This window comes from Cuculus canorus, chromosome 5 (assembly GCF_017976375.1).
Source record: "Cuculus canorus isolate bCucCan1 chromosome 5, bCucCan1.pri, whole genome shotgun sequence".
Lineage (NCBI taxonomy): Eukaryota > Metazoa > Chordata > Aves > Cuculiformes > Cuculidae > Cuculus > Cuculus canorus.
Window position 1 is genome coordinate 17,418,151 of NC_071405.1, and position 70,825 is coordinate 17,488,975.

The 70,825-nt window shown below is 45.3% G+C and overlaps 2 protein-coding genes across 13 annotated transcripts; one reads left to right on the forward strand and one right to left on the reverse strand.

Annotated features, from left to right (window-relative positions):
* Positions 1-2,498: 2,498 nt before the first annotated feature.
* Positions 2,499-23,101, reverse strand: ANGEL1 (angel homolog 1). 5 transcript variants are annotated; one of them, XM_054068865.1, is made up of 11 exons: positions 22,388-22,503; positions 20,459-21,058; positions 19,714-19,940; positions 19,050-19,119; positions 18,184-18,635; positions 17,367-17,493; positions 16,394-16,504; positions 14,412-14,481; positions 13,824-13,987; positions 12,905-13,069; positions 2,499-2,641 (listed from the first exon to the last, which is right to left on the reverse strand). In XM_054068865.1, exons 1-11 carry the CDS (start codon positions 22,449-22,451, stop codon positions 2,637-2,639), a joined length of 2,055 nt encoding a protein of 684 aa, XP_053924840.1. In that variant the 5' UTR covers positions 22,452-22,503; the 3' UTR covers positions 2,499-2,636. The 5 variants fall into 5 exon arrangements, 4 of the variants coding, with proteins under 4 accessions (XP_053924840.1, XP_053924841.1, XP_053924838.1 ...); XM_054068866.1 differs by lacking the exons at positions 2,499-2,641; positions 22,388-22,503 and adding exons at positions 5,919-6,084; positions 22,968-23,101; XM_054068863.1 differs by lacking the exon at positions 2,499-2,641 and adding an exon at positions 5,919-6,084 and having other exon boundaries at positions 18,184-18,617.
* On the forward strand, positions 21,924-47,652 carry LRRC74A (leucine rich repeat containing 74A). 8 transcript variants are annotated; one of them, XR_008450193.1, is made up of 16 exons: positions 22,660-22,799; positions 24,719-24,963; positions 28,180-28,389; positions 29,620-29,795; positions 30,434-30,541; positions 31,242-31,338; positions 31,734-31,783; positions 32,576-32,657; positions 34,350-34,435; positions 34,781-34,975; positions 36,540-36,635; positions 39,653-39,796; positions 40,959-41,066; positions 41,703-41,788; positions 43,061-43,961; positions 44,642-47,652. XR_008450193.1 is itself a non-coding variant. In XM_054068869.1 (15 exons), exons 2-15 carry the CDS (start codon positions 24,900-24,902, stop codon positions 43,131-43,133), a joined length of 1,575 nt encoding a protein of 524 aa, XP_053924844.1. In that variant the 5' UTR covers positions 21,945-22,072; positions 24,719-24,899; the 3' UTR covers positions 43,134-47,652. The 8 variants fall into 8 exon arrangements, 7 of the variants coding, with proteins under 7 accessions (XP_053924847.1, XP_053924844.1, XP_053924846.1 ...); XM_054068869.1 differs by lacking the exon at positions 22,660-22,799 and adding an exon at positions 21,945-22,072 and having other exon boundaries at positions 43,061-47,652; XM_054068868.1 differs by having other exon boundaries at positions 43,061-47,652.
* Positions 47,653-70,825: the final 23,173 nt, after the last annotated feature.

The window sequence follows — 70,825 nt, forward strand, 5'->3', positions numbered from 1 at the left end:
AAATCATGTCCCACCGTGTCCCGTTCTGCTGCCACAGAAAACGCAGTTCCTTTTTTATCGGTGACCTCTAGCGGCGAGCACGTGCAGGAGAGGAGAACGAGGACCACAGCACAGTTACACAAGAGAGAAAGAATCAATCTTTCTCCCTCCAATAAAGGAAAGCTGAACGGTTCATCCACCCTTCTCTTGCAAACAGCCGCACACAAGTCAGTACAAGTGTGGGGGCAGGCACTCACCGCCAGGTCACTGGGGCTGCTCTCCTACCATCTGTGATACAAAGCAGCAGGATGCCAGGTTTGAGCAACCTGATCCAGAGGAAGGTGTCCCTGACCACGGCAGCTGGGGTGGAACTGGATGATCTTTAAGGTTTCTTCCAATACAAGCCATTCTATGGTTCAATGAGGTGGGTTTCCTCCTTTCCCCTTCCCAAAGGTGTGGAACAGGGTTCTCCATGCTCCCCTTGTCACCCCCTTTCCTCCTAAAGCCTGGGTTGCCACGGCTATTAAGTGTCAGGAAAGAGCTATGAGAAGTCCACGCTGCAGAGGAAGGCAAGATAAGGCAGGTGTAATTACAGACAGGTAGGTTTGTTGAGAGGGGGATGGATAGCAGCTCGAGGGGTTGTTGGAAAAGACACCACCATGGAAAGGTCACTAAGAAGTAAAATGGAGTAGGGAGGTGGCAACAGAGTGCGTCACAAGCCCATCCCGGGGCCAGCTCTTCCTCTCCCAACTGACAACTGCTCAGCCAGCAAAGCGCATGCGGAACACAGTACGGCTTAACCTAGTAGCTACTCATACCCTCCTTTGTGTGTGCTAACCGAGTAAAGGAGTTTGGTATGTCTTGTTTGTAGACTTTGCAGACACCGAAAAAGAAACATGAACAGAACCGCACAGAAAGAGATAGCAACACCCTGAAAGGAAGCAGGAATCACAGGTGCCTTTGACAGGCTCAGCACGGGTCAGATCAAGCTCTGCAAGCACAGCGCCTCATCTTAGGGCAGCAGCAAACAAGACTCAGCTACGTGTTATCACTCCAGCAGCAGCTCTGCCCCCCATCGCAACTCAACCTGCATTTCAGCTGACGTACCCAGGAGCAGATACAGCAGCAGGATTTGTGTTTAGACACTGGAGTGGGAATCACAGCGGCAGAGGGATACGTTCAGATCTGAATGTTAGCTACGGAAGCAATTGTTCCTCAGACTGGAATGTAGCAGGTTACCACTGCGGTATTTGCTCAGTGAACCAGTCTGTTAGCCAGTAACTATATCCAGCACGCCTCCAAGTACGGTCTTTTTTGGGAAAGGTTCTCCAACAGCTCATACTTCACTCTCCCTCTAACTAGACTTGAATCCAGCAGGCAACATTTTAATCAATCCAACTGATCAGTGACAAAGACCTGACATGCACTCTGTGTTGCTGCAGTACCTTTGCTTTCTTCGTGTGGCTCATCATGTTGCCCACATCTTCAACATCAACGACTGAATTTGTGTCTCCAGCTTCCTCAGCATCAGCCTCTTCCTCGCTACTGGTTTCAAACAACTCCTCTGCCTGTGTAAGAGATCCAACGCAAAGAAAATAAATTCGGAATGTATCCAAATGTAAAACATAAGACCTTGTCCTATGCTAGCCAGTGAAATCAGCTCTCACAATCAATAGACTACTATAAAACAAGGAAGAGTCAACCAATAACCAATAATAATGTATATGAGAGGCATTTAAACTTGGCTTTTATCAGTGTCTATTTTTCAGAGTTCCGTAGCATACAGATTGCCTGACACTCAGTCAATGCCTGACCTGCCTCCAGATCACTTCTTTATCCTCATGTGCCTCTCTGATCCACGAAAAGCAGGAGGAGTCCAACTCCCACTGCCTACTATGACATTCTGGAATCCTAAACCCCTTTAACTCCAAGTGCCCCTGCCTGAATGAACAGGGAGTGAGAGCAACTCAGCAATTACTTCAACCCAACTCTTTTAAGGGTCAAATGATCTCTGCTATGGCCAGTCACAACATGTTGTCATATATATGTCACAACATATTGTTCTCCCAGCATAGGAAGAACAATAATGCATGAGAATTGGACACCGGACCTGTAATTTCTCACATTTAAAAAAGTGAGACACACTAGCTGAAAGAAGAGAGTTACATGAAATTTTATGGCTAATGATTTTACATGCACACACACAAATTATATTTCTTTTTGACAAAGAAAGCACCTAACCCACCAGTTCCCCCTAGCAAGACCTGCTAGTATACTAAGAGTATACTGCAAGAGTTACACTTCATAATCAATGTCTCTACTGTATGCCCCACTTAAAGGGAGCAGAATAATTGTTATTTGTACATAATTTTCATTTATCTTTCATGCTGGGCAGTGACTTCTAATGAACTTCCAGGTGCTTACAAAGTGCAGTGTTTCTAAGGCAAGCAACACACTTGAATCTCAATGATATTTCAAATCAGCTTCAAGCATACGGGGGTAAAAATAAAGCAACTCATACCTTTGCTGTGCCAGTCTGAGACCCATAGAAAGTCTTTACCCCCGCAACATGGACCTCCTTTGCCTGCAGGGTGGCACATACATTTAGTAGCTTGCCTTCTATGCCCTCTGAAGGAGCTGGATTCCTATTGGAATTTTCACCCTATGAAACAAGTGTCATGTCACATTCAATCTCTTTCTGAAGTGATGTTAACCTCATTTTCCCCAAAAACATCTAAAACCTAAATCCTGCGATCAGACTCTCAGCACCACACAAATCCAACAGTGAAAGCATTTTAGTGTCTCTCACTTCTAGAGAAACATACAAGTTTCTCTGAACTAGCCCAGGCTACAATATCACGCACCTGGGAGATAAGAGGATCCAATTGACCTTGAGAAGTGACGCCTCCCAACTCATGCAGCAAAACTTCATTCACTGCACAAGGAGGTTTTAACTTCCTGAACAGCCTAATCCGGCTTCCATCCTAAAACCAGCCCAACAATTAACATCCCTGGAAACAGGAACGTGAAACCACTGGGCACAAGCAGAGTGATTTACTTGAAGCAACAGAGCAACACAGGCTGACACATCCTCTCAGTAACAAAGAGAGAAGCATTCTGCTGAGATCTGCTCTAACATCGGAGCAAGGACAGCATTCGGTGACCCAGAAACATGTGACCATCCAGATGAACCAAATTACACTTGCTATTTGCAACAGCCTAGGAGGCCCCTTAGAAGAGGCTTCAAATGACTCCCACTTTGGGAAAACATACTTGAAAGGCCAGAGATACGCTGTGTTTGGCTTGGGAAACTCGGTTTATGCTGATCATTAGAACACAGTAAGCATTTCCTGTGCACTTTTCTTTGATTTCTGGTTCTTGGAAAGACAAAGCTTTCTTAAATGTTACAAAACCAAACAATAGTGGTAGTTTGTGAGAATTGCAGCTGATGTGCAGGCTTGATTAGGTCACAGACAACACAGCCTTAAAGGAACTGTGCTGCCCTTTTAAGTGGTCAAGGAGTCCCATAAGCCCTGCATTAGTCTGGGAGGTATGGTAATATATTTGGTAAACCCTTACTGCCTTAATTTCCCAGCTTAGAAATCTTGCTGTCAGCGTGTGAGGGTACAGTGCTGTAAACCCCCTCACTCACTGCCTTTCTGTTTAGAGCACTTTTCTCTGTCTTACGAATTTTGCTGTATTGTGTGCATTTTAGCTTTGTTTCCTTATGTAAAATACGACAATACCTTAGCCTGTAATTAATTTCATATTAGTCAAAAAAATGTTATGGCTTGTCACCAGGTTGTTATGTTAGCATAGCTATGAAACGTGTTATGCATGTGGCCACTTTGACCAACAAGCATTGCACAAAGAAGCTTGTTCCCAGAGCTCATCTCTTATCAGATCAATGTGATAGGAAAGGTGTTGTCAGGTGGGAATCTGAGGGTGTGTGGTGGTGCTCAGCCTGACCTGTGACTGTGCTCTGAGGCAGAAGGTGAGCGGGAGTCCAGAAGTCCCTGCCTTGCAGTCCTGTGCAGCTCACCAGCTCTGTTACCAGGCTTGGCCCTTGCTTTCTTTGTTGCCTGTTTTGTTTACCTTGGGCTTCATTTAATTTCCCTCTAACTTTCATCTTGTCCTACGTTGGAAGAGATATTGACAGGTGGCTGTGAGTACCACAACTCGTGGTGAGGGGGACTGCAACGTGGCCCAGAGCAGCATGGAAGCATTGAGGCTGACTGTGAAGCCTGGAAAGCCAAGTTCCTCAGCCAGATCCAGGCCCTCTGCAGAGGGGAGAAGTCCTGCAGCAGCAAGTGCAAGAAAGGGAAGCACAAATCCCTCGGGAAGCAGAGCTCAGATCATGAACACTGGGCACAAGAAGGTGAGAACACTGAGGTAGAGCCAAAATCCGTGGAGACTTGTTTTTTGTTTAGTGACTATTGGAGCACTGTTTGACTTCTCTCCTTCCTCTTACAGCCCCGAGGGGTGCTGTGGGTGCTTGATACTTCTTTATTGTGGAGTAAAGAGGGAAGAGGGATGAGATCCTGTGGCAGACAGCAGGTAGAATAAACCATCCAAAACTAAGGACCAAAGCGTTGATGACGAACTTAGACTAGATGGCTTTGAAGTGATGAGGGAGTCTTCCCCTTGAATAGGAGGAGGTATGTGTTGCACCAGATGCTTCAGGGAGACAGTCTGGTTTCTCTTCAGTCTTTGTTTGGTCTTGTGGCCAAGTGAAGCATTTAGTTCCCAGTGAGCAGTTAATTTGCCTCCCCTACAACTCGTTGAAGTGAGGTGCTTTGCCTGCATCCCAGGGCCTTTCTAAAGGCAGTCGGGGGCATGTTATCAGAGTAGATGCTGCATTTCCTCTGAACCTATCTGACTCGTCATTTATGTGTCTTCAGGAGTGTTTGATTGCAGGTTTTGGATAAGAAATATCTTTTTATATCCATGCTGTTGTGCTATGCCTTGGCTGTGTACAGAAAGTAAGATGAGTTTGATTTGGAAAGCAGATCTCTCACTCCCTGTTCATTCAGGCAGGGGCACTAGGAGTTAAAGGGGTTTAGGATTCCAGAATGTCATAGTAGGCAGTGGGAGTTGGACTCCTCTATATTGCTTATCATGGATCAGAGAGGCACATGAGGAAAAAGGAGTGATCTGGAGGCAGGATATCTGGACTGAGTGTCAGGCAATCTGTATGCTACTGAACTCTGTAAAATAGACACTGATAAAAGCCAAGTTTAAATGCCTCTCACATACATTATTATTGGTTATTGGTTGACTCTTCCTTGTTTTATAGTAGTCTATTGATTGTGAGAGCTGATTTCACTGGCTAGCATAGGACAAGGTCTTATGTTTTACATTTGGATACATTCCGAATTTATTTTCTTTGCGTTGGATCTCTTACACAGGCAGAGGAGTTGTTTGAAACCAGTAGCGAGGAAGAGGCTGATGCTGAGGAAGCTGGAGGCACAAATTCAGTTGTTGATGTTGAAGATGTGGGCAACATGATGAGCCACACGAAGAAAGCAAAGGTACTGCAGCAACACAGAGTGCATGTCAGGTCTTTGTCACTGATCAGTTGGATTGATTAAAATGTTGCCTGCTGGATTCAAGTCTAGTTAGAGGGAGAGTGAAGTATGAGCTGTTGGAGAACCTTTCCCAAAAAAGACCGTACTTGGAGGCGTGCTGGATATAGTTACTGGCTAACAGACTGGTTCACTGAGCAAATACCGCAGTGGTAACCTGCTACATTCCAGTCTGAGGAACAATTGCTTCCGTAGCTAACATTCAGATCTGAACGTATCCCTCTGCCGCTGTGATTCCCACTCCAGTGTCTAAACACAAATCCTGCTGCTGTATCTGCTCCTGGGTACGTCAGCTGAAATGCAGGTTGAGTTGCGATGGGGGGCAGAGCTGCTGCTGGAGTGATAACACGTAGCTGAGTCTTGTTTGCTGCTGCCCTAAGATGAGGCGCTGTGCTTGCAGAGCTTGATCTGACCCGTGCTGAGCCTGTCAAAGGCACCTGTGATTCCTGCTTCCTTTCAGGGTGTTGCTATCTCTTTCTGTGCGGTTCTGTTCATGTTTCTTTTTCGGTGTCTGCAAAGTCTACAAACAAGACATACCAAACTCCTTTACTCGGTTAGCACACACAAAGGAGGGTATGAGTAGCTACTAGGTTAAGCCGTACTGTGTTCCGCATGCGCTTTGCTGGCTGAGCAGTTGTCAGTTGGGAGAGGAAGAGCTGGCCCCGGGATGGGCTTGTGACGCACTCTGTTGCCACCTCCCTACTCCATTTTACTTCTTAGTGACCTTTCCTTGGTGGTGTCTTTTCTCACAACCCCTCGAGCTGCTATCCATCCCCCTCTCAACAAACCTACCTGTCTGTAATTACACCTGCCTTATCTTGCCTTCCTCTGCAGCGTGGACTTCTCATAGCTCTTTCCTGACACTTAATAGCCGTGGCAACCCAGGCTTTAGGAGGAAAGGGGGTGACAAGGGGAGCATGGAGAACCCTGTTCCACACCTTTGGGAAGGGGAAAGGAGGAAACCCACCTCATTGAACCATAGAATGGCTTGTATTGGAAGAAACCTTAAAGATCATCCAGTTCCACCCCGGCTGCCGTGGTCAGGGACACCTTCCTCTGGATCAGGTTGCTCAAACCTGGCATCCTGCTGCTTTGTATCACAGATGGTAGGAGAGCAGCCCCAGTGACCTGGCGGTGAGTGCCTGCCCCCACACTTGTACTGACTTGTGTGCGGCTGTTTGCAAGAGAAGGGTGGATGAACCGTTCAGCTTTCCTTTATTGGAGGGAGAAAGATTGATTCTTTCTCTCTTGTGTAACTGTGCTGTGGTCCTCGTTCTCCTCTCCTGCACGTGCTCGCCGCTAGAGGTCACCGATAAAAAAGGAACTGCGTTTTCTGTGGCAGCAGAACGGGACACGGTGGGACATGATTTGGGCCAGGGAAGGGAGGTAGTGTCGTCCAGCAGTTTTATGAAAAACTAGGTATTGTATTTTCATGGACTGACAAAATGAGGCAACATCATGCTCAAAGTGCAGTGTAAATCAGGAAAACCATCTGTCATAGTCCAGTGGATAAACAGCGAGCACAGCAATAAAATACTTCCAACTCCTGTCTTCTCATGTTCATTGTTCTGGTGGTGAGCACGGCTGAAGTCTCTGTGGTATAATTTTATATGTAGGCAGTGAACATTCATTGCCACCTACGACTCTGGCTGGAGCATCATTCAAGGAATTGACTGCTTCCTCAGCTTTCTTGTGGCTCTGCTTGGATGGTGAGAGACCCACATGTTGTAGGTATGACTTACTACAGAAGTGTGAGCATCTGTGTGTTGATCAGGTTCTTGTGGCTCTGGCTGAAGTAGCCCCTCTGGTCTGAACGACGGCTTTAATAGTAAGGAAAGTTGCTCCCTGTGTGTACATACCCAGGAGTTAGAGGAGCGGCACAAAGCTCCCGTGTTCCAAGAGGAAGTGGTTGGAGACTTACTTGCCCGATTAGACACTCACAAGTCTATGGGACTGGATGGGATCCATCCGAGAGTACTGAGGGAGCTGGTGGACGTGGTTGCCGAACCCCTTTCCATCATCTTCCAGCAGTCCTGTCTGACTGGGGAAGTTCCACTCGACTGGAGGCTGGCTGTTATACCTGTCTTCAAGAAGGGTCAGAGGGAGGAAACTACAGGCCTGTCAGTCTGACCTCAGTGCTGGGGGAAGTCATGGAACAGGTGAATCTTGAGTGTTATCCTGAAGCACATGCAAGAGAACCGTGTGATCAGGCCCAGTCAACACGGGTTCACGAAAAACTAACCTGATCGCCTTCTATGACAAAGTGACTCAACTACTGGACGAGGGAAAGGCTGTGAATGTAGTCTTCTTGGACTTCAGTAAAGCCTTTGACACAGTTTCTCACAGCATTCTGCTTATGAAACTGTCAGCCTCTGGCCTGGACAGGCGCACACTCTCCTGGGTGAAAAACCCATTGGATGGCCGGGCCCAGAGAGTGTTGGTAAATGGAGTTAACTTCAGCTGGAGGCTGGTCACAGGTGTTGTCCCCCATGGCTTAAACTGGGTCCAGGGAGGTTATTCTGCCCTTGTACTTAGCACCTCGTGATACTGCACCTCGAATCCTGTGTTCAGTTCTGGGCCCCTCACTACAAGAAGGATGTTGAGGCTCTGGAGCGTGTCCAGAGAAGAGCAATGAAGCTGGTGAAGGGCCTGGAGAACAAGTCTTATGAAGAGCAGCTGAGGGAACTGGGGTTGTTTAGCCTGGAGAAGAGGAGGCTGAGGGGAGACCTTATTGCTCTCTACAACTACCTGAAAGGAGGTTGTGGAGAGGAGGGAGCTGGCCTCTTCTCCCAAGTATCAGGGGACAGGACAAGGGGGAATGGCCTCAAGCTGCACCAGGGGAGGTTCAGGCTGGACATCAGAAAAAAAATTTTTCACAGAAAGGGTCATTGGGCACTGGCAGAGGCTGCCCAGGGAGGGGGTTGAGTCACCGTCACTGGAGGTATTTAAAAGGCAGGAAGATGAGATGCTGAGGGGCATGGTTTAGTGGTTGATAAGAATGGATCGACTCGATGATCCTGGAGGTCTTTTCCAATCTAGTGATTCTGTGAAATATCATTAGGAACAGGACACATACACTGATCTGCTCTTATGAGATTCTCTCCGAGATGCTGAACAGTTCTTAAAGCCTCTAAGAGACTCCTCTGAGAAAAGGGACTAAGGTCAAGTATATTTCAGAGTTCTCCTGTGCTTCACAAAGCAGGTGGCATATAGGGCACTAATGGTAAATCTTAATTTTTTGTTTTATATAACAAGAGTTATTCCCACCTAAGTGTTTGTTTCAGAGCTCCCATCCCTCCCACTCAACTCTTCAGAGGTGAAGGAACCTACTCACTATCTTATGGCTTGACGCTACTTAAATACTGAGTTTATGATGAGATTTGGCTCTGAAGAATTCCACCCATAGCTTTTAAGTGAAGAAATACAGCTGCAGAAAATAAAAAAAAAAAACAGCAGTAACTCAGAAAGATAACTTGATATGGCAGTTGTGGGAAAACAGCTGCTGGAGAGACACCTCACAAGGAAAAGGCATAGAGAAAGAAGACCTCAAGCAGCAGCCAAGTTTCTTTTATTGAGAAAAGGAAAGAAACTAGAGCAATTACATTGTTTACCACTTCTCCCACCCCATGTAATTGGGAAAACTGATTATAAAGGGCATCCTCCTGAAGTGATGATCTTAAAACTCTGAGAAAGTTAAGGAAGTCCAACTTCTGCCTAAATAGCATAGTAAGCCTAGCAGCTGTGCTGCAATTTAAGTTGCTGTCTAGCAAAGATACTTTGTCAAATATGTGTTTGTGTCTACAGCTGCACGCTCCCACAGCTTAGGAGACTGGTAACAGGGTATGTATACACACTGCCAGTGGTCTCTGGCATCCCTTCCCCTAACTACCAGGCTCTGAGCTCTACATCACTATGATGTAGATGATCCTACCTCTATGATACCTTCCCTTTCTGAGAATAGCAGATATTCCTGTTGTTCCACTTTCATAACCATTTACTGACCCCTCCGTAATTCATCAGAAAGTTGTGCTAATGACAACAAGGCACGCATCTAGGTCAGGAAACAGCACTAAGAGCTACATCTGGAATTTTAGTTCTGCTTCCCACCGTGAGTTGCTCATTACCACAGCCTCTTCTTATATCACTGTGTGCCATTCTTAAAGCATCACAGAACACACTGTTTTCTCCCTACAACTATATAATAGTTGCTGTTTTAGTGGTAGGGAGTCTTTCCACCAACCCCACCTCCAAATTTCCCCTGCAGTCCCCCACAGCCAAAGGCACTCACAGGTCTCCAGATCCATTTGTTGTTAATTCCAAATTGCTCTGGAACACAGGGTTTTTTATTTTCCCGAAAGAGGTCAGCCCTGTAAGGGTCTATACCAGAACTTCAGGGACAGTGGTCAAAACAACAACAGCGATCACTCTTCAACTCTGTCCTTGTGTGTCTGTATGCAGTCCTGCATTTCTGCAATAGTTTCACCTATGAATACCCAAGGAACCATGTGTGAGCCAGAGTTTTGGGAGCTACAGGTCCCTCTGGGAGAACTTGCAGTCGCTGTCCTGGAGTTTCCTCAATGCCTGACTCTATATCCAGCGTTCAACAAATTAACCATCCCAAATTCATACCATACTATTTCATGTATTGAAAAAGAAAGCATTAGCTTGACTTGGAGAACATTATATTTTCCAACAAAATATGGCTGCAACATTAAAACCTCCCTGAGAGATGCCTTCATGCAAGTTACCCAAGAGAAAAGTCAAGTATTTAGTGTAAATAAAATGGAAGAAGCACAGCTCCTATGCCTCAGTCACATCACAGGATTAGCAGGGTGCTTCGGCTAGTGAAAGGGCAACTAGTTCTATGCTGTGCACACTTTATTAGTCTCAGCAGGTGGGGCAGGAGGGCTGCTTTCACACATACACAGACACACATGTACACATCCTTCTTCAATTGACCATCAGACCTCGCCAGCAATTACAACTGAAGCAGATGGCCAAAGTTGTAAGTACCAACCCTATGGGTCACAGGTTTGCTTTTGGTTCGCTGTTTTTAAACCTTTAGCATCTTCAAGTTTCCTAGTACAATGTTACCAGCTGGTGGGAGTTATCTGCAACCAGGGTGCTTTTCGGCAATCTCTTTCAAGTCTGGCAGCAAATAAAGCTCTCGGCTCACCCTTTTGTCCCCTCCCTTTACAAATACAACATATCACAAAATCAGAAAAAGAGGACTTGCAGAAATTAGTGCAAATGTCAGACAGACAAAGCCATAGGAACACACAGCTCTGCATCCTTTCCTGTGTACAAACACCACTGCCATGCTAGAACTATAACCTGTGAATCTAAGGGCAAACAAAGCTCCAAAGTTATTCACCCCCTAATTGCTGTTCGCTTACAGATGTTCCTAGATGTTATCCCAGCTCGGGTAGCAAAAGCCATTCACACATCACCAGGCAAATACCTCAACACCTACCAGGGACACAAAGGGAATATGTAGTCCTTACACAATCACATGAGCACATAACACAATGCCCCTCCTTTTTTTTCTGTAAAATTTACAGAAATGAGCTGAGCTGAGCTGTAAAAGATGAGCAGTACTTGCTTTCTTTGGGCCAAAGGGAACAGTACCTGGATGCAAACCATTTTGCAAGACAAGCCCGATGCCAAATAAGCCACCTCTGGGATTTGGGGATGAGTTGGGAGACCACAGCTAGGTCCACTTCTTCGCCCTCTTCAAACTTTATTCCAACTATCTTGTGTAGCTAATTTTTCCTCTCCTCTTTCACATCGCAGCAAACAAGGCCTTGCTAAGCAAATGATCAAAGGGTTCAGCTGCCAGGAGCACAAGGTGCTGCAGTTACTTTGCGTTTCTTAAAATAGAAAAATTTTATTTTTCAATATAGAAGGTAGCATTTCGAATATGAAGCATCCAATATAACTCAGGAAGAGCAGGAACTTGAAGTGGGACCAGGTTTCCCGGCCTCACTTGTGAACATAAGATTGATAATGTTTCTGCTCTCATCTCTCACAGAAAAACTGAGCACCACATGTCAGGCTGAACTGGGGAATCTGCCCTAGGAACAGGTACAGTTCTATTGGTTTTGTACTGGCCAAGCTACTGCTGACAAAAGTACACAGACAGGACACCAAAAGTACACTGGGATCCATGCGACTGACGACCTGGCTCCAAGTTACACAGCTTTCCCGTACCTCCCAATGCTTGTCAAGAAATAGGATTCAGTCCTACAAGTTTTACCTACATAGATATTGCTGGCTCCAGAAGAAGGCAGCAGTATGAGCTTCAGTCTGGTGTAGGAGGATGCTGCAGGTTGATTGACTGACTCCTGGAAGGCTGAATGGAATAGGGAGGGCACAGAGAAAGAGTACAGCAGGTGACAAGTATCAGCTTTTCCATCTGATGGCCCTGCTGCCCCTCACATGCCTTCCATTTTCATCTGTCTTTTAGGACCTGCCAGAGCTATGGCCTCCTGGGGTTATTATGCCTTACAATATGATTTTTCCACCTGATATTGACTGGGAGAATCATGAATATTTTTCCTACAAGTGCCAAGCTAGTTCTGAGACTGCTAGAAAAGAAGAGAGCCTTCCCCAATGCCTCTAGGCTTTTGCAGCAGCTCCAGAGCTCCTGCAGGTGTCTCTGTAGAATGTCTGGCTCTATTCCTGGCAATCTCATTTCCTGGTCCATTAGTCAGAGCAGGTAGCTTCTTGTAGTAACTGTTCAACTACACAAACTCTGCTGCCAGCAAGATAGTCCTTGCACATTAATAAGTAAAAGCCATTTCCAAGCAGTTAGCAGAGCCACCACTCCCAAAGGCAACACGACAACGAGTCCTGGAAGGACCATACTGAAAAAATGAAAGAATCATTGTTTTGGTGTGAAAGAATACTGGTGTGTACATCCCTTGCTGCTTGGTAGCAATTAACTAAACCAGAAGCAGGCAGTGTTGCCCTTTTCCAGCTCCTTTAAGATCTCACTCAGTGACAAATAAACAAGGGAGTTTGGTTGATTCCCACATCACTAAAACATCTGCTAAACAAAGGAATTGAGCAAGGATCTCTTTAACAGATAGATGGTAATGCCTGTATACAACTGGAAGCCCACTGGGAATACAGATAAGCTTTGCAGATACCCAAAAAATACCAATGCAAAAAGCACTCCAACACTCTCATCCCTGCTTTTTCTAAGTGTGTGAGGGAAGAAAAGGACATTAAGGACATGAAAAGGAAAAGAGTTTTCTTGCAAACAGGTTGTGCCATCCAGAGCTTCAGCTGCTGTATTCAGAACAGCTTTTATTTAGGGGAAGAGAATCAACACTAACCCTCTCTGAGGCTGGAGATCTCCAAACCAAAGCTAGCCAGCAGGCAGAGATGATCAGATGAACAAAAAGGATTTGGTAAGCCATTTGCCAGCAACAGGACATCTTCAGAGAGAAGGGAAAGGCGGCCAAGCAGCTTCAGGGCTCCATCGCGGTACAGCCTACGACCTGACAAAGAAGACAGAAGGAAACATCAGCCAGAAACCAGTGCTATAGATTAATTCTATACACTCACAGAGGGATGCTTATCAATGTTTTCCTATTCTTTCCCTGGTGAACCAAGACAGCCTGCACAAACACTGCATGCACCTTTGAGCCCAGATATGAAAGCAGTGAGCATCCTATAATACTGCTCTTCAATGGTTTCACATGCTTGCAGGCACAGGAATAAAATATACACTAAATTCACCAGGCAGTTGCTTACATGGGAAGTTCCTTTCATGGTGCTAAGTTCTAGGAATAGCTTCAGATTTTCCCCTGAGAACACAACTCCTGTTTCAGGTAGCAGTGAGATGGTTCCATTGTAAGGTAGCCAGAGTCACCACATTCAAAGACCAGTGCGTGGTCTCAGCCAGACCAGAGGTCCAAGCCTTGCACTAAGGACCCAGCACCGCCTGTTATCAGGAACACAATTAAGATACTTATACAAAAGAACAGAATCCACTCAGTTCTGGCTTCCTCAGAAGTCTACATGAACTTAAGTTAAGCAGCTTCAGTTTTTCCACACCAAAGGTGAACAGTGTCTTCTCATGAAACCTGAACAAATGTTGCTTCCACTCTGCGCATCATTTCAGTCAAAGTAACACCAAGTAGATCCACCTCAGCTTAATGAAACCCACTACCCAACACTGAGCAGCACTCTGGCATGCCTCACAGCCCTCTTCCAACGTCACAGGGGCAAGTCCTGCACTGTCACACTCACCCCCCCTGTTCCCATTCTCCACAGGCTCTGCTGAGTAGAAGATATAATCAACGGTGGCTCCAAGGCCCATGGGCATCGTGGTGACCTCAGGGCGTCCCCTCTGTGGCAGGAAGTGGCTGTAGACAGAAGTCAGGTTGAGGCCATGCTGGATAACACCTGAAGACCTGCACATGAATAGCCAGCATTTACCAAGGAAAGAAAGAGGAAGATGCAGTGTTCAGTACCACAGTCACACCTGAATTTGGATGTTGCCTTGCTGATGCAACTTTCAAACTATTTCTACTTTGTGAACAAATAAAAGATACTCTTTCAGAATTATTCACTCCACTTACACCAAAGACAAAGTAGACTATGAACTTCCTTCGTCTCTGACACTCAGTCCTGTCTATGCCTTTCATTCTTGACCTCGCCAACACAATACTGACAGAACAGTCCCCACCTGCTGGGACAACCCTAGGTGGGTCTGACTCTTCCAGACAGCCTTCCTAAGTCTCTTCTACCCTCACATTTATTTCAGTCTTTACTTCAGCCAGATTTTCAGTGCTCAGGAAAGCCAGACCAGGCTTCAACAGTGGGGCCCCAAATTACCTTGGGACGAATGGCTCTGGATCAGGATCTTTCACCACAGCAGAGGGCTTGGGCCAGTGTGCAGGGTGGTCTGCAAAGGAGCAAAGAGATTCCAGCCAGAACTACACAGATCCTGGAACAGACTGCTCATCCCAAGTCTGTGAAGCTTCTCCTGAGACCAAATGAATCTTTTTGCCCAAGAAGAGCAGATAGCTTCCCGTCACAGGCACCTTAAAGAAAAATATTCAAAGGAAACCCTAGCTGTAAGACTAATAGGAATATCCCGAGAGCAGATCAACACAAACAACTGAGAAGTTATATTTTGTCCTGCTAAGGACATGTCCTTAAAGCATTTAATATTGTCAAAGCTCAAAGTACTTCAACATTTTCATAGTATCATAGTATAGTTAGGATTGGAAGGGACCTTAAAGATCATCTAGTTCCAAACCCCCTGCCATGGGCAGGGACATCCCACTAAATCAGGCTGCCCAAGGCCCCATCCAACCTGGCCTTAAACACCCCCAGGGATGGGGCATCCACGACCTCCCTGGGCAACCTGTTTCAGCGTCTCACCACTTTCATGGTGAAGAAATTCTTCCTTATGTCCAGTCTAAATCTGCCCCTCTCCAGTTTATACCTGTTCCCTCCGGTCTTATCCCCACAAGCCTTTACGAACAGTCCCTCTCCAGCTTTCCTGTAGCCCCTTCAGGTACTGGAAGGTCGCTATAAGATCTCCTCAGGGTCTTCTCTTCTCCAGGCTGAACATGCCCAACTTTCTCAGCCTCTCCTCATAGGGAAGGTGCTCCAGCCTTCCAATCGTCTTTGTAGCCCTCCTCTGGACCCATTCCAACAGCTCCACATCCTTCTTACACTGAGGATTCCAGAACTGGACACAGTATTCTAGATGAAGTCTCACAAGAGAGGAATAGAGGGGCAGAATCACTTCCCTCAACCTGGTGGCCATGCTTCTTTTGATGCAGCCCAGAATACGGTTGGCCTTCTGGGCTGCAAGCGCACATTGCTCATGTCAAACTTCTCATCAACCAGCACCCCCAAGTCCTTCTCTGCAGGGCTGCTCTCAATCACGTCAACCCACATCGTGTACTGAAAACGCGGATTGCCCTGACCGAGGTGCAGGACCTTACACTTGGCCTTGTTGAACCTCATGAGGTTCTCAGAGCCCCACTTCTCCAGCCTGTCCAGGTCCCTCTGGATGACATCCCATCCTTTCAGTGTGGCAACTACACGACTCAGCTTGGTGTCATCTGAAAACTTGCTTAGGGTGCACTCAATCTCGCTGTCAATATCATTGATAAAGATACTGAACAGCACCGGCCCCAGTACAGACCCCCTGAGGGACACCACTCATCACGAATCTCCATCTGGACTTTGAGCCATGACCACTACTCTTTGAATACGACCATCCAACCAGTTTCTTATCCACCTTACCGTCCAACCATCAAATCCGTATCTCTCCAATTTAGAGAGAAGGATGTTGTGGGGGACTGTGTCAAAGACTTTTCTCTCAAAGAAAGTTCATTTGCTTTAGCCTGCAGCTTACTCATAGGGTATCTAGAAAAGCAGAAAAGAAACGAAGAGAGCAAAACCAGCCATGCCACAAGGCCCAGAGGTGAGGCAGTGTCTATTGGATACCAGCATCAGACATGTATGTTGTGGCCATTGTGACATTACAGTCTTCAGGTTTGTTCTCTCCTACCAAAAATCTTGAAGCAGAAAAAAAAGGAAATGTATGTATACATTTCACTTTATAAGAAATAGCCTCCAAAAGAGGCTAAATCTCAGTGCACCAAGGAACACAGTAAATATGTATAATAGTGGTCAGATCGTACTCCTCTAAGGTCTCGTGGAATCAATTAGTAATCACACAGCCATAGAAGGCACCCTTCTGCCTTCCCCTTTTCTCACTAGGCATTATCTCCACCTCACATTTTCATCAAAATTGGGCTAGGAAAGTCACAAGCTCAAAAATCTCCCATTAATACCTGGTTTAGCATCTGTCACACCTTCCAAGAGGACCAGATGAGGTGGGCGTTCACAGGCTATGTGACAAAAACGAAACTGGAGCAGGAAGTTCCGGCTGTATTTACGTCTGTCTGCAGAGAAAAACAGAAGTTAAAAGAATAAAATAACTGCAGCAAAGTCACATCTACAAGGAACATCTGCATACTCTTTAGACCTGTTAGATCTCTTTAGTTTGAGAGAGGTTTTTGTGCCCAAGCACTCGATACCACGAGAACAAGAACCACTTACTAACCTAAATGTGGAACAAAACAGATGTGTAAATGTAGAGGACCAGAGCACAGTTATCGCTATTTCTTTAGTTAATGCAACAGTCATAGTTAGCACCTTGATGAAACAAACTAAGGATGTCTCCTCCAAGATACTGCAAGTTCGAGGGATTTTTAAGCAGATTAGTTAGCGCACAACTCAAGGAAACGTCTGCTGAAAAGCAATTCCAGAAATCAGGGTGAATATAAATTCTACATTCAAGATTCCAAGAAAAGCTATTTAGTGTGGGCTCTTTATTTTTTTAATCCTAAGAACAGTAGAGAACAGACATGATTGTAACTGGGCTCCTAGGAGTGATTTCCTAGTAATGGTGTGCAAACACTGCCCAAAACAACTCTCCCAAACCCCTGCAGCTGAAAGTTGTAGCTGCTGAACATGGTTTACAACTGCACAAAAGCATAAGTCTGGGAATATGAAATAGATATGCACATCAATGGTTACTGGTAGTGGAGCATTCAGCTCCCTACTAGAGAAAGGTAACAGTAGGAATTGCTCTACAGCAACAGACTCCAGAAATATTTATTTCATATACCAAGGAAATGGGTAGAAGAAGAGACTCCTTGACAAGAGCCTAATGCAATACATGCACAGGCTACTCAGAGAAACAAGGCCCGTGAACTGTCCATCCTCAGCAAACTCAAGTTCTCAGTGCACACTGGAGCTCACCTAGTTTCTTTGGCTGGCACAGGGTGACATATTGGCAGTTATCGGTCACACCCAGTGAGCTCGGCCACAGTGGGGCCAGCAGTTTCCGTGAATACAACTGTTGGGAAAAGTCTTCCTGACCAGACACCTGCAAGGAGGCCAGAAACAAGAGAGGAAACATGAGCAAAACAGAGCAGAACTCCTGCAAGCTAAATGTACATATACACACTTGCCAAGATCAAGAAAGGAGAATGCCCTCATAGAAAAGGCATGAACTAAGCTATCCAGAATATGGTGCAGACATAATAAACCTTCAGCTGTAGGAGATGGGTACAATTAGCTAAAGATCACCTGACAAGATACTTTGCAGGCATCTGTTACTGAAGTGATGATTTAGCTTAAAAGCCAGTGATGTATTCGATCACGGATACACAGTAACAAGTAACCACAAGAGACTCTAGCATAGGTGCCCATTTCAAACCGTTTTTACATCGAACATCCACATAAAATTTCAGTAAGTCTTGGTGGAGTTGTACTACCCTATGCTTCCAGTCACCCAGGCACAAAAATCCCATAGCAAGAGATAATCAGGATAATCAGCAAGGGATAAACCTGAAAGTGGTCAATTATCACTGGTCTGCCTCAAGAGAAACCAAAAGAGCACTGGTGGAAACAATACACACACATTTGTCTGTTTCTTTCACCGGCAGTGCTGGAGGCACTGGGGAAGACTGATGAATAACTGGATTCAATATTTGGACTGTTTCCTCATGCGAGAAAGAAGGTAGGCATGCATTTCTCTAGGTGCTCCCCAAACCCAGTTCTGGCTGGCACCTACCTTCCAGGCTGGCATCCCATGGTAGGAAAGTTCACCATTACGGATGAATTTGTAGAGTGGAGAATCGGGTACAGAGTTCAGGTCTCCACACAAGATGACAGGATAGTAGCTGCCTTCAGTAGTTTTTGCAATCTTGTCAATCTCTGCTAAGAGCAAAGCCACCTGGGCCAGTTTGATATCTCCTCGTCGAGGATTGAACAACACATGAGTGTTGGCTACACACAAAGGACTGACTGCCTTCAGATCTAGGCCCTCTGGGAGTAGAGGCTGTAGCAGCAGCACCAAGCCCACGTTATCCCGATTAAGGACATCCAGGCCAGGCCGAAAGTATTCTACGGGGCTGAGGCTGATCAGCTGGAACCTGCTGTGCTTATAGCATACCGCACAGCCATCTGTCTTTGTCCCAGTTCTCCGTTTATAGAAGCATGCAAAGCCTGCAAAGAAACCATCACCTATAAAAAGGTTTATCTAGTCACCACCTCAGGCTGCCCCATCAGCTGGGGAGTTCAGCAAGTCTGCATAGCAGAAGAGGTTCCTTCTGTATTTGAGTACAGCATTATACCCAATTCTGTTTGAATCATCATAGTTTATCATTTATCGTTGAGGGTATTTTCTCTCTCCTTGTCCCTCTAGTTTTGTTAGTCTGGTCTGTTCCTCCCAGTTTTGTTAGTCTGATCTGTCAACTCTGAGAAAGACCAGTTCCTAAAGACAGGGTGATGGTCTAGGCTGACAGTTCACAAGTTGGGCCAGCAGCCACCCAACAAACAGCAGAGCTCTCTCAAGAGTGAGTGCTTTGAAGACATTTAGCAGGAAGCACTGCTTGGCCAGTCCCATGAGCTGGAGGTACACACAAAAGCAGGACATACCCATCTCCTTGAATGTTGGTTCCAGCTGTTCCCAATAATGGCTTTCTTGCACCTCCTGGAGACACAGAACCTGGAAGGAAGGCAGAAATCTCACTCACTCCACCAGTATTTGCTAGTTACCTTGGCTGGGGGAAGGAAGAAAGCCAAAAAGTGCATTCGCATACCAACCCTGCAACCAGAAAGTTCATCACTGCAACTCTGTCCTGTGCTTTCCAGACAGAGAGCAATTACTTTCTGGGTCCCATTGGCTTATGAGTGACTAGACAGAAGACCTTCATCACCCAAAGAGGACTCAAGGAACAGAGAAGGTCATGAAGTCCTCTTCTATGCAGGCTTCCCTCCTATGCTGCCTTATAAACCTGGTCCTTTCTTCCTCTACGTTATCCATTCTTCCTCTGCTTCTGCTGTTTAAAGAAGTTAAGCCCCGCTATCAAAGTATGACTAGTTTCTAGAGCAACACAATCAAAGCAAGACAGACATCAAACAACACATGCACAAGGCCTCAAAAACTCTCAGACAATCAGCGGTCAGTTATCAAGGTGGTATCTTCCTAGGACTTTCCCCCTCATCTTTCTTTCTTTTTTTTTTTTTTTAACGCTGTTAGATCATGAAAAGAATTCAAATTCCGGTGACAGTGATGTGGGAAGGGCTCAGTTATACTCACATCAGGATCCCAGTGCTGGATCTCCTGCAGAAGGTTTGGAAGGCGGTAGTTCCAGTTCAGGATGTCTGGATGACAGTGTAGATAGAGATCATGGCCCTGATCCACCAGGTCCTGGGCAAGGATGTTGTAAGACATGACGCGAAATTCAAAGAGGGGAGTATTTTCTGAGACCTGCTCCAGCACACAGGGCTGGACAGAAAGATCCTCCCAGTCTCTCCATAAGATGTCTACATTCAAGAGACAAAAACCCAAGTTACAGCCTGCTAACACTTTTGTTTCCCTGGAACCCGAAAAATAGCTATTCTCCTTCTCTGTGCTAGGATGTTCTAGTCTCTGAGCAAACCCTCTCCCACCCAGGCTTTCAGGTGTTCTTTTTGGATGCCTTTGGATAGTTTTCAATGGGGATGGCACAACAGAAGACCTGAGTCAGGCATACTGAAACACTCAACCAGCTTTTGTGGGCTTTTTAGATTATAAAGCCAGCACTTGGGAACAGTTCCTGGGAAATGAACACATATGGATGTTCAGACCAGATGGTCTAATAGCATAGGGACTACTAGCTGTGACCAGCCCTCCCTCAGCAAAAACTCACTTTATAGTTTTCACTAGCAGATCCTGTCAGTTCTGCATGGACAGATACAATCAATGTCTTACTGACAGAAAGCCCAGATACAATAACCTGACCACATTCACTACGAACTCAAATCTCAAACTGAACATTAGATTCAGAGCTGTTACTACTGACCATGGTAGGGTACCTCTGTTGGGAGAGGACAGAATTGTATCGTATCCTGAATGGGCCAGACTCGGGGCTCCGCTGGCACTGTCTCTGCATCACGCACTGAACGCCAGGCCAGCACAGCTGGGTCTTCATTCTGCAGATCTACATTGATAGTGGCACAGCCAGCTACCTGGTAATCCTTCTGTGGAAGCACAGCTTCCCAAGGGGCACTGCCTGCTACAGCTACCGTCTCTTCTGTTGGTAATTTTGCCAGTTCAGTCATTGCATGATCTTGTGGTTCTGAAGTAGCCAAGGCGTGTAGCTCTATGAGCTGCTGACCAGCACACTGGGTGACTTCTGGAGCCAAATTTAGGTCACTGAGGCTCGTCATCAATAGCTCTGAACCTTCTAACCAGTCACTAGTGAATGTAACTGATACTTTCCCGACTGCTGGAGCACTCTCGCTGGCTGGTGAATTTCCTGCTCCTTCCTCCAGCCACTGATGGAGAAGGGCTTCTTGCTCTTCTGGGACAGACCTTCCTCTGGTCGCAGCAAAGACACCTTCTATCTGGGTGGACACATTCTTCTCCAGAAGCACATTCTTTCGACACGTAAAGAAAGCATCTGCCATTTAAAAACAAATGAAACAAGCATAAGTCAGACGGAAATCCTTTCTGGCTCACTCTTAATTTTCCTGTGCATTTGCTGTAATTCTGTGCAGTGCAACCACCCAGTAGAGCAACCCAAACAGCGATTTCTCCGAAGACAAATAGTTACAGCCTGAATAACTCCCCCAGCCTCTTCTCGAACACTAGGCCACAGTACAATTCTGGTTATGTTTGTCAAAGTCACTGAAACTGTACAGGATGGTAATGCCTCTACCAGCTCTAAGAAATGCAATTCTAACTTATGCAGTGCCACAATCAGCCCAGTTAAAAGGCCCTGTGGAAAACTATCAACTCTCAGCAACACATGTGAAGGCATAGTCTGCATAAGTTAGTTGACGGGGTACATGGGTTATGAAGCCAAGCTCTAGCAGATCACCACCCGGAGCAAGTTTCTTTCCAAGGGCTGAGTAAGAAAGTAGTGCTCAGCTAAGAGGATCAAACATTACAAAAATGTGTTGTAGAAGAAAAATTGTTCTGTTATTAAGAGATGAAAAATAAAAACACAGAGGGACCAACACGTGCAGTTAAAAGCCTTATTAAAGACAATACATGCACAGAATTCCCAGTAAGAATTACAGGTCACCTGACGACCGACATCTGCAGTAAAAAATTACAAAACCCTTGCTGTTTAACTACTACTTGAATATACTAATATTGGTGCAGTAAATCAGAAAACGACAGAGACTCTTTTCATTTCTATCTATATACATTTACGTTTCAATAGGAACTCTGCACAGGCGCTAGTCCCTACTGCTGACCAGCGATTTCTTTTTCGCTGCTGTATTCCCGTGACAGTCAGTCAGACAGGGCAGTAACAACCAATAGTCAGCCACATCCCTGTGTGCTGTTACTGTATCTTTGGGGTCACAGCTGTCTGTGTGCGTCAGAAACGGAGCCTTAAGAACCATACTCCTCTCTGTAGCTTCGTCGTAACTAAGCTTAGGAGCGCCAGGAACACCAAAGCACCGAGGTAATATCTCTGCACAGCACCGGCCAGGCACGGCTGCTGCAGGAGCCTGTTCTGACAGGGCGAGAGCTGCGTCTGAGAGGCGTCAGCCAGCTGCGGCCCCGGGCTCAGGCGGGAGGCCGGCTCTACCCCGGCGAGAGGCCCTCGGGGAGCGGCAGGCCGGCCCCAGGCGCTCCCCGGCCGCGGGGCAGGACCCGGGCGTCACTCCCCCGCCCCGGCTGGGCACCCGCGGGGCAGCGGGGGGGCCCCCGAGCTCGCGGCCGACGAGGCCCCTCCGGCCGCGCCAGCTCCCCCGCCGCCCGCCCGGGGCCGCATTACCTCGCAGGGCCCGCAGGAGCCGCGCCGCCGGCAGCAGCACGTAGCACAGCACGGTGCCGATCATCGCGGCCCGGCCCCGCCTCAGCAACGCCCCGGCGGCGCGGCCCCGCCTCAGCTCCGCGCTGCACCACCCCGTGCCGGCCCTGCCCGGGGGCGGCCCCGCGCCGCCCGCGGCCCCCGCAGGCCGGGCCCTACCGCCATGACTCGCGTTTGCAAACTGACGTTCAGACGCACACCCCCCGCCCCGTTCTACGGAAATCCAAACAGAAAGGAAAATTTCCACGATATTTTTTAATTCTGGAAAGCCCCTGAGCAAATGAAGTCCCTTGTGCTCCGCATGGGTTGATAATCACAAGGCTTTGCAAGCGCGGTTGGTGACAGACAAGGTGTTGCAGAGCAAACACAGCGTCAGGTGAGTGAAACGGGGAGCGTGAGCGGCTCTGCCCGCAGAATTCCTCCCTCTACCGCGGCTGGAAGCGCGGTGTGGCCTCGGCGAGCTGGGAGCCATCGCATCCCCAAACCAGACGGTTTCATAGAAAAAGAGAAGTCCCGGCTGAAGTCCGCATTTTTAATGTCTTACTTCATTCTACCCGTGAATGTGCGCGTCTAAAGACAAAGTCGCTTGGTCTGTTCAGCGTGAAGGAAACAGAAGAGACCGCATGGCTGTCTACAGCTTCCTCACAGGGGTGGGAGGAGGAGCAGGCGCTGGCCTCTTCTCTCTGGGGACCAATGATAGGACCCGAGGGAAAGGCAGGAAGGTGAGCCAGGGGAGATTTAGGTTGGGCATTAGGAAAAGGTTCTTCACCCAGAGGGTGATGGAGCAGAAGAGAAAATGGAATAGGCTGGAATGGAATAGCACTGGAATAGGCACTAATAGGCCTGACAACTTTCAAGAAGCATTTGGACAACAGCCACATGGTGTGAATTTTGAGGTTGTCCTTTGCAGGGACATGAGCTGGACTTGATGATAGTTATATGTCCCTTCCAACTCAGGACATTCTATGATTCTATATGAACTGAGCGCCCCTACAGCTCTTTGCACCCCATATACACTTCCACTGTGTGATCGATCTTGGTAGTCTTCTTCTAAAGTCTAAGATGGGCCTTCACAACAAAGTCAAGACTCCATGTGATCCCTGCCTTTTGTGCTGGTAGGTGCTGCCAAACTGCTCCCATAATGGTGACCAGCTCATGTCTCCTGGGTTATACTTAGACAAAACACTTTTTGAGAGACAACCTACCTCTTGCCCTGTTTGTGTATGGTAATTAGCACAATGTCCATGGCCAGGGTCTGGCCTGATGTGATAATGTATATAACTAATAATCCCACCAGTGTAATTTTCAAGTCTGCAGTTATAAACCACTAATGCCACTGGACCACAGGCACAGTGACTTATCTCTAATCCCACAGATGTCTCTGGCAAAGCATAGAGCTGGACTGTGATCTCCCACCTCCTGCTGCAGTAAGCAAACCTATGGAAACCGTCATCAGTTTCTAGTCAGAAAATGGAGAATGTTATCCAGGGGAAGGGTCTGCAACATTAAGGGCTGATGACTAGGACCCTTAAAACAAAGCTGTTCTTTAAAAGGAAAGATCTAAGAAAGTAACTTCAGACTCAACCACATCAGGACAATCAGAATGAAATCAGAGAAGAATGTTAGCCAGTGCCACTAACAAGTATCCAGAAAGCTGCAGTTGCTTAGCCTACTAGAAAAAAAATATTTACAAACTTTGGCAATAAAATCAAAGCTGACAATGATCATCTGCTTCAGGGTCAAACCTTTCACTGGCTTATGCAGCATTTTGTTCTATATCCAGACATAACCCTACCATGGCCTCTAATCACTGTTCTACTTGAGAGGTTTATGTAGAACCTAGGGGAATAAAACCACTAAAAATACCCTATTCTTGGGGAAATGGACTTTTTCATCCTCTCTGTATAGCCCATATTACACTGCGTAGGCTACATAAACTCCAAAATCTCTACAAGAGGTTATGTTCACTAAGCAACACCCATAATGGAAAGATTTCTAAGTGTATGTATTAGTTCTGCTCAGCCTTCATCAGAAAGCCTTTTCTGTTACAGTTCTGGGTTTAGCCCCTTAGGAAAGGTTACAAAGTCCTTGGTATAAATGATACAAACTAATAAGTAGTGAACCAGTTTTGGCACAACAGTAGTTGATGGATGAATGAGTACTTGATTCAAGGCCCCATTAAGTGCTGACATTTTTACAAGCTGCACTTTATTACTGAACATACCAGAGATTTGGCAGTACAGAAGTCTGAATCTGTTTCAAGACCAGTAAGGTGAATATTCTTTCTATCCTCAGCTCCCTTAAGACTATAACTGCCGTGGTCTGGCTTTCTCATATGAAATCGTACCAACTGGAATACAAACTCGAAGGAGAGAAGAACTCATACCAGCAGCCTGGCAAGACTCTCTGATGTGTCTGGAAGGGAGGGAGCAGTCACAGACAAAACTGCAGCTGTTTTCTCAGTTATCAGGAGCCAATGGGATCTCAGAGCAACAGGGTTTCCAGCACTGAATGTCACCCCTTGGAGTTAGAAGGTGCAGGTGAGGTCACAGAATGGTGGTGGTGGCAAGTCAGGGGGAGTCACAGGTTCTGCAGGGCTTTCTCCTGACACCCAGCCAGCCCCTGTAAGCAGGAAATGTTCATAAGCCGTATAAATCAAGAACATGGATCTTGGAAGTGGCACCATTCCTCCTGGAGGTGTTTTAATCCTAGCCAGAGTGGCTTCACTTTTTGTTTGTAGGTGTGAGGAACTCAAAGGGGTGCCTGTGAGGAGGCCTCATTTACAGAAGAGAAAAAGGGGTGGCTGTGAGGAGGCCTCATTTAGAGAAGAGAAAAAGCAAGTGAACCCGCTGCTCACTGGTGGTGACATGGAGAACAAATCTGAGAAGGACGTGTTTAGGTACTAGCAAACACACTTCAGAAGTAGTCAGAAATGGCCAAAGGAAAATCACCAGCACTTGAGGGGGATGCAGTTGTAGCAGGCAGATCACCAGGTGGGAAGGCTTCCCTTCCCCAGGCCAGGCAGCAATGAGGAGAAAGGTGGTGAACAGGGATCCAGCATGCCAACGCCCCAAATAGCAGCTGCCGTCCAGGAGCAACTGGGGGAAAAACTAAATGTATCAGACAAGGGTTTGCCAGTATCAGCTCCCAAGCAACTCCACTCAGTTGCCTCTATGCCCATAGATATCAGAGCTCTGCACCTTGTGAGACCAGATCCCAGGTCAGGAGGGGCATGAGGGGCAGAAGAGTTTTCTGAACCTGCTGTTGTCAGGCTATGCTTGTCCGTGGGACAGTCAGGCGCTGAGGCTACTTGAGCATTTTAGCCCAACTTCCTAGCTTAGCATAACTATTCATCTCAAAGTTCAAAGCCTCCTTTGGCCTATCACTTAGTCATTACAAATTAAAGTCTTTTTTTTCCTTCATGGTCAATTACTATACGGTAGTCAGTTACGTGGGACAACTTCTCTCTTTGATTATTGTTTTCCTGTATTTAAACAGCGTATGCAATTTATGAAGTGTTACAAAATACCATTTCCTAATGGTTGCTCTAATAGATGAGATCCTTATCAGAATATTTTCCATTCTTTCAAAATTACATTCATCTAAATATCCTTTCTTATTTTTCTGTACAGGCTGCTCTGGGTTTTGGTTTGTTGGGTTTTTTTATCCTAATAATGTGTATTTTAATCATAACAATGTATTCCCTCTTTGGGATTAGTCCCTTCTAGATAGCTGTCTTTGCATTAGTAACATTTTGCCTGCATACTGCAAAATGCTGTGTTCGTTTTTATGAATTGCCCCAGTTGAGCTGTTATTCTGTTGTATTTCTTATGCCAGACTTCCAACAAAGATAATGAAAGAAGTGAGGACAACCTTGGTAGCTTCCTTTCACAGCTGAAATTCCTTAGTATATATCAATTAGATTTTATCCTGGCAGAGATGGACAGTTTATTAAAATCTTCATCTGACCTTTATGCTCATCACTATCAGCGGTGATTCTAAGCTACTGAAATGTAAATTGATAGTGTGATTTATCAAATATTTGTGCAACATAAATGAAGGGACAACATAAAGCAATGTACCCAGAGAACAGGTATTGTTAACCTACCGCAAGAGAAGGGGTTTGCAGTTATCTGTATACACCTCTCACAAGCTGCACATTAAATCATAGAGTGAACTCCCTTCCTAGCTCCTGGTTCAGGACTGGTACAAGCTGTTCATAAAGCAGGCTGAGCAGAAAGCTGTGTCTGCAGCCCCAGCACCTGGGGAAAGTAGAGGGTGATAAAGATGTCTCCATACCCATCACTTTCCACTGTATTGGTTTTAACACCAAGTGTATCAGTGCCAACTTCTACAGCTCCACAGGGTGCAGGGACCACTTCTGGGTCTACCTCAGAAGACTCAGTCCATACACTGCAGGATGGCTGATATACTGGGCACATGATAGCCACATTATCAGGAGATAATGTATCTGGATGCTTTTGTATGGCATAGACAGCCTGCTTCCCAGAGTAGGAAGTTTCTTTTTATCAGGATAACCAGCACTATAGGGCCATTAAGCAAATTGGATCGGTGGGTACTATCATAATGTCCCAAATCTTTGGTTCTACTTGTATCGTGAGCTCTTTATGTGGGATGTAGACCTATTTTACTCTTTCTTTTATCTTTCTCATGCTAAAGTAATGCAAACCCATCATTTGAACAAAGAAAGTCTGGCAGAAGGGAACAGTCTTAATGAAGGAGCTGCAGCTGAAAGCCTGGTTGAAATGTGGTGATGTGGGTGCCAGCTGGCCAGTGTTTCCCTCACACAAGTCTGCATGAACAGACCAACTGCAAGCTCCATGTCATACATCAATGCTAAGTGACATTCAGGAAGGGTACAAAATTACGGGTCACTAGCCTGGAGCTGTAAAGGGGGATAAGGAGTAAGAGAAGACAGTAGTAAAAGCAGTGACAGGGAATGAAAAGAAAAATTAAGAATTGGAAAAAAGTATGTATTTTGTTATTAGCCAGAAATTATTTTTGCAAATTACTCTTCATTATTTTTGTACATGTTTATTCCTCTTAGAAAGGAATTTTCCAAATTCCCCTTCTCTCTAACTATAAAAGAAATTCTGAATTGTAGGCAAGAGAAGCTGTATCACTTCCAGCGGGTCTGGTTACAACTCAGTACCAGTGTACAATAGCATCCAAACATTTTCTCTTCTGCCATGCCTGCCAAGTACTACAAAGCATTCCCACTCTGATAGCAGAGTCAGCCAACACTGTCCTGGCTGGGGAAGTGTGTGTCAGTGTAGGACAGCTAGGAGGAACTGGCATGGGTTTGACTTACAGGTTTGTGGGAAAATGGGATGGAGAGAGGAAATTTGCTATTGCCTGGTGGGCTCAGAAATTGAGGAAAGGGAGAAAGGCAGCTCTTGAGAAACAAAGACCTAATACAGGAGAACTATTAGTCCTCTGAATGTGGGCTGCATGCTGAATTTGGGGAAGGCTTTTTCCAAAAGCTGCCAAGCCACAGCCTATCTGCAGATCTGCAGCCCTAGAGTGAGCCCATCCCCACACGAGGGCCAGCACCACACGGATACAGTGCACAGGGAGAGGTGTGCATGAGGCGGGGCTGAGGAAGGAGTACACCCACAGCATGTTGAAGAGGGGCACAGGCTTCAGTGAGAGCAGTGGGAGGTCTGTCATGTTCAGACAGTCACAACTGTGCTGGGTTTGCATTGACAAAATTAATCTGTTTGTTTTCATGGCAGACCAGAATGAAGACATGTCCAATACCAGTGAGTCTGTGTCACTGGCTGACACCTCAGCAGAGAAGGTCATGCAAGGAGCTGACGCTGACCTAGAAGAGAAGGCCACACAAGGAGCTGATACTGACCTAGGAGAGCAGGCCATGCAAGCAGCTGATACTGACCTAGGAGAGAAGGCCACGCAAGGAGCTGATACTGACCTAGAAGATGAAGGTGAATGTTTTGTGACCATCTGCCCTCACTAGCCTTCCCCTTACCGAGCTGTGCTACCAACCAGTATGTATCTGAAATGGAGACCAAGGACACAGCCCTGCCAGGGTCCTGACAACCACACATAATCTAGCAGTCAATAAAGGCAGCGGGGGAAGAATTTCCCTCTAAGAGCTCTCCCTTTGACATCAAGCATCTTTCTTCAACTGCTCTCTGTCCAGCATGACTATTCCTTTATTCCTTCTTCACTCCTCTAGTCCTACCAACATGCTACCAACATTGCCAGCCCACTGCCTGGGCAGCAGGAGGAGCTAGCTGAAGCCAGGGATGGAATTGAGGCCCTATTTGTACCCTCCTGATGAAACATTGCATAGCAATTGAGGTCTGTGTGCCATAGGTTTGCCACAACTGTCCTAGAGTTTTCTTTTGGCTCTCCTCTTAGCTACTGCCTAGTGAAGTCAGTCTTCTAGCTAAACAAGGCTTGCATTCATTTTTGTAACAGTAGGATTTGTCCATAATCTAGGATGAGAACTTTTTAACTTGTTATAAATGGAAAGAAAACAAAAAAACCCATAAGAATGCAAGAAAAAAAAGACTTTTGTTAGAGGCCTGAAACTGAACTAGAAAAGGCATTGATGAGAGGCGATTTTGTCTTGAGGTCAGACCGCTGAATGCATATAACAACATGGAGAAATATGAGCTCTAAGTATGGGGGTTGATGAAGGAATTCCAAATGACAGGTTTTTGTGGAAATACCGCCGCCAGCTGCACTGATGTATCTCACTGCAGCTGTGTCAACAACACCCAATGGCCAAGACAAGAATGCTGGGATTCTTTCTGCTGGTATTAAGCCAGAATGTTCCGAGCTGCCCCAGCTCTGCTGGCAGTATCAGCTGTGTGCTTCAATTAAGATTTTAACAAAAAAGAAAAAGGAAGATGTTTTTGCCTGATGTCAGGAATTCTCAATTACACCAAGAAAGGTTTAGTCACATTGCAGACTGGTGAGAAGATACAGTAAGTCACTGGATGCCAAATGGAGAAGCAAGGAAGATACTTTAACTCTTGGACATCTAAGATAAAGGGAGAGGGACAACTAAGGGCCAATAATCCTGTAAGAGTAAAACCCTGTTGTTGTTGCACAGTATTACTTTATTGTATTAGGTTACTTAATTTATTTAAAAGAGGACAGAGGACACTGAATGCACCACTCATCAATATACTTTTTCTCTATAGGTCCTGTGAAGGCCTTTGCAGGCATTATGGGTGCAGAGCTGTACTTGGAAGCATGCAAGCTGATGAAGGTGGTGCCTGTCTCGATCTTTATTCGGAACTTGGCCAAGCCTTATATAAACCTGAACCACTATGGTCTAGGACCGAAAGGTGTCAAAGCCATTGCTATTGCTCTGGTGGTGAGTAACCAATAAAAGTGGAGCCACTGTTCTGAAGAACAGTCGGCATTTTAGACCTCTCTCAGGCCTGGAAGTCATCACTGAATACATAATATGGGAGAAAAAGACATGTAGCTTCCCCATAGGAGCTCTGAGCATCACTGATGTTTCTAATTCCCTGCATAGGAAGGTCTTATGTGGCAGCTGCTGGTCTTTGTTGGAGTTACCCCCAAGAGCAAACTGATAATTTTCCATGGAATAGAAGTCCCAGTGCTTCTAACCACTACAGGGCCAAAAGCAGGGCTGGAGGGACTGGTATCTCCCACTCTGTGTCCTGTATAGGGATGTGCTACACTCACCAGTGGACAGGCCCAGGATGCGTGAACTGGAGCTCAGATCTGATCCTGTGTCTCTAGGCTGACAGAAAGTAACGGCAAGTCCTACCCACTCAAAACCTCTCCAAATATCATCTCTTTTCTATGCAAATTCTCACTGCCATGGCTCTGTCATGTCACCTAATCACTGTTATGCTTAGGACGCGCAATGCTTTCTGAGGTTTGGAGGAAATGTCCAGTGTCTGTTGAGCTGAGGAAACTATCTCCTTCATTAACTTCTAAGCAGTTTTTTGTGTGTCTTTGTTTACCTTTGTGTCTTGCCAGTCCAATGCAGCTGTCACCCATTTAGAGTTGGAAGACAACATCATTCTTGCAGAAGGAGCCATATGCATAGCAAAGATGCTACAGCGGAATTCCACCCTTCAAGAACTGGTATCCAGTCTGGCATAGTTTGTAGCCAAAATTCTCACTCACTAAGTTCAATCATTCCAGTATGATTTTAACCAAATAACCATGTTCCCATGCAAAAATATTCACATTCTGAAAGTCACAATAGTTTGTGCTGATGTACTTTTAAAAGGTGCAAGCTTCTGAAAAGCAGAAGTGTGCACATGATGGCAGTCTGATGAGGCTGAAACTGTTCTCTTAATTAGCAGATGTGACAATAATTACCATAACTAAGACTTTCTAATTCATGCTTAACCAATGGAAAAAATGTTTTGGTCAAGGATTTTCATTCTCCAATATGACATGGGGAAATTTTTCTAAACAGACCAAGGGAATAATGCAAAACTTTCAGATACGAACTAGTAGGAATGTTCCTTCGATCTGAAACAGGGGTATCCAAAATGCATTTTGATAGGCTATGGGATCTGTTTCACACTGGAAGAAAAGATTCTAGGCCAAATGCTTCTTAATTCAGTGAAGACAAAGACCCATGTAAAACTGGTGGCTGTTGGGAAGGATACAGGGTTAAACACACCCATAACTCTCATGTTAATTATATATCTAGCTGACATTTCTCATATTACTCGTCTTGCATTATTCCCTTGATATCTTGGGCATTAAGAAGACAATAAAGCTAATCTGTTCTTTGGATTCATCCTTCTTGTTCTCTCTTCTTTCCTTCCAGAACATCTCCAATAACCACCTTGACACAGCAGGTGCTGAAGCCATTGCTGGCTTGCTTTTGGATAACGTATCCTACCTCCATGCTCTTCAGCTCTCAGGTGGGCTGTTACGGCAGTGGGAGTGAAATAGCATGTATTTCATTCCAGTCTCTCATCCTGAGAATATTAGTCAGACTATGGGCAAAATCAGTCTCTGAGCTATGTCTCTCATAGGAATTCAGAGTAACAGTGGAAATATAGATTTATACTGATGTGATTAAATATTTGGCCTGCTCAACCTCCAGCACCTCTGAAAAACAGTCCCTTACAAGAAACTTAGATAATTGTTAGACTGTCTCCAACATCTTGGGGTAATTCTACTCTATGGAACGAAGTTGAATGGTGACTAATTTCTTACAGCCCGATATGGGCTGTGATAACTGGAGATTCCTGCAGATCCCAGCAGAGTGCTGAGGAGGAGATCAGTGCAGTGCTAATATACTTTTCCTCCCTAGGAAACAACTTTGGGGACAAGGCTGCGTCATACCTTGCTGAGGCATTAACGGTGAGTTACCTGAAATCCAAGGTCATTTGCAGTCTTGGCTGTGTAACAGACTCTCCTGATCTTGAAGCTGCTACTCACTTGGCATGCTTTCACTTGGCAATGCCCATATGATTTCCTGGCATAATTCCGCTAAGTGCCTTTTGCCTGCTTCAGAAATGAGAGAATCTGGGAGGACACAGAGCAGGATGGATTGCTTTAACAGTTTCTCAGGGCAGCTGTGTAAGTCTGGTTGAGAAACGAACCCTCAGGACTGTAAAACAGAACAGCAGAACAACATCTGGGTGTCAGAAAATTTTAAAGAAGCATAAGTAACCCAACTTTGTATCATTTTGCGATTCTCCAGTAAAATGAAGATATTTGACTTCTCCGATTAGTTCTGTCTCAAAGTTTCTGCATCATTTAGCCACGAGAAGCTGCCTTTAAGCAAGGCCTTGCCTTGACCTGATACTGGAAAGTGCTCTTGGTCAGAGTGCAGTGGTGAAACAGAGGAAGGAATAGAATTGCAGGATGTGTTGCAGGCCAGACATGAGCTGTGTGGGGGAAGGTGGCACAACACAAGTCCTACTGATTTTGCTGCTTTGGGAAGGCCATCACTGTGATGTTACATGTCTGACAAAGCTGTAGGTTGGGACACATAGTGCCACAATCTCTGTGCTGATGACATCCCGTGCACTGAAGATTTCACTATGTCTGGTATCCCTCTGTTTCATCCTCACATTGGGGCCTTGGCATGACAGCTGGTTGCAGCTGGCTGGAAGATCTCATTGTCTTTGCACATTTGTCTCTCCGCAGGGCAATTTTAAATTGAAAGAGCTGGACCTCAGCCACAATGAGTTCACTGAGAAGGGAGGACAGCTCCTGGGACAAATGATCGGTAACTTAATTTATTACTCCCACAAAGCCAGGAGTACAGGCACTGGGGTCTTCATGGTGTCAGCACAGTAAACATGTATTTCCTTCTCCAGCAAAAATGCCGCGAGGCTTGGTGGGTAGTACAAAAGACAGGGTGAACGGATTTAGAGCTTCCTGCCTGGTCCACAAGCTTACCCTCATCACCCACAGCACCACACTATGACTGGTGTCACAGGACACAAATACAGGATGAGAAACCACAATAGCAGAGCAGTGTGTGTGAGAGAGAAGGGAGCTGAAAGAGAAGTCCTTCAGGAAGAATAAAGCAGAAAACTGTATTTTACTAAAATCAAATAGGATCAGAACTGTTTGTTTTAAGCTTTTGATTACAAATTTCAATTTTTCTTAAGTAGCCCAAACCCTAATGGTTTGAGACATTGCACAGCAAGCAGCAAAGGAAGCAGACTAGGAAGAAATAAAATTAAGCTGCCAAATTTATCTGTTCAGACAAAGTGAGATCCAAAGTGTGCCAGTAGCCCTGGTGAGGCAAAGCTAACAAAACAGTTATGGTCTTTGAGTAATCTCAGGTGCTATTAGTGCACTGGGAAAGACTTGCATGAGTATCTGAGGGCTCTTCTTCCCTCAGTATGTCCAGCACAGCTGCTACCATAATGACCACAAGCCTCAAGTGTTCCTTGAACATTTCACTAACACAATGCTTTCGGTTTAATTAACACTTTAGTTCTCCTGGTTCAGTATTTCCACTGATATGAACCTTCTTCTGATTACAGTCCATGTCTTTAAAAAGATGGATCAATTATAAGTGCAGTGAGGGACAAGGCACTGTGCCCCAGCTTTGGACAAGCATGCAGTCGACACAGAGATCAGCATTAAAACTGGAGACCTTCCTAGCCCAGAAAAATACCTCTCCAAACTTACAGCTCTCCTTAGGTCTTACAGCTCTCAGGTCTCAGGTCTTACAGCTCTCCTCTTCTTTCAGGTCACTTGAGGCAGGAGCAACAGAGATTACTGCAGAATCAGTTACTTCCCTGTTTTGTTTCTTAAGGGAATATTTTTAAGTCAGCCTAACTCACCATCTGCCTCTATCCAACCTCCTATCTATGGAAAATCTGGATGAGAAATTATTTCTGAGAATAAGAGGCAAGTGTTGGCAGCAAGTCCCACCCCTCCCAGTTGTCGCAGTAGACACGAATGGATTCACACATATACTGCTCTAAGTAGGACTTTCACCATGAGGTGTGCTATGTATGTGAATTGGCAAAGGCACATATACAGCTGGGCACAGCTACCATATGAAGCTGAATTCCTCTCTTATGCTAATCAAACATACACAGAGTGAGTTGATATTTTTGATGGGGCAAGGAGAATCCAGCCATTTTTCACAGTAAGAAACACAGAGAGTTTCTATTAACATATGAAATCCTCCCTTTCTCCACCTTCCTCCTTTACAACTTACTCTTTGATTAAGCCAGAAAATAAGGGTATTCCCTTTCTGCTTGTGATCAACAGCCCATTATTTGTTCTTTGGGTGCTGTGGACAACAACGTCTCTGTAGGTACAGGTTCCTCCTACTGCAATTAATGAAGGCTGTTGCTGAACCCCCCGGCAAGCTTTCTGTTAGTCCCTAAATTTGGGTTAGCAGCTGTGTCCAGACCCCTCTTCATGAGCTAATATCTCAGTTTCTCTCTCCTAGACATCAACACAACACTGGAGATTCTGGACCTGAGCTGGAACTACCTGAGAAGGAAGGGAACAGTAGCGCTGGGCAGAGGTCTCAGGGTAGGAATGCCCCTGTTTTTTTATACCCTTCACAGTGATTATTACCAGGAGCTGGTTGAAACATTGATTAGGAACTCACAATCCTGAGATCTGAGCAGGATTCAGTAGCTATAGCAAGGCTCATCCTACTGACAGTGACAGCGCCAGGAGAAAGACTAAAGTAGTGAGTACGTCTGGTGACTTAATGTGGATGGAGAGAACCTGGTGATATTGCAAAGATATTGTATCCATTTTGGCTGGTTGGGTGTGATTCAAGGGATGCTTCTGTCTCGGCCAGGCAAGAAAGGGTTGAATGGTACAGAAAACGGATGTGCAGTAGCTAAGATCCCTCTTCTCTCCCTGGAGGTAAATGGTGCACTGAAAATACTCAACCTTTCTTGGAATGGCATTGGCAATGTGGGAGCACTGGCCCTAGGAGAAGCTCTCAGCGTCAATAATGTGCTGGTTCATCTGGACATCAGCAACAACCAGATCGACAACGAGGGAGCCAAGAATCTCTGCAGGGGCCTTGAAGTCAATGGAAAACTCAAAATCCTGAAGGTAAAATACAGTTCAGGCATAGCTGGAGGAGTAAACAGAGCAAGCAGGAAGATCTGAATCAGGAGGGACAGAAGACAGAGATGGTCTGTCTGAGCTAGAAATGGAGGAAATTAGTATTGCTCTGTATTGAAGGTGAGCAGAGTAGAAGGAAATTCTGTCATGTGAATTTCTTCCAGGGCAACTAAATGGCACTGTTCCCTCAAAAAAGCCCTCAGGGACTGGCTTGGCGTAATCCCACCTCTCTTATCACACAAAAGTTATTGATTCATGCCATAACTAGTTTTAGTTAAGTGCGAGCCTAGGCAACATGCCTAGCAGAGAACCTGGGCATTCAAGAGGTCTACATATATACATAAAATGGAGTTGTGAAGATACATATGTACAGGTCACATGCATTTCAGCCTAACACAAAGGTTCACACTGAAGTTTGCAGGTGGGCAAATGTGTGTCTTTCTCAGTGTGTTAGTTAATAACTTGCTAAAACTTTATTGAAACACAAAACAAACTATCATTGCCATGTCAGGGCGATGTCACAGCACTACATAAAAGAGAGAAGTATTATCAAGTCCTGGAAAAAGAAAGCCAAAACTGCCTTTTTTAGATCAATAATCCTGGAAGGGGCAATACTGAATGACCAGCCAAGCTGGCTTCAGAGGTTAGCTAACATGTCTTCTCAATCCAAGATCATTCTCCAGGAATTCACCTTAGAAAAGTCAGCTTGCTTATGAGCTGCATTCTCACCATCCTGAAAGCCGGCAAACGGCAGTATGGTGGTTGAGGGCATTTCTAAAACTGTTCATGTAGGCCTGTCTTTGACGCCTGTCCTTGTAAATCACTGCAACCACACCAGTCTTTGGGACTGCTGGTTTAGATTATGTAACTAAATGTGTCTCTTTACCTTGCTCTTAACCTGACTTGAGATAAGGTCACTAGCTTACACCAAGGCATTCCTCTCTCTATGTAGCTGCACAGGTTGTCTTAGGAGCTGATAACACAAAAGACTTAAATGGCCAACATTAACCAAGAAAGTTTTCTTTCAAATAGTGGGAGTGGGGACAATGCCATAATTCCAGACAGCTAGACCTTGTAGGCCAGAGGCAGCCAGCCAGCCTGAGCTCTGATCTGCTGTGCTGCCAAGAGGAGCCAAAGGTATGGGAAATGTCCTGAGAGGCATATTCCAATCCAGAGGGACCCTATTACCCAGCACACATTCAAATGTAGTCCATTGCCTCAGCCTCTTCCCCATCATGCCACTGAACATGATCCACAATCACATGCTCCTGTGTGACAGATACAAGGGGCCTGACAAGTACAATGTCACACAAGGAAACAGAGAGGCTGAGAAGGCAAATGCACTGGGAAATTGCAGTGTACAGTTTTGTGGGATAGAGACAAGAGTTGATGAGATAACAGAAAAACCCATCAAAAGGGAACATAGTTATGCTACAGCCCCGCTGAAGAATGGGAAGAAAGGGTCATCCTTGAAGACATTACAGAATGTCTTCTGTCGGGACATGAAATCCTCATTCTCACCATGTCTGGCTTTATGTCTTTTCTTCCACAGATGGCAAATAATCCTCTGACTGTGGAAGGTGCCACTGCACTACTCACATCTGTCAGAAAGAACCCAAATTCCATGATGGAGGAGATCAACATCTCGGTAAGACCTTATGTGCTGGAAGACCTCCGAGTCCATACACTATACATTCTTAGCAACTAGGTGGATAGCAGAGCTGCCCCCTTTCAAAATTGTTCTGAGACTCATCGTTTTTTTCATTTATGCACAGCCATTAACAAAAAGAGGATATTATTGACAGTACTTCTGGAAGAAATGTGGAAATCATAGGACTTTGGTGTAGCTCTGGAGAGAGGTGCCTTTCTTATTTCCACATTTCATTCCCTTTATTTTTGCGATAGCAGAATGAGAACAAGGAGTGAATTCCTGCTGGAGAATGGATTCTCTTCATCCCCTGAGCTGTCTCCCTCCAGGGTAGCCTAAGATGCTAGATACTGTGAAGTGCTTTGATACCCTTTCGGTATATATGAGGAGTAGGAGATGAATGCTTCAAGGCATTAATAGGAAAGCAATTTTATTTAAGAAAAAAGAAGAAGGAAAAAGCCACACACACAAAAATTGAGACCAGTACATTAAAGGGCTGGTATGGAAGGAAAAAAAAAATCAAAGAGGTCAAATGTTAGTGTGCTACTTTACAGAACAGCAGGTCAGGAGCATGACACGCGTTGTAGCCTCGTGTGCTGCTTCTAAAATGGGAGATCCAGAAATGCTTCTGAGCACTTGAGGGAGGGTAGGGATTGCATTGCAGACCAACACTGGAAAGAGACCTGGGCCCTCATCAGCCGGCTCCTGACCCTCCTATCCATTAATTGATGCTTTGTGGGAGTAGTTATAGGAGGTGTCATGGACCTCAGGACCCTCCATCCACCTTTGGGGGCACCATGATAAAAGGAAAGAGCATTTTCACAAAGATTAGGTTTGGGACTTGGAACTTAAATAATATGTTCACACTTGAAATAAACTGAAAGAAGTTCAATGGCAGTTCTGGAGATTCACATAATAGGTTGTATCTAATTACATCCGCATATGTATCTTTGTCCTGTGGTTACTATATTAAAGTAACTAAAACAAAACAGAATAAATAATATTTATCTATGGTCTTTCCTGAGAGTATTGAGGGCTTTCAACAAAGATCATCTGAAGAACAGGTGTTCCCCTAGGGCAGACAATTTTTCTTGCATAAATTACAATCAAAGAGAATTATTTGCCAAGCCTGCAAGGAGTCAGGCCTCATTTGGCAAAGAAAAACCAAAACAAGCTGTGTGGAGGTAAAGGACTTCATTACAGTATACATGATTCTGCTGATTTTATTACTAATAACCCGGACAACTCATAAACTTGGAAAGAGTAATGTATTTTATCTAAATTCTAAGAAACTGAAGAAATTACTGAAATAGATTTATTTAAATGAGAGACATGAGAATTTTTGAGGCAAGGAGTTAATTAAGAATCTTCAGTCCAACCTAAATCTTACTATACATTTCTGCTTTTTAGGGTTAACAGATGCTGTCTTCATCTCACCCTTCAAAAAGTCTAAATTACCTGGCATATCACAAGATAAATGGTCAATGGCATAAATTTACAATGACATTTCAGCATCGCAATCAAATGTTTGTAGACAAACATCTGATCTGTCTGACAGACTTCATTCCACCTGTGATGTAGGGAGTCTTGCATTTCAGTGCAGAGCATTTGCAAATGTACAGTTCCAAAGACCTTATGCTGTCTAAAACCTTTAAGAAATTAGTAAAGGTTTTAATCTTTTATAGGAAACTTAAGGGAAGACATAAACAAAAGCCTTTCCTACCCCTTTTCCCAGTGATAAATGTTTATCGTGACTTTTAAAGAATGAATAATTAGTGTGTCTGTTAGAGGAACTTCGAATAAGGTTCATATCTAGAAACCTTTGCGTGGGTTTGTCAGCTCTAGCAAAAGCAAAGCAATTGAAAGGTACATTTTTAATGACAGTTTATTCCTTCTGACAACGTTTCTGTGGATGACTGTTTCCTACATTCTTTTCAGAATCTACTTTTTAAGATAGAAGTTGAAATCTGAAGGTTCCAACTTCAAGATATACGGAATGTCAAACGTTTTATGAAAGTCATGTATCAAAATAGCCAGCAGATGCCCATCTTCACCATTACAGTACAAAAGAAAACACCATTGCTTTTCAGTTGTACATGTGTTGTTTTTCTGGACTGTGAATCGACTGTGTCAAAGATACAGAAATACAAAAACTGGCTCCCTCCAGGTTCCGTCTGTCCCTCGCAGGGTTTGTTAGGCCAAACATGGTGCTTTGGCTATGCTGCTTCTGAGGCCGCACTGGCAGTCCACATGGGGTCAAGCCCAAGCTCACAAGCCTTGGAGAGAGCTGGCAGCAAGCAGAGCCAGCTCAGGCTCTCCTGTGCTGTGTTCCCAGGACTAGGACACTCTGCTCATGTGCATAGTGCAGGAATGTCTGAATGGCTTTTTCAGAGAGTCACTTTGCATCCATAAAACTACTGGTGCCAAATGAGAGCTAGTAAACCCAGCCAGATCCAGACTTGTTCAAGGCTGTCTTCGAGTAGTAACAGTCAAGAGCTCACTGCATGGTAGACCACAAACTTCTAGATGGATCTTAAGAATGGTAGATCATAAGCTTCTGAAAAAGAAGCTATAAGAATGCATAGGGAGGCCTTGTAAATACACAAAGTATACAAAAAGGCAAAGGCAAATTTGTCTTAACTTATATTTAGAAGAATAAATTACAGTGACATCAATATTTGCAAAGACTGTTTTCTGGCATCATAAAACCCTAAATCAGAACACTGTGCTGCTGCCTATTCTATAAGTACTAAACCAGAAAACTCGTAGTGTGAGCTTGCATTAAGTTAATTTCTACATAAATTAGTATTCTGTTTTAAGCATAGGAAAAGAGAGAGAAAAGTTTAGGGTCAGGCCTCCATGGGATTCTTGAAAGTGAAAAGCACAGATGGGAGAAGGTACCACCCTTAGGAGAGGATAGTTAATGCTGACTTTAGTTGGATTTGTTAATACAAACAAGTCTTTGTTGTTCTTTGGGCATCCACGCTGACTGCACTCTCCCTCCTCCTATGTACCAGAATGTGTTGGTGAATGAAACTTTCATCAAGTTGCTGGATTTGGTGTGTCAAACACGTCCTGAACTAGATGTCATCTATGGTGAGGTCGAAGGCTGTGTTGCGAAGATTCCCAAGCAGCATCCAAGTCCCATGAAAGTGATTCAGGTGAGTTACTGAGTGTGGGTCCATAGCTCCTCTGTACACAGTACACCTGTCCCAAGCACTTGTAGGGATGGAGGCTGGAAGGGGTAAGCTTTCTTCCAAGTGGGAAATTCAGTAAAGTTCCTTCAGAAAAGTATATTCACAAAGACTGTCACAATGTAATGTATCTCAGTCCATGCAGACTGATTTAAGTAAAAGCTTTGATTTTCAAGAGGAGCTAATGCCTTGGGATCTGAGAGCAACAAGTCGGGAAAGAATCTGTGTAGATGTTTGCTAGCTGTCTAAAACAAACTGGTCGATTTCAGGTCTGATCCAAATGAGTGTCCATCCTTATCACAAAGCCCACCTCAATCACTGACTTTCATTGAAAGCTTCATTGATAGTTGTGCTTTAGCATCAAAATGAATGTGCTTCGTAAAAATAAGATAAGGTATTGCAAACAAATACTGTCAGAAATTACTTATATATTCTAGGCCTGCAACTTCTGTGGATAGCAGCAGATGGTGCTGTCCTCCTTGTTGGAAAGCAACATAGCACTTGGATATTGCTGAGTTGAGGAACATCTATGCACTACCAGCTTCATTATGTTTCTTAGCTGCTGTGCACATTTTTAGATGACTGGGTTATCTACTTTACTGTAGATATGGCTTCAGACAACTTAAGTCAAAGCTTGGGCTATTAGCTCATATGAAACGGTGCTGCTGTGCTTCACAGCCAGTGACGGTTATCCTAGCATGCTTTGCAGTTTTTAACAGCAGTTATGGTACTCAGATGTGGTCTCGTGCAAACTGATGGGAATTCAGAGAAAAGTTGAAATAGTGATCATCGATCTAGGGGAGAGGACTGCCTCTGGATTAGCCAGCCTAGCCAAGCAGTGTCTGCTGGGATGAGGACTAAATAACCTTATGCAGTTATCAGAAGAAACAGGTTTACTACTGAGTCTTGTTACAAGGTAGGGACAAAAGGAGATATAACTGAGAAGAATAGGAGTAACATGGACAAAATAATTTTGTTCCGACAATAGTTTGGCTGCACAGGGAGATAAGGACTCATGTACCTCAGTGATGGGCTGAGTAAAGGCAGATGGAAGAACAAGGGGAGATCTAGAGGCAGTTAACAGTGGCTGTTTCGTGGTTATGCCCATGTTTATCTCTGTTTCTCTTAGAATTATTTGAAAGAGCACAACCTGCAACTCTGGGACTTTTTTAGTAATATTGACAAGGACGGAAGCATGAAGATCCCCGTGGCAGTGTTCCGCAGAGCCATGATGCAGGTGTGCCTCTGAATGCATGGCCATGGTGCTCTTCTGGTAGGGTACTGCTCTGGGGAAACCCCTCTGCTGCAGCTGGGCCACCAGTCAGCCTTGCTGGTGATATTGTTCAGTTTAAAAGGCAATCCATTGCAATAGTTGAGCCTTGAATGAAACCCAAAGCAATGCTATGACATCAAATAAAAACTGCAGATGGCATCAGTGATAATGAAACAACTTTAGAATATCACAAAAGCCTTGTAAAATCACAGAGGTCAGCTTTTTTTTATCGTACGTACAGGATCATGATAGATAATTATGCCTTACTGCTATGGGAAAGTGAAAAAGAGGCATTTAAATCTTTGCCTCTACATATTGAGTACTCTCCCTGCCAAAACCTCCATGGTGCTTGGGATCTGTAATAAGGGTCAGTCATCCACTATACTCTTATATAAGAAATGAAAAAAAAAAAAAATCTATTTTAATCCTAAAAGAGTGAAATTGTCTCCCCACGACCTCTCTGTGGATTTTTTCCATCCCATCTCCAATGCACCAGGCCATCTACTCACCAATTAAGAGGTGGCCAGGCCCTAGTCTTATATGGAGGATTTTTCTGCCTAAAACTACCCAGGTTTTTTAACATTTCTCTCTTTCTCTTAGCAGTCAAGCATCCCACTGGATCGAGTCCAAATTGGGGAACTAGTGCGCAAGCTAGACTGGAATCAGACAGGGTTTGTGGACTATAGGTGAGTGAGTGATTCTACTTACTGTCCTGGCTTGTCTTTCTTTTTTTAATTTGGCTCAACACCAAATAAACATAATCTTATTCACTTTAGGAGATGAACAACATATGGTTTTGGCTGGTCCATTACTTACCTAAGTAAAAGGTGGATGAAATAACACCTTGCATGCTTAGAAGTCGTGTTGAGTCAAACTAGAAGTCAGTCTTGTTTTTCTGTTTGATAAACATGCTGTGAGAGTGCATAGATCTCAGAGCTGAATGGCATTTTCTTTCATGCTTGTAAGCGTATGTGAAAAACATCAGCTCAACACTGTTCTCTCCCTGAAGCCAGGGTAAGATCTGCAAAGACAGCATATCTGTGCCTTCAGACCTTTTCCTCCATCTTCTGTGACTCTCATTTTTCTTCCTTCTCTCTGACCCTTCTTCTTAGGAGACCTAGTTTTCCCTGGAAACCTGCCTTCAAACTAGAGAACTTTTCATTCCCTTGAAAGTGCCTCTTCCTCAGTGCCTGTAGCAATCATGTCCAAGTTCTGAGCAGTCAGCAGCAAACTCCTTGGAGGTTGTCAGTCGCTGCAGGCTAAACTGCTTGTCATTGGACTGAAAATTCCCCCTAGATTTCCAGTTAGTTCTGGCATGTGACTCATCAGCTGAAAACCATATTAATCATGCCCAAATATTCCCATCCTGGAAGGCTTAAATATATGCTGTAGTCTGGTTTTAAGACTAGAAGCATTGCATCAGTTTTGCAAGTTTCTTCACTTAGCTTCCTAATATTTAGAAAGAGAAGCTAATTGCTTCGCTAGATCCAGTCTTTATTTCTTCACATATTCCTTCACTGTACTAAAAGCATGCTCAGAGGTTAGATGAGCCTCAGCCTGGTTGCTCTTGAATCTCGGGTTAGATGCAGTTCCCCAGTATTTTAGGACAAATTTTGGAACTCTGTTTAAGTAGTAAGCAAATTAAGAACTGTTGAAACCCAATGATCAGCAAAGATGTCACATGGTGACATTAGTGCTGCTGAGTTAATATGTGGGGAAAAATAAACAGAGATATCCACGCCTTATCTAGCTTTTTAATGCATTTTAGCATTCTAGCATGTGTGGCAGTGGTTGTATCCAGCTTGCAGACAACAGTCAGAAGAGTTGTGACCTTTGCTGTCCTTACTGTTTCCACCTCGGTCTGTTTTCTCAAGGTCCTGTCAGCAGCTTTAAGATACCTGATAAGGAAGGTTCACTTTACTGGGTTAATACAGCTTTGCCTCTTTCTTTTCATTCAGACATTTAAAAGAGCAGGAGCCGACACAGAAGCCTGTGGAAGGGGAAGTGGAGGAGGAGAAGGACAAGCCATAAAACTGAAACAAGGAGGCAGCTCAGACAGTGAATGATTGTAGTAGAAACACTGGAAGAAAGTTCAGAGTGGCCCTGGGCTTGGCCCAACACTGATAGTCTAAGTTATTGAATGCAGAAATAATAGTCAATATTCCTGTACACAGCAGGTCCTCTATACAGTCTGGTTCTTTCAGCTAGAGGTAGAAGGGATTGGTCCTTTGGAGCTGGTTACCAATTCTGTCTCGCTCTGTGTGCTAACCTTATTTGTAGAGACAGAGACAAAAAGCAGGAATGGGGATAACAAGAGAACTCAGGTATTTTCATTATCCCATTTAGAGGGAGTACACATGGGCAAAGACTGTAGCAAGTGCCCTGCAGACAACCGCTACCAGACGTAGCGGTTCTGACACAGGGACCTTCTCTGTGAAGAGGAGAAAAATAAAGTTCATAAAAAACTGCAGTTAATGTTGCTCAGAAAGTTATGGTAACAGGAATTTTATTAAATATCTCTGTGGGAAAAAATATGCTGGAAGGGTTGAAGCTGTAACAGATTTTAAATGGCTCAGATACTAAACTGCTTTTTTTTAAACCAATATTAAAAAAAACCCCCATATTTCAACAACTCTTAAAAAGAAATGAAAGCCTTATATATATTAGTATTTATACATAAACAGAGTGCAGAAAATGTAAACATGGGCAGATGAGCTGAGCCACAGGAAATACAGTTTGCCATGTGCAGCTGCCAATATAGACTATACCACCATGAAACTTGGAAAACTGGGACAAGCTGGCCACTCTGGGAAGACCAGCCTTCAGTGGAAAGGAAGAGAAGCAGCTGTTTGCCATCTGGTAAGTCTCTGTCTGTTTCCTAGCAGAATTCACACCTGGGAAAAATATCTTTGAATTAAGAGTTCCTGTGGGTCCAGTGCCTCATCAGAGGACAATGTGACTGTTGCCATGATGGCATCAGCGTGACTTCTCAGTAGTTATTCTCAATAGTGACTGCTGGGATTTAACTCATTACCTGAGCAGATCCGTGCCCACTGTTGCCTGTGACTCTTCCAGAATTTACTTGTGATTGTGGCCAGTGCCCCCTTCACATCTGAAGCCCACGGAGATTGAGACAAACAATCAGAACAGCGCAGCGCATTTGAAATCTTAGGCAGTATGCACATGCGGGGCGTGACACTGTGGGGTTTTCTGTTCTCTGTTCCTAAAATAATGGCTTTAAAGTGAAGGAGGAAGATTTAGACTAGACATTAGGAAGAAATTCTTCACAATGAGGGTGGTGAGGCACTGGAACAGGATGCCCAGGGAAGCTGTGGCTGTCCCATCCCTGGAGGTGTTCAAGGCCAGGCTGCACGGAGCCTTGAGCAGCCTGATCCAGTGGGAGGTGTCCCTGCCCACGGCAGGGGGGGTGGAATTAAATGATCTTTAAGGTCCCTTCCAACCCAAACCATTCTATGATTCTAAAATGTAATCAGCTTTTCGTGACTGTTCCTAAGCACCGAGGTACACTTTTTTTAAAGTATCCACTAAACCTGCAAGATCCAGAACACGAAGACTCGGCGCGGGGAGGGGTGCGGTTGGGGAGCGGTCCATGCCCATCCTTTAACAACTCGAGCTCGCCTCCTCCTCAGACAGACCCACCGCGCCTTGCCCCGGGGCCGGGCCGGGCCGGGGGGTGCTGCGGCGCAGGGCTGGGCTGGTGCCCGTGCCGCCCCCCGGGGTCAGGGCAGCCCCGGTGGAGCGCGGGGAGCCGCGCTGCCCCCCACCGCGGCACTGATCCCCCCGGGACTACCGGCTGTGCCCGCAGCCTGCGCTCGGCTCCCCTTCTGAAAACTACTTGGTGGCTGTTTACCGAAGAAGTGCTACCAGCAGGAGCATCGTTTGAACTGTTGTAAGCCGTTCCCCCGCCGTCCCGCTCCAGCGACTGGGAGGGTGGTGGGCAGTGCCTGGGGTGCGCTTTGTGATGGACTCACGGCCTCGGTGGCCGAGGGAGTACGGATACTGACTCTTGGTTCCTACCCGTGTGACAACGCTGACATCGCTTGTTGGCCCATGTTTGTGATGAGTATGGAGCAGTGTCACTGCTGCCGGACAGTTTTAGTCCTTCTTGGATCCACTGAAGTTACTGCACACGATCCACGGACCTGAGCGCAATTTAGTCATCATTTCTGGGGGAGGCTGATGTTTAAAACATGTCATCTTCTAGGATGTTCCTCAGCTGCTCCAAGCCTGCTGATCACGTGTTAACCATCAAGTACTCACGCCAGTGTAAAATATATCTGTATCTCTCTCCCCCTCAATCCCAAGAAGTCCTTTTTTGAGGTTTTGAGTTTTTTTCCCCCTAGTTTAGGAGGCATACAATGTAAATACCAACATGTGCAAACTGAGATTTAAGGCCAGGAAGCTGGAAACACCTCATGATTTTGTATTTGCACCAAAAAAAGGAGTAGTTTTTTGGCATGTCCAACAACTATTGTTACCTGACAGAGAACAAAATTTACAGCATCTCAAACAAGCTTCTTGGCCAATCAACAGGCAGATGCTCTCTGAGTTTGGTAAGCTAAATCAGGTGTGAGAAGTTTCTCACTTGTTTCCAGACTAGCAAATGTGGAAGAGAGAACAATGGGATCTCAGAGGACCTAATGGCAGGGAGTGAAGGTCATGTTTCACTGTCCCTACAGCACTGTGTTTGTTCTGCAGAAAAAGGTGCATGTCAAAGTGGAGGAGTAACATGTACAGACTGTTAAATATCTTCACCTTTTCTTCCCACAGTGTCTTGGGTTTGTTGTATGTGTTACACATGCATCTTTATCTCATGCACAGTGCTGTTGTATATTAGTCATGCATTACTATTCCACTTAGGTTTACACAGAATCGTCTGCCCAACTAAACTGATTTGTCCAATTATTGCCTTTAAGATTCTAGATTAGCTACAGCCATCAAAAATCTGCGGTAAGAAAACAACATAATCAAATAGAGACGGGTGCTGGCCTGCGGCAGGTGTGGCTTTTATTTATTTGCCTGTCCACTTAAACTCCAGACACAACAGTGATGTGGCACTTAGATTGTACTTTTACACCAGGAAAAACCTACAGGGAGATTGCATGGTTTCTTTCAGCTGAAGAGTTTGAGCCCAGATTTCTGTTCCAAAAGGGTTTGGTAAATAAAAATTATCTACTTTGCCAAACACAAAACCAAAAGAGATGAGACCTCTGGGAATGAGCTAGCTATAACCTTCTGTCCTACTGTGTGGCCTGATGCAACTTAAATACTAGCAAAAAAACTGGGAATGCTAGTGAAAATTTTAGTTCTCCAAATTCACATGCAAGCAGCATGGTGGAGGGATGTAGTTGCAGTGTCTCTCAACACTCTTAGATCAATAAAGCTTTTTTAAGCTTGGTGGCAGCATTTGTCCCCTTGCTGGGAATTCAGAGATACTGAGCAGGGCAGTCAGGGAGTAGAGCATGAATTGCTCTGCTGATCCTGCACCTGTGAAACGGCACAGAAGGAAATGTTTTGGCCAGCATAAATTAAGGCAGCCCTGAAACTCATCTAAAGTACCTTAGGAATTCAGCCTGCCAGCACAAAATTAGACAGCGCAGAAAGCTGGCTAAACATAATCTCTGTATCTTCCTGGGCTTGTGAAAGTGACACAGCCAAGTGACATTGTCAGATCTCTTCAATATTAGAAAGAAAATGACACTGATTAAGTAATGTTTTTAAATCACAGCATGCACAACATAGTATTTAATGTGTTAGCTAGTTTAGATGAACCTTTGGATATCTTGCAGGGGAAATCATCTTTTTGTTGTGGATCTCATTCAGCAGAATGAGACTCAATTCAGACTGATTTCCTAGGTGCCACCACAACACTTAAGACAACATATTGTTGCATTAAAAAGGACATTACTGGTCAGAATCTCTGGAAACCTCAGAGTAAGTATTAAGACTAATGTTATATGCCAAACTATCTCAGCTTGTTCCCATTGAAGACACATTTGCTCTGTGTAGCTGAACTAGCTTAAAGGGTTGGCCTTTAGTTTGAAAGGAGAAATCTCACGGGCTGCCAAAATGGGTACACTGATACTACTCTCCATCTTTTTAATTGCATTAATAGTTCTTTGTTCCAGTGGTCTCTCATCCATATAATATGTATACCAGAAAGGTGTCCAGTGTATATCAGTGGGCACGTGCCTTATGCAAAGGGTATCATGCAGCCATGCACAAAATAAAGCATCATGGGACTGGGAGTATGTCATGTGCCATGTACTAGTGCAACTGAGACACTTGAGTACCCTTTCAACTCACTCACTGAATAAAACCTCACCTGAGTCAGTCACAGCAACAATATAGAATCTGAAGAGATTATGAAGTGAACGTCTGCAAGGACAAAATTGTTTTTTCTCAGCATGAGGCAGCAGATTTGGGTCAATTGACTGATGCTAATGTTTTCTTACAAGACACTGGAAAAAAATAAGGATCATAATGGACAACTCGGTTCTTGAAAATACATGTTCTACTTGTTATTTTTTCTTATGTGGGTGATTTCTTATCTATCAACATTATTGAAGCTATTTCATAGTTTCTTAATCCATAGAGCCCAGTCAAAGGATTGCATTCTGAATTTGACCCATCAGAAGGTGGCAATCAACCCATAGTTCATTACTTGCCACACTCTTCTTCGCAGACTGCTGAGATGTTTGGTAGCCTTCTCTGTTCCTGACATTTCATGTGGACCTTAGTTTCCCCACTGATATGCTATTAGTTATGTGTCTCTCAAGGACAAATACATCAGCTTTTACAGACTCACAGGAAGGCGGTATCTGATCATGTCACAGGAGGAACAGGAAATAATATCATAGAATCATAGAATCACTAGGTTGGAAAGGACCCACTGGATCATCGCGTCCAACCATTCCTAACAATCCCTAGACCATGCCCCTCAGCACTTCATCCACGCGTCCCTTAAACACCTCCAGGGAAGGTGACTCAACCACCTCCCTGGGCAGCCTCTGCCAGTGCCCAATGACCCTTTCCATGAACATGTCCAGCCTGAACCTCCCCTGGCGGAGCTTGAGGCCATTCCCTCTTGTCCTGTCTCCTGTCATATGGGAGAAGAGGTCAGGTCCCTCCTCTCCACAACCTCCTTTCAGGTAGTGGTAGAGAGCAATAAGGTCTCCCCTCAGCCTCCTCTTCTCCAGGCTAAACAACCCCAGTTCCCTCAGCTGCTCCTCATAAGACTTGTTCTCCAGCCCCCTCACCAGCTTTGTTGCTCTTTTCTGGACACGATCCAGAGCCTCAACATCCTTCTTGTGGTGAGGGGCCCAGAACTGAACACAGGATTCATGATACGGTCTCACCAGTGCCGAGTACAGAGGGAGAATAACCTCCCTGGCCCTGCTGGTCGTGTAAACTTATTCACAGGATCCTCCCTCCAGGAACCTGAGTATGTCCATTCCCTGATGGCCTATGTTTGCATTTGGGGTCATAGGATGAAATGGTCATATAATGGAGAAGGTCTCCTCCATAAGGGACTAAGACCAGATTCAATCATCATCTTGACCAGTAAGGGAAGAGCAAGCCAATTCACCAGTCCTCTTTGCCAGTGGTTTCTCCCCAGCCCATCTTTGTGGAGCTGGTATGGGAGCCAATTACACGGGGTAAGTCCAAGCAGGGCAGTTAGGATCAGAGGTTCATCGCTGTTGTGCGACATACAGCATAGGTACCAGCTCTCGCCTTGAGTCACCGCGAGGGCACTGTCAGTGCCCTCGATGCACCAAGCACTGGCTTCTCTCAGCGTGAAAGTACCTAAAGAGGACCTACACCTTCGCAGTAGCGGCAGGAAACTCGCTCTCCACCCCAGAGCTGCACCTTTGCCTGCTTTTCCTCCCTTTCCACCGAGCAGAGGGCGCTGCGCCCTCAGAAGTGGGTCCTCAGCACATCCCCGGGATGGAGCTTAAACCACTGCAAGGAAGAAGTCCTGCACGCACAGACACACTCTAGGAGACAAAAAAAACCCCAAAACCCTAAGCTCAGAACACACTGCGGGCTGAGCAAAGGTTTGTTGAAACCCTTGAAAATGCAGCCGGGCACCAGGTTTGTGCCCGCGGCGGGTGCGCACCCGCTCTGCGCTCCGCGCCCGCTGCCACGTTATTGTGCGGCGCTGGAGCGGCCGAGCTGCCCTCTGGGGGGTGGAGACAGACACGGGCGGAGCCAGGGCTCAAATTCTTGAACCTTTCACATCCTTTCTGTAATTTGAAACATACTTGTTCCCATTCCAGAACTCTTTTTTTTTTTTTTTTTTAAATTCCTTCCTTGAGGCTGTGGAAATACATTAAAAAAAAAAAAAAGAAAAAAGAAAAAAGAGAGAGAAAGAAAGAGAAGAAAGGAAGGAAAAAAGAAAGCCCACTGCTTATCAGAGGCTCCAAAACAAAACAGAGAAACAAGAGCATATCCTTCTCCAGCACAACTGCTTGCGGGTTCAGATTTCCCTTCAGAGGGGTCACGGCTGCTGCAGTCACGGGTTGGGAACGCAGCTGGTCCTGCCTCCAATAAGGCAAAAAAATCCTTTCTCTTTTGCAAGTGGCACTTACCTCCGCTGGCCTTACAAGGTCTTGGTGTTCTGAGCGGAGGAAGCCATTTACAAAAAGCTTGAGGCACTGGTTTGTGATTCCCCCTCGGCATTCCCAGCCCCTTCCACTCCCTCCCAGTTGGTCTGGGAGGGAAGGGACATCAGCATGTCCCTTTCTAGTGCACTTCAAGTCACAGACCTTATTATAAGCACTCCCATTTACCTCCTTCCACAAGACCAGCAGGGAGACAGTTCCTAATGTTTAGGGTGGATGTACACACATGGGAGAGGAAAACTTGTAATGTGCACTCTGATTTTTAATGTCCCTAATCTTCCCAAAAGGTATGGACCGGCAAGGAACACTTTCTTGCATCAGCCACACCATCACTGCCCACTCCTTTCCTCTTGGGTAAACCACAGCAGGTGACTGTGCTGGTGCAGGAGGACTTTTTGTTTGCTTTGCGTAAGGAAGTAAAAATTATTGGCAGCACTAAATGCCACCTCGGGTCAGAAGTGACTTGAAGCTCTTGAGTTGCATACAAGCAGTTGCAGTACAGCTGCTCTTGCCAGTGCTGGGATAGTTGGTGCTGGAGCCAGGCTGTTCTGCTGCCAGAAGGAGCACCTACCCTTCTGCCATCCACTCAGGGACTCACGCCCTGCTTCTTCAAACTAGAAAAACAGGCATGAGGGGAGAAGCTTTCATCTTTCATTGCCATTATCATACATCATAATTTTGTTGATGTGGTGTCATGCTGTTTACATGTGTCTGTATATGGATGGGTGTGAGCCACCCTTAAGGAAGACATGAGGTTTTCTAGGAGAGAGTCAAGTGGGCACATGTGCATCACCTGAAGCAGCTGGATGACTGTCTCACCAGTAGCCACCTCTGCACATGTAGGAGAAGTCATCCAGAGGGAAGGGCAATCTGTGGGCACAGGACAGAGCCTTTCATGCTGTACTCCTCCCTTGTCACAGCTATTGCTTAACACAGCTGGGGCAAGCTGGGGAACCTAGAGGGCATTTCTGTTTCCTCGAGTGTATAGCTAGAGAAGGAGGAGGAGCAGAACTTTCTAGAAGACAGAGATGGGACAGATACGTTTATTTGGCTTTTTGTAAGGGACAGTGTGACATTTCAGGGTTTCCTTATAGCCAAGTTGTGCCTTTCAGTCACGTGCCCTTTGTAAGATAGCAGCAAGGTTATGCCCACTAGGCATAACCTCTTCTTAACTCAGCTCTTGGCAGCACAAGTCACCACATTGATACTTTGCAGATTGGCAGGAAACGCCACAAAGCCTGTGTGTGCTTAAATATTTCGTGTCACACAGCACATGTTATTCTGTCTGCCTGCAACACTGCAGCATTTGGGCTTCCTCCCTCTGAGGAGAAAAAGCATCCTGATAACTTAGCTGTGTTTATCCAGACACCCTCAAGATGGTCTTTGTCTCTGAACCCGGACATTTGGAGCTCACGACATCTTCTGAATGCTGCCCTCAGATAGGAGCCATCCTGCTCAGGGCATCTCCACCCAGATTCCTGCTTTTTAGCCAATAAGACTGTAGCATGTATCACATTTCTATCACTTTTTGCAAATAAGTCTTGGATACAAATACAGTTGCTCTGCTGACTCCTTTCTTTTGCATCTTGGCTACTAAGTGGTTACCAGTGCTCTGTTCAGGCCCATGCTGGCAATCCCCACCCTCATCTAGATTGTCATGCAAGCCCAGCTGGCATTGCTATTAAATATGAGAGGAGTTAAACATGTATTAAGTTAGTGACTTCTGGGGTGTTACCAGCTTCCTAGAAATACCACATGTGACATACTGAACTAGATGACAGACTAAGTTATTTCACCTGGTCATATTTAACAGAGCAGGTTTGTCTTGCCTTTTTTATAGGGTTCCCTGTCTCACAGGTAGCAAGCAGGCCGAATGAAATCTATTTTTACAGGCATTTCTCCCTTTTTTACCCTGTTCCAGTCCCACATAATTAATTCATCCCCTGGTTAGCTGAAACAAAACAGTTCAGTCCCCTCTGATTCAAAGATTTTTGGAGGAAGACACCTAGATTTATTTGGGGTCATTGTTTAGTGGACAAACTCTGTAGATGCGACTCCCATCCTAATCCAAATGCTGTGTTAAGAAGCGATGGAGAAAAATCAGTGCTTGTCAGTTTTCCAGAAAATAAAACACCCTGGGTCATGCTCTTCCTCTCCAGCTGCTTCCCTGTATCTGTCACAACTCCCAGGTACCATCTGTGGACCTCCACAGAGCTCATGATCTAAAGCAAGTAGCACTTGCCAAAGGTAATTGTGCCAGAACCTTAGTCTGTAACTTATCATAGAATCATAGAATGGTTTGGGTTGGAAGAGACCTTAAAGATCATCTAATTCCAGCCCCCTAACTTGTCACCATTGTAATGCTGGGCACATCTAAATGGATATTAAGTCCTTAAAAAAGGTAGCTGAAAATTCTCCTTACATAGGGAAGTCTCTGTGAGTTGTTAGCTAAGAGAGCCATCCTACCCATCTGGCCATACTGCAGACAGGTGGCATTTGGGCCACAGTCCAAGACCTCCTTAGCCATTTAAAATGGGGACCTTTGTATCTTCAAGATTGAAGGAAAGTAAGAAAGTTCTTACCTGTCTTTGTCTCTATATCAGATCTTAGTCTGAGGGGTTGTGGCTGGGATAGACATGCCAATAACCGAGCAGACACAAACCTTCCATTTTAGAAACACCAGCTTGTATCCAACTGCCCCTTATGCACTAGGTTGGTTATTCACTGCTGAAGTAAGTTTGAGGAAAGGGCTAGGACAGGAAGAGAAAACAGCCCAGAGAGAGAGGCAGCAAAGAAGAAAGGACTAACAATAACATGGAAGAAGAGGATCTCTGCTGGAAGAACTTAGCAGAGGGTGAAAGGAGACACGTTCTAACAAGCCAGCTGGAATCACAGTGTTGTTGGGAGATGGAGGGGTGCAAATGTGTAAACATATGCTCTCCAATAACTTCACTCTCTGTGCAAAGGACTACGCGTTTCACATGAGGTGAGCTCAGGGGACTGCTTTAGCAGTCTCATCTTCTCTGCTAAGCTCTAGAAACTGTTTCCTTTCGAAGAGATAAGAGCACATAGGCAGACTTGAAATGAGGACAGGAATCCTGAACTTGGCGTGACTTCTAACCACTTGTCCCAGACACAGGCCAGGACACCATTCCAAGCTCTGGGAAGGCCAAAGGAAGATTTAGCTATATGGAGGGATCCTGTGCAGGGAGGTGCAGGGAGGCAAGGATTCCTGAACACCAGTCTCCCTTTTCACACTGATTTGCAATGAAACATTTTGCCGCAGAAGTCTGGTTTTCCCTCTGGTTTTATCTTCCATTTTAGAAAATGGTTCAAATAAAGCTGAGCTGCCTTGTAGCCTGTGGATGTCTGTTCTATACTAAACAACCCTCCAAGGAGAGGAGTAAGAAAGGGTAAAGAACTAATATAAGTCTTTGCAATGACCTGTGTCCATGCCAGGAAAGGGTGTGATCCACAGCCCTGCTGCAGTTCCTTTCCCCAGCCTGTTCCAGTCGGCTGTGACTTTTGTTAATCCCTGTTCTGGGGCTAGAAGAAAGCAAGACCAACAATTCAGTTTGCTCTGACGGGACTGAGCCCCGCTTGAAAACACTAGGAAACCTCCTGAGTCAGCAGCTCACTTGCTCCTACTCTTGGAATAGCTGAGATTCCCGGACACAGTAACTTGACTCTGTGCCTGGCTCAGGGCAGTCACTAGCTGAAAGGCAAAATAAAATCCCCTCCTGGCCCATTAACGAGGCCTGTTCTGGGTTCAGGAGAAACCAGTCTGACTGATGAACTCCCCTGGCTCAGGGGCTCTGGCTGGGGCTGGGAGAGTTATTCTTTCCTTATTCAGCAGACAGGATGATGTTAATGGGGAGCATATGGGAGGAGAGGGAGTACTGTGGATATTGCTGGAGGACAGCCAGACTGAATCAAAGCCCCAAGAAGCCTATTCTCCATCCAGGCAACGCTAAAACAGGCCATGGAGAGACAAGAAGTCCAGCTGTGATATGGGGGAGTTGGGAAAAAAGCCTTCTGCCTTCTCAAGCTTTTTAACTCCCACTCCAAATGGGACAATGGGGCAGTATTGTCACATAGTCCCATAGGCATGGTATTCACAGTGGAAGCCTTTCTGCGGAAAAGAGTGTCTCAGCCAGGCACCCAGTCCTGAGAGTCCTACTATAGGCTTCAGGGAAGAAAGAACTACCCCCGTGCTTGCGAAGTGCCATCTAATTTATGGTACTATAGAAATGATGAATTACAACAGTCCTACAGGCTAGAGATGGAAAAGCCCTGTTAACTCCTGCAGCCCATCTCCCAGAGCTGACGCAGGACTGTTGCCTCTCATACATTTCCTCAGTTTCTGTCTGGACATGTTCTGAACAAACAAGTAACCAAAAATTCCGTATTTTTCACTTCTTAATTATATTTTAGAAACCAACCCCAGTGTACTAAAGTAGTATGGATTACCCAACTGCTTGGATATGTCAAGCAGGATGGAACAGGTGCATTAAAGGCAGCCCACATCTGCCTTACCTTAAAGATAAAATGGAGGACTAGCTAGTGGAGACTTGATTGCAGCTAGAATTAAGAACCTTCTCATTAAGTAGGAGGGCAGTTAGAATCAGCTCCAGTAAAAATTAGGTGTGTCCTTTTCGGCTCCTTTTCGTAGCCCTGACTGAGGCAAATTTTGGGCATCCACCGTGCTTGGCCGTGCATCATTCCTCGGAGCTTAATTGACTAAGGAGCCTGGCTTATTTAGCCTAGGAAATGGGGATATAATTGCCATTTATAAATAACTACTTCAGGGGGTGAACACATGGGGAGGAGGAAAGAGCTATTTAAAGATAAAGGACAATGCTGGCACAAGAACAAAAGGGTATAAACTAATGACGCATACATTTAGGTTACTGATTGTCAGGTTTCTAATGGTGAGAGCACTGATGCTCTGTAAAGGCCTCCCAATGGGTTTAGTAAGGCCAAAACCCAAGCTGGTTTCAAGAGGCAGCTAAACACATTTACTCAACTGATTGTATGAAATGGCTGGTTGTACAAGCAAGGAGCTGGACTTGGGAAGCTCAGAAGGAATGTCCTGAGGTTCTGCAAGCTGCAGTAAGTACTGGATGAGTTTTGGCCAACCAGCCACAGGGCCCAGAAGGAGCAAGGTGGGAAAGAACTGGGAGACTAATAAAATCTGAGAAATCCAAACTGCAGTCTTATTGCATAGCAGGCAGATTATCAATCCAGGTAAAACAGGAACCTGAAATTAACCCATCTCCAAAGATGGTTGGTTTAGAGAGGTTTGTAGGGGCCAGAAGAGATTATCAATGACAGTTGGTAAAAAGAGTCTGTGATTAAATTATGTGAAAGAAAACACAGGCAAGAGAAAAGAAGAAACACTGATTGGTTTGAGCAGATTGAGTTTGGGAAGCCCATAGTTCTGTTTTGCCATCCTCAGGGGCAAGAAGATCTCATGAGCCAGAAAACCTTCAGCTACAAGAACATCTTGTCATGTTCTCCAGTGGAGTAACAGCTCAGCCTGAACTGAGGCTGAGACCAATAAAAGGTACCCCTGCATGCAGTAACCCTTCCGTACAAAGACATTTGCCAGAGAGGGAGCGTCTTTCCCTGTGGCTATCCTGAAGAAGAGCTAGAAGAGAGACCTTGACTCTTGACTAAGGAATGCTGGAGAAGCAGGTGTCTGAATCTCAGCCACCTTATCTAACTGGAAGCTACAACAATAAATCACATACTCCAGTTTACACCATCAGCACAAACAAGATAATAGACCTTATGCTAGAGAAAGATCTGTTGTAATATAGAACTTCATCCTGTTTCTATTGAGAGCAGAGGGATAAGGGACAGCCAGCAAAGAAGAGACAACTATACAGCTGGCACAGACCTCCCTTGTAGTGAGCGAATTTTCCGGTGGGAATCTCCTGCCTGTTTGAGTTCTCTCTATGCTCCATAACCACTGCAAAGCAAATTTAGCAGAGACCAGAGAATACACTTTAAAATGCCTTAGGGAGGACACAGAATATGGTATAAATGGAACTGCAGCAATGTCTCTTCTAATTCTTGTAATCTGTCACCTAGCTGCAGCAGTGATAGGTGCTTTAGAAATCCACAGAGTCTGATTTGATCACATTAGTTGTGGCCCATGCATCAAGAGATTTTCAGAGGTTTTATTCAGAAAGGCATTAAAATAAAGATAGTTGTGCTTCCAAACCTCTTTTGTCTGGGAAGAGGATATCTCCTAAGGCTGGCTTTACTACTGACACTTCTCATTCTTTTATTCTCCTTACAGATCAGAAATATAACACAAAATGCCTTGTCTTGCTATTTTCATCATCCTGCAGTTGGTCTCAGTGGGAATCTGAGGCAATGAAGGTGGGAGGTGATGTGCTAAGTCAAGTCTGAAATATGGCTCCTTACACTAGAAGTGGCTTCTGTTTAAGTCACCAGTTCAGGACTTTTTGATGCTGAAAGGTGATGGCTGTCTTGAAATAAGGTACAGGGTTTCCATCCAGTTACTACCAAACTTTATGCAGTAGTCTATGAAGCTGAGAACTGCATGAATGGAAGTACCAACATGTTGGCTGGAGAGCAGCACACAGGGGAACTTTGTCCTGTCACTACTTGCATTTTCCTGGCTATGTGAAGCTTAAACATCTTTCGTCCTCCAGGTCTAAACTTCTTGGCCTGGTAACCTTCATCAAGTTGAATCAACTTTGAAAAATGGGAGAGAAAATGAGGGGAAAAAATTATCTTCCTTTGAAGGGGGCTTTTATTTGAGATGCAAACCAACAGGGTTTTTTTTTTTTTCCTCTGACCTCCCAAAACCAAAGAGGATTTATTGGTCATTTTCACATTTTTAACTGACATTCTAGTTTTCTTCACAAAAACACTCCAAACATAGAGAGCCTCAATAAATCTTTAGAGCACACAGTTAAAAGTGTTCGCATTGGCCATAAAATTGTAACTCTGGATTTGTACAATTCATGCTTATGGTCAGTCATGTCAGGCTTTAAAGAATCTACCACTTCAGCCATCTCAAAAAGGCAGTAAATCTAGATTATTCACTGAAAGTGCTTAGGGAGTCTGGGTATTTATACCAATGAAATGCCAAAATATTTTACTGACATGCTCCATTTTTATATTTTTTTTACCAGCAGGTTTTTTAAATTATTTTTATATATGTATGTTTAATACTGACAGTTATATTTTGGCTGTTCTTAGTTTACAACCGGCTAGGCATCCTCTAATCAAAATAGGAGTCTGAACAGTTTCATACACATGGTACCCTGGGCAGAAGACAGTGGAAACCTCACAGATATGTGCTCTGCCTGGGCTGAATATAGTTAGAGCTACGAATTTGGAAGCCCTGCAAATGTCACATGCAGAATTTCTGCCTATTCACATAGGAGTGATTCATTGGGGTGCTGCTGCTAAAGAGTCTGTGTCAGTTCCACAGTGTCCCCACACAGGGCCAGAGCTGTGGCACTGTGGAAGTCAAAGGGATGACTCAGTAGGGAATAGTTCTGCGTCAGAAGCACTTTAAAGCATCCAAGGGATGTACACAGCTAGAAATATAAACTAAATCCTCTAAGGGGTGCCCACCACACAGTGCAGTTAAGAGATTTCCATGTCATCCTTAGTACCCAAAGCAATGCAGTTGCATTAACATAGCTCTCTCACTGGACTCCTTACCCTTTCTTTTAAATGCATGCATCTAACATGGCTACATTTCTTTCCTGACCCGAATTAGTTCTCCTATCTAATTTTGAGCATCTCCATATGATACTGCTTGGTGCTGCGCAGGCATCACCAGTAGCTCTCTCTACTGGAAGGGTGCCAGGAGAACATTTTATTTACAGAGGGAAATTACTCAGAAGAGGCCAAATTCCTTCTGAATTGACAATGAAGTCACACAAAACTGGTGCATAAAAGATTTAAATGTAGTTAACTAACTCAAACCTAGCTCATTCAGACTAAAGAAGGAGTGACAACACGCTCAAGCAGCCTAGATCCAGCTGTGTCCACTTGGCAAGCCCAAATCATTAAAATGGCATGAGGTTTCTGATGCTGTTTCTGAACAGCTCATGGTGATTAAACCCTGACTACCAGAACCCCTATACCCTCACCTGGGGCTACCCCAATCTGCCCAAAGCCTAGGACCCCATTTCAGTCCCCTCAGGGCCATCAGTCCCTGCATCAGTAACACCACAGGACACCGGTCTTCAACTCAACATGGGGGAGCCTTGGCCTGTTCCTAGGGAGGTGCCCAGGGCTGGGGCTGCCCCTGTGCCCCTGTTTGTGGTGCTTGTACAAGCCTGGGCTGGCAGGCGCTGCCCTGCTGCCCCTCAGGGTGCCCTGCAGCTCCCTGCACCCCATCGCCAGTGAGCCACCAATTTTTGCTGTGCCTTAGTGCCAACTCCTCTATGCTCAGCGGCTGCTGCCTGGTTCTTTCTTATAGGTCAGGTTTTTAAGAAGGAAGGACAAACTCCAAATATGACCAGTCAATGCCATCCCTACTACACTGCAAAGCAAAAACAATCTAATGATCATGACCACGGTCTTCCTCCTCAAAGCCCAGACTATGTACTCAAAGGCGTAATTGAATATAACACAAATACTTAATTCATAACAGAAACAGAAACTGCTTTTGGATTTGAAAGACTACATACCCTCTTACTCCATGAGGAAGTCTTGGGTTTATTGTATTGTCCATTCACTCCTCTGAATGGCTCTGGCTTCCCACTTTGTGTCCTCCTGGCAAGTATCAATACACTTGTATCTTTCTTGCTGTGAAGAGGGTACCATGAACATGTCGCCCTTCAAACTGTTTCTCAGCTCACTTTTGCTGTGGTGTCTCTGTGAATTAGGTATCAACCTTAATGATTTAAATACAGCAAACCCACTATGTTTTGTTTTACTTCCTATGTATTTATAAATACCTAGCATAGCAAGTGAGATAAACAAACTACATTCCTAGGTTTGTATCTTTCTCCAAGTACGATATGGTAACTGCAGATGACTTTACTCCACACCCAAGGGAACAATTTAGGTATGAAGGAGTTTTTGGAAAATAAAAAAAAACCAAAACCAACAGAAGTTCAGAGATTAGAAACCACTAGAAAAGTCCACTTCTGCCAGATTTTGGCACTGGAAGTCATGTAGTCAATCCTCTCTTGCTCTCTATCCTTAATTATCACTTAAACCCAAGATGCTGAAATGAATCAGCAGATCGAACGGCAGATCATGACTGAGATGCTTTCTCCAGGTAAGGAGGCCCAGGCCAAGCCAGAAGCTATACCAGTGACATTTAAAAGGAGTCCTCAGACTTACCCTGAAGGTCTTATCATACAACGCCAAGCTGAAGAAGACTGTTTTATCTTTTCCAGTCAAAAGCCAGAGAGACACTATGCTCACCTAATCTTATATATCACCTAACTTTATATATCAAAACAGTGACACTGATGAAAGAAAATCAACTGTGTTTGAGACCTACAGTATTACAGAAATGTTTGAATAATAGCATTGTGTGCTACTGACCCAGAGAAGACGTAGTCTGCTCTGGCAGCAGGAGAGACACTAACTCTTAGGTGCTGCAGTAACAACAGCCTCATTCCGTGGGGACGCAGCCCTGTGTGCTTTCTTATGACACTTCTGGGTGCCACTAAAAATAAATCCACACTGTAGCAATGGTGTGGAACACAAGGGTGCTTTCAAGGGATCCATCTTTTTTCCTCAGGACTTAGCCATACGATCTGAACCAATATGGATGGCACATAACCATGTGGCATATTTCATTCTCTCCAGCGTCTCCTCCTTTTCATTTGCTTTCAGTAATTTCAGGGAATACTGTAGCTGCCTTTTCCAAGTTTCTGTCAGACTTTCTCCCAGACAGAGGGATTCAGGTGGCTTTAGTTGTTCCATTTTTTTTTTTTCTGAAGACATCAAACTCCTTCTAATGCAGTGTAATAAGGGCACTGTGTCCCCAGGAGGGACCGCTCCTCATTTCCTGGCCCAACGCTGGAGGTAGGTAAGTTGCGAAAATAATTCTGCAGTCTGTGGCTACTGTTGCACACCAGAGCTGGCACTCTCAGGATAAGCTTTAGAAAGAAATTGCCTGTTTAAAAAGGAAGCCCAGTGTAGTCAGGACTGGCTTGCTCCATAAGGAGTATAGTGGGACTCCTGCAGCACTGCTAAAATAACAGGAAGAGTAACAGGGACTGTACAGGAACAGGCTGTAGGCATCCAGAAAGCCAAAACAGGCACAGATTTTGTCAGCTGTAGCAGGGAGTTGCCACCTTCTCCTGCCAGCCATTCGGGGAGCGGACAGTAAGCGATGCATAGCCAGCCATCTTGCTTCTAGTCAGACTCCAAAATCCATGTTTGCCAAGTAAGAAGGAAAAAAAATGTGTTGAGCAAAAGATTTAATTTCTCAGTGTCTACAGGGAAATCAGCAGACAATGGGAAGCAACATAAAAAAAACATATACATGAAAGCCTGTTATTTAAAACCAGTTGACATAGTCATTTTCAGTGGAATCTGGCTGGCTGTAGCCAGTATTTAATTCAAAAATTCCTCAGGAATGAAGGTCTTTCACAGGCCAGCTTTATTTGGCTGGGGTTGGGCTTTGCTTTTTCCCACATCCCGCCTGCTGAAGTTAGAGGTTTATGGCAGGGAGCCTGATTCCTCTGCCTCTTCCTGTGCTGGACACAGCTAGCCAGCATCACCTCTTTTTTAAATTGACTGCTAAAACTGCTGTCTGCAACAGAAGCTGGAGTGGGGAAGGGAAGGGAAAGCACAGAACCATCTCCTCTCCCTTCTGTAAACAGAGAAAAAAATTACCTGAAGGAGTCAAAGAAGTTAAAGAAAGCACACACAGCCCAGAATGGACTATGTGTGGTTCCGTGGCATGGATACTGCCCCGTAAGCTACCAACTGCTGCAAAAGGAGACTTTCTTGCAGGGCAGGCAACAGCAGCAATGAACTTGCTGCTAGCACTAGAAATACAAAATAATGACATATCTAAAGAACCTTTTCAAGGCACTGATCAAAAAAATGCTAAATTATCATCTTCTACCCTCTAAGACATATGCATTTGAACAAGGGGCATTTAGGAATTCTGGCTTTACAAACGAGGGATACAAAAATTAGTCTTACTCAAATGTGCAGCAACACATACAGCCGGCAGAGAATACAGAGCAGGCTGATGTAGTTAAGCTATTCCTGTATAAAGCCCCTCATATGACAGTAGTAAGGTAACCAACCCAAACCCACCCTTACATCAATAATATACTTCTCTCTCTCATATACCTCACTCGCTATCATTCTGCCTGCTGGGATGTTCAGCCCTAAGCCTGCTAAACCCGAGCTATTGTCTCTTGTTGAATCTAGCAGGCTGGAGGGCGGGGGGGGCAGCTGATATGGCAACTCCAGATGTGCTTTTTCTATTCTTTGAAACTGTTCATCAGAAAAACAAAAAGCCCTGCGTTGCTATGGAAACGGTATCTCTGGCACTAGTGTACCCAGTGGGCGGCAGCAGCTTCCTGGCTGTGGAGACGCCCAAGGCTTGGTACTCGTGCAAGCTGCTCACTGCTGGGTATGCTCTGAAGCGGAGGGTTCAGCTTGGATGACAGGCAGGGCTTTCTCAAGGTAGCAAAGGAAATTAGAAAGTAGTGAACCTAAGGATCTGGGGATTTTACACCTGAAAAGATATGTCAAAGTGAGACTAAGGTGAATTTGGAGGCAGGCAAAAGCTACACAACCCCCCAGGGAGCAGGGCACAAAGAAATCTGGTAGCCTCTTTTGAGATGAAAACATTTTCAGATGTTTGAATTATTGTATTTATAGATACAGGAATAGTGGGGAAACTAAGCAAGATCTTTTTGCAGAAGGAGATTTTTTTTCCAGGAAAGCAGTGGAAACACCATCTTTTGAATCATTTAGAACTTAAATCACACTCGGTAAAGGAAATGGTCCTCTGCCAGTCCCCAGGAGACATGTGAAATGAGACCAATTAGGGCTTCTCCAGCTCTAAATAGCAGGACTGTGCAAAGACATGCTTTATCCTTATTATCTTTGAAAGTGAAAATGAACAGGGTGTGCCCCAGCTGAATTAAAATCAGGTCTTGCATTATGTAAAAAGCCAGAGTAGATGATCGATTCTGTCCTTAAAATCTCTGAAAATATGAGCACAGGGTTACCAGCATGACTAGGAATATCTGTTCGTGAAGGCTGGTCTTAACAGTGTCCACTTGATGAAGCCTCAGAGGACAGTGAGAATGGCAGGTAGTCCATCTGGCCAAGGGTATATTGCCGTACACAGTGAAAGAAATTCCCTTGAACCATAGCAGTCATTCCTAAAACCGGAAACTTCTATCTGTTTTAAGTGTATACTGTGTTTACCATATCCAACTACCACTCCTTTCCCAGGCAGATATTGCTAGTGATCAGAGATTATCCACACCATTTTACAGCCCAGATCTAATAAACAGACCACTTTCATTCCTGGCATAAAATGGTGCATCCAAATTGAACTCACAGAAACCGCTGGAATTGTAACAACATTATTCTGACTCTTTGGCTCTGCAGTGGGCAGTAGGCCAGGAACCCACAAAGTGGACAAGAGTAACCCCGCTAATAAAGATTAGGCCATGGGATTGCTAGAAGAATCATATTGTGGGTTGCCCCATGGTGTAGATGTAGATGTGACCTTCAGGATGTGCTCACAAGAACCCTAGGAAAGATCTGGAGTGTTGCCCACTCTTGTCTACATTTTTCTCCCCAAAGCAGTTTTGCTTCATTACTGTTCAAGAAACTGAGAACGGCTGTTGACAGGAAGAAGCCCTATTAGCAGAGACACCCTCCTGGAGGTGGTAAGGAACAGACATTAGGCTGCTGTCTAAATCATGCAGCAGTCCAGCTGGCCGAGACTTATTCCTCCTGACATCTGCTTTCTGAGGTACTGCCATCCATATTAGATTCCGTCAAAAGCCATTTTGCCACCAAGCTGCAAAGCTTCCTGGGACGCGTGTCGCTGCAGGGAGCCCACCATGCCTCATCCATTGTCCTGGAGAGATGACATCCACCCCAACAGCCAAGACTGGCAGGGGTTACAATGCCTTTATTCAGAAGCACTGAAGGTCTCTCCCCACCCCCCATAGAGATACTCTGCATCTGTCTGGCCAAAATGAACAAACTCATAATTTGCTAACACAGAATTACAAATACAGACACTCATGATGTTTTCTCTGAAGCCATCTAACTCAGGACAGTGTTCCTATCACAGCTCAGACGCAGAGGTTACTGACTGGATGACACCTTCTCAGAATTGTCCAAGGTACGTAGGTGCTACAGGATGGGGTGCTGAGAATTCAGCGGGTGGTAAGGAGCGATCCCACAACCAGCGCTGTGCTGGGCATGTGGCATAAGCTAAGACTCATCTTGTTTCCAAAACTGAAATTATTTTCCTGGCCCTGAAAGAACGCATGGCTCTGCTGGAGAACTATGGTGTTAACTTCCAATTTGACCAATTTCATTTTGCTTCCTAAATTTTCCAAATCACAGATAGTTGGATGCAGCATCCTGCTACTTAAAATGTTGCATAGTGTTGCTATGCTCTGTTAAATAACTTCCTTCTTCCTTGCCAGAAATAGCTACATTTCAATAACAAGTGAAGAGATTCTAGTATTTATAGTTTCTAGAGCTTCTAGCTGGAATGGCTGAGATATATAAACATAAACCTGTGGTTTACTTTTCCTGTCTGGAGAAGATGTAGTTAATAGGGAGAAGCATCCAGTACGGTCAGCTTAGCTACTCTACCAGTACCTGCCTGGTAAGGGACATTTCTCTCCAGACATTCTCTCCTCAACGTTTTCTGCTGAAAATTGTATTCAGATGGCCTGAAAGACACTACTCAGGAGCCTGAAGAAGACAGTATACTTCACTAGCACTGTTGTAAGCTGTGTTTAGACTCAGTGGCAGAATACTGAGGTGGTTTACACTTTCAGTAAGCTGATGATGTTCCTCTTTCTTGGGAGTCAGTCCACTGACGAGTAACAGGCAACAGGACCAGTCAGAGTTGCTGGCAGGCTACTGGGAGAGCACTCCTGCTGGCAGCAGTGTCTCGGGAGGTGGATGTACCCAGTGAGCTAGTGAGCTGTGTTCACTCACCCGAAGGCTGATTTAGCTCGGAGGTGGTACATGAGCTCTTGGCCCCTCTCCAGCTCTAGCCTTCCTCCTTCTCTCGGGAATAGTGGCATGGGTTAAAAGCAGAACTGAAGAGAACACAGCCTTACTTAATGACACATGGAAATGAAGAAATGTCTACACCAATATGGGGAATCGAGGGAGAGGAGATGAAAGGAAGGAGGGAGATAGGAAAAGAGAGAGGGAAGGAGAGGATGGCAGCGGATCTTTTCCAGCCCTGCTTACAAGGTGCTGGATAATTCATAGTTCTTGTTTACACTGCTTCAGACCACATCACAGACATTCCCAGTTAATGGCTTCCATCTGGAGCAGCCATGTGCTGCCCAGCCTCCCCCTCACCACGCTGAGGTCCCTGCCAGCAGAGGAGTGTCTCCTTCCAGACATTCCCACTCTCCTGCCTCTCACACGCTGCTGTCACCAAGAGGACTGGTGCATGCGCGGTTTCTCCCCAAGACATTACTGTCAAGTTTCCATGACCCAAGATAAGGGGGCTGGGATATACCTCAGACAGCGGAAAGCCCTGTTAATGTGGGGCCCACAGGATGGGCTGGAAATCCAATGCAGGGACGCCCAGTCATTCTGCATAAGCTCCTCCTCAGTCCAGCAGAGATTATTAGCTCTGCCTTGACATCAACCTTGGTGGACCTGGGCTGCTTCCCAACAGGACCACTCAAGTGTCTCCACATAGTGCTTCCCAGCACTCTGGGTTTGGAAGAGTTTATTAGCTTGGGAATGTTGCCAGACATGAGGTGCCTTTCTGCATATACATAATGCTTGAACTAAGAGCGCTTCGCTGTGCTCAGAGCACAATGGAAAGACACCTGCTTGGCTCTAAGAGAGCCCGGGCCTGGGCAGGCCGGTGTTAAGCCAGGCTTAACAGGCCTTTCTGGATCCAGTAGGATTTGTGCAAAATCTCTCAGGTGTCTTTGTGCTGTAGTTCCCAGCCCCCACAGCTCCAGCAGTGTGGTCCTGAAACAACCCCACTGGTTCTGCCCGAGATGAGTTTATCAGGCTGGGCTTTGGATTTTGCAAAAGTGGCAAAGCCACTCAGAGGCCTCAATTGGTTCTGGAAGCAATGTGACCATAGTTGCACGGTGCAGCACAAAACATTTGTTTCTAAGTCCTGCCAGATGTGGCCTGGGTCAGCTTCTCTCCATCTGTGATGAGGACTGAAGTGCAGAGGCAGAGCTGTGGGGGGGCTCCAGGACCAGAACGGTGAGGTTTCCTGGAGGACAAAGGTCTAGAATAGAAGTGGAATGGCCAGAAGAGGCAGTAGCAAGGAGGGACGGCTGCAGATCTGGGTAAGCTGCATCCAGAAGATCCAGCCCTCAGTTGGCCCAGAGGACAGTAAATAGGGCCTGACATGCTGCAAATTTAGTGAAGGTGAATTCAAACACAGGCTACCAGGGCAGTTAGAGCTAATTTATTGATTCTGAGTGCCCTACAAGATCCTGGAGATGTGGTCATGGGTTAAAGGAAGAGACACTGGAAGATGAGCTCCTCACTGTGCTCTCTTTGTTTCTGTCATGGTCTCTCTCACACCCTCTCTCTCAGCTAAGCAATACATTCCCAGCATCTGTCGAGTCTGATCTGCTCTGAGCTCCAATAAGAAGCAGGCAAATAGCTGAGATGGGAATGAAACAGATTCCCGGTCCGTGACGAGGCGCTGAGACTCCTCACTGCGCCCCATGCGGGTTGCCCTGTCATAAATCATCGTTTGTCAAATTCAATAAGCATCTTTAACACAAAAATGATGCTATCTCCTGGGAGACCCAAGTGCCTTAAATTCTGCACAGATGTGGAGATACCAAAATATGAGGGAAGAGGGGAGGACAGGGAGGGAGGAGGAAGGAGGACAGATTTCACATGGCAGAAAGGGGATTATTGTTCTCCTCTACTCCTTCCCCATTTCCTTGCCCTTCAGCCCACCACCATACATGCAGCCATGTATGCCATCTTCCCAGGAAGGCTGCAGACCCAGATCCTGGCTCATGTTTTGCATCCTCTAAAACGAGGAAGCAGGCTGTGTAACACAATGTGGAAAATCCATCCACATTGTAGGTCCCAAGCCTACCACAAAAAGCCCCCCTGCTAGCCCAGGGACATGGAGACAGGAGGAGGCCCCTGGGGAACAGCTTCCTACTTTGGACAGAATAGGTCATGGGGTACTTTTCATTAGAAATCACACTGCTGCTGTTTCCACCCTCCTGCCAGCAACATGAGAGCTGAAGTCTTGGTTAGACACCCCATCCCTTATCGTGCAACAACAGGAGGCAAGAGAATAGGGTCACCTCAGGGGGTTCAGCTGTGAAATCTCACTCCTCGCTCGAATGCACTACATGCTGGCCAGAGCTGGGGACCAACACTGTTGTAAAGAAAAGGCTGAGTGCATGCTGCTGTGCGCGCTGAAGCTGAAAGCAGGCTCCATTTATGCACATACAGGTTGCATTGCACTGTACATTATCCATGCCTAAAACTCTACGTATAAATAGGGATATATGCAAATACCCATGACAGCCATTTTGTTTCTCCCTCAGGACTGCAGTGCCTGTGTCCAAACTGTGAAGCCTCAAAAGCTGCTTGAGCTGAAGAAGCAGACAGAGGAGAAGGATCAGCAACCTCTGCAGATCAGGCACCCCAGAGGGACACTGATCATGACATACTGTCATGGCCAGCTGAAGCTTAGCCCAGCTGCTCAAGATGCATCCCAGATGAGGTCCTACTTACGTGACTTCCCCGAGCCTGGCTAACACCTGGGCTGGGGAGGATAAAGCAGCCTCAGCCACGCTCTGAGGCTTTTGCAAGCGGGCTTTGGGCACAGGGGAATGGATGGCACAGCACTCCTGGCTGGCGGTAGGCTCACGGACAGGCTGAGCTGCCTGGCATTCTCTGCACCCGCTCACACACACCCCTGTTGTCAATGAATCATTCAGGTCACTGCAGACAAACCTCTAACCACCTATTGCCATTCATTCCTCCTAGGGTACGTGTGCTACAGAGCAGCCATTTTCCAAAGAGTGTGAAGCTTTCTGACGCCTTTTATAGAGGTTATTTTCAATCCCTTTACTTACCAAGCCACACAGGTACCCTGGTACCACAAACTGAATTGCTGAAGTTGCAGGGGGGCATCATAAAAACACATTACAATTCCAAATAAGTATTAAAAATATCTTCAGTAGATAAATATGCCTTGACTTTTGAAGGTCAGAGTATCGATCCATTGGAAGGCTAGAAGCAAGCACTTTGTGCTGCACTTGTGATCCTCCCCTTACTGTTATTGTAATTATTAGCATTATTGCTGCAGTAGTGACACCTTAAGGACCTGTTCAGAATCCAGATGCCATTGCAGTAGGGACACAGAATTCAAATGAAGAGACATGTGATGAACAGTCTAATTCAAAACAAAACCGAACTTATAGATGACAAAACAAGCAAAGCACATCCTTGTGAGTCGAGCTTGGTGCTACTGCAGCCAGACTGCTCCCTGCACCTAAGCCAGATAGTTACAGGGGTTGTAGGACCTCTGCATCACATTGTGGTCCCTCCTGGAACCAGGTTGTTGATATACTCTGAGACTAAATCCATTCTGTAAAAGCACATATGAACACATCCCAGATCTGTGCACTTGCACTATCTATGGGGCACCATCCTCAACACGTTCCTCTTTTTCACCTAGAAATTTTGCGTAAGTGAAAAGAGAGGAATGAAGCCATTTGTCTGGAAGCAGCCCCCTTCCCACCACAGCTCTGACAATGTGCCTGATGCCAGGCTGTTCAGAGCAAGCGGCCACTTTACCCACAGGCAGGTATAAAGCACGTGCCTATGTGCTCACCACAGGCACGCACAGATGGAGTGCCTGTGCCCTGAGCCACGCTCCGCGCATTCACAGAAGGCAAGTGCAGGCCTTCTGCAGTCACTGCGTGCATAGAAGATGGCATGTGTCTGGCTGGGCTGCTGGCCTCCACGTGCCCCACACGCTCACCCTGCCGCAGAGCTCTACCTTCTGCCCTGGCATCTGCAGAACTGGAACTGCAGTTGCAAACACATTTCTGCCTGAGAGAAATGCAGGAGGCCTAATTTTTACCTTGCACACACAAGGAGGAGGACAAGGGAAGCGTGGCAGGACGGGTTGCTGCAGAGGCGGTGGGAATTCCTGTGAATTGTTGAGGCAGCTACCTATGGATCACATTTCTCCAGCATCAGTGGGTTAACCTGAATTAACCCAAGGAAAGCTAGTTTGGGTGTGCCTCTGTGTTCTGCAAATACACTCCACAAATCCAGTTAGGAGAGCACGCCCAGAGAAAACTGGGGAAAGACAAGCTATGGTATTATATAGGTCAGTTATTTCAGAGATGGAAACAATTATCTGAAACTGGGGTGGGGGGAGGTAATCTTAAAAAAATAAATCTACTCTTTCCCCCACCATAATTCTTTGGCAATAGCCTTCCAACAGGATAAAGCTGTCATTTTTTTCCCCTCTCCAGGGGTATATCAGACTCAAAGACTGATGATGTTGCAGGTCTGAATCTTGCCTAACTTCACTCAGAGGCCAGGTAAATTCTGTTTGGTGAAAGAAGTAAATTTTCTTCTTAAGACTACCTTCCCAAAGAAAGAAAACTTGTGTGAATGTGCTGCCTACACAGCTCTCTCCCTTGTTACCTTTTTAACACTGTGATGAGTTGCAGTCCAATTCACAGAATTCTCAGGCAATAAAATCTCCGGATGAGTAAAAGTAAAATGATAAAGTAGCGCAATCCAAATTAGTGTCTTCACAGAGGGGAAAGGGGGCAGAATCTAACTGTGGTACACTCTGATAGCAGGCAGCTGACCAGCCAGCCTGCCTGTACTCATGCCCAGTCAGCACACAGGCAATGCGCAGCATAGGTGCAGTTTCCTACCCAAAAAGAGTGTTGTAAAGTTGTAGAGATGACACGGGCTACTATACAATCTAGGAAGAAGGGTGTGAGTCTACAGGAAACAAAGCATCACTCACTTACGGAAGACTGTCAGTGGCATCTGTTCAAAGCTGCTTGAGGGTCTGTGCTGCCAGAGGGAATCTCAATAAAGACTGATTTCTAAGGTCTTGGGCATACATAACTCTGAAATAAATGCAGAAGAGGAAAGGAAAAGATGCACATAAATATTTTTAGCACATGGGTCCTCAATTAATAAGACAGTCATATCATACATGTACGCATATATGTACTCATATCCTTAATTTCTCCTAAACCTCTAGGGTACCGGTAGTGGAAATTCACAAACCCAAAGCAAAGGTCACGATGCTGACAAGGTATCTTTATTGCTAGACAACTCCTCAACCCACCCATGATAAATCAAGGCCCTTAACTCCTGCTTAACCCATAACCTTAGTAGTAAGCCCTGAAGGTCAGCCACTGCAAGTTTTCCAACCTCAGGATGGGAGCAGGTATGAGATTCACATTCAAAGGTCCTTTCTCTTTCTATCTGATGTGCAAATCAGTTCACATAGCCTCAGCAGTACATCTATACCCCTACACACACAGCACAGACACATCCAATACTTGCACAAACGCACTGCAGTGGAGATAAAGCTAATAGTTTACATGCAAACACACGCCCAGACATGTTCCTTCCTGGAGATGCCCCCTCCTCCTTGTGCTTTACATATTATAGAGGAATTATATTCTGTAGTATACTCAGAGGAAAGCAGCATTTTGCTAGATTTCAAAATGGCCTCATTTATCACCTAAATCCCCTATGAAAGCTAGGGAATAAGGTTTGTAAAACAGCCCAGATTAATGAGGCTGCATCTACATCTTAATAGCTTTTGTGTGTGCACGGTACTTCAATCTGTGCTTGCAAGCAGTGTGTATTTCTGTGGTTTATGGACTCTTTTTCTTCATCTTACCTGGTACAGCTGCATGTTCTTGCATTTCTGTCTAATTCTGCATGTGTATGCACTGCCTGTGCCCAGCACGTCAAACCTCCTTCTGTGCCTGTGGCTGGTTACGCTGCACACAGGTGAAATTCTTCCTGTGAGTACCTGCCGCTTTGAAAATATGATCTGTGTAGGGAATCTATTTCTGCCACAGTTTTTATATGAGTTGGTATGCTTTTGTGTGTGTTAATGTCATCACTTCAGTGCTGGCTCCTTAGGCAATGTAGGCCTATATTTCTTCCCTGTGTTGGGGGAATTTCATTTTGCTGCTATATATAAGAATTCTGGTGAAGTAATTAACAGAAGCCTCCAGAGGCCTGGTTATGAAAATAAGGCTCCACGTGCCAGCTTCAGAGGAACCTTGTACTCCTTGCAAACTCCTCCAGGCAAGGAAGATATTGCAGCTGCAAAGAGAACATAACCCAGGGCAGGGAACAGCAAGCAACGAGGAGGTCCATTTCTCAGACCCTGAAAACAGCTTTAGCAGAATGCTGGAAAACACAGCAAATTAGAGAAGGAGGTTCCATATGGGATCACAAAAGGAAAGGGCATTGGTTTCATCAACAGTGAAGATTATTTTTTAAATTACATACCAAAAAAAGCCTCCAAAAGCATTTGACCTGTGTCAGACTGGTGGCTCCGATCATCTCTTATGTGGGACGGAGGGAATACAGAAATTCCCCTTACAGAGTTTCCCTTATGGCTCTTTCTTAGCTGCTTCTCCTTGGATTTCTTTTGTCCTTTCCTTATCCATTTCTCCTTCCATCTCTCTGAAAAACTGCTGCTGCTGCTTCTTTCCTCCCCTCTCCCTCCCCCTGTCTGCTGTCAGCCATTTCACTCGGCTTTTTCTGCTCTTGCATTCACCAGAGCTGAATTCAGTGACAGCCCCTTGGCAATTTCCCTTTGCTGGTGACTCAGGTAATTGGATCTGGTGCCTTGGG

What these genes read in the sequence shown, in the direction of transcription:
- ANGEL1 (XM_054068862.1), bottom strand. Translation starts at nt 22,451, where the DNA reads ATGATCGGCACCGTGCTGTGCTACGTGCTGCTGCCGGCGGCGCGGCTC. An exon ending in ATGGGATGCCAGCCTGGAAG is followed by an intron (nt 17,494 to 18,183) that starts GTAGGTGCCAGC and finishes GCCTCCTTGCAG; the next exon opens with GTGTCTGGTCAGGAAGACTT. An exon ending in TGTGACAGATGCTAAACCAG is followed by an intron (nt 14,482 to 16,393) that starts GTATTAATGGGA and finishes GCTCCTTTGCAG; the next exon opens with ACCACCCTGCACACTGGCCC.
- LRRC74A (XM_054068869.1), top strand. Translation starts at nt 24,900, where the DNA reads ATGGGATCTCAGAGCAACAGGGTTTCCAGCACTGAATGTCACCCCTTG. An exon ending in ATTCCACCCTTCAAGAACTG is followed by an intron (nt 30,542 to 31,241) that starts GTATCCAGTCTG and finishes CTTTCCTTCCAG; the next exon opens with AACATCTCCAATAACCACCT. An exon ending in ACCTTGCTGAGGCATTAACG is followed by an intron (nt 31,784 to 32,575) that starts GTGAGTTACCTG and finishes GTCTCTCCGCAG; the next exon opens with GGCAATTTTAAATTGAAAGA.